The following is a 72,089-nucleotide window of genomic DNA, read 5'->3' as shown; positions in this document are numbered from 1 at the left end:
TGGAGACCGGGTACTTTGCTCTCCCTCAGATGCCGTGGTGGGATTGGTTAGCTTCACCTCAGATCCGCGAACATTGATCCCTCTGTCCTTTACGCCAGCCACCTGGTCAAGTGGACTTTAGGAGATTACGCGAAATTTTGAAAATTTAAGCCGATTTTCAACTTAACTCCATTGTTCTTTTTGACTAATTTGACCAACAGCACGGCGGTTGGCGTATGGAATGTGTAATCGCGCTTTGCTACTTTGCCCTTCTACGTTTTTTTGAGTGATTTAGGGACTCAGGGTTTTAAGCCACGGTCTTGATATTTGGTTACATTGAATTGCGTAACGTTTGTTTTGTTTTGGTGTATATTTCATTGGGGTTTGTAAGATATTTAATCAAGTCAACTGCTCTGACAGAAAAGTCAATTAGTGATACATTTAATGCGATATTCAGATCTCGGATACGAATATAAAATCGTTAAATTTATTGTGTATTTCATCTGTCATTAACGTACATAAATGTGACATCTAATTGATACACCTCTAATGATGATGATGATTAAAACGGATCTACATGTACGACGAAAAAATATCACACTGTAAATTTAACAGATTTATAACCTCTGCATATATGCTACATGTCACAAATGTAATAATGAAAAACGTAACAATTAAATCGGCATGTGTCCAATTCGTGTTAATGTCAAAGGCAGTTGTACATACGTAACAATGGCTTACAAATATTGCAGCAATTCATTTAGGAAGAATCTGACGATTTCGTCGTCGCGGGTTCGAATCCCGTTCGCGCCGGTAAGTGATAAAGTTTTCCTGTTTACTTTCGGAAGTACGGTGGTCTATCCCCAGGTACATTGTATCTGGGTTCTCTCTTCCACCAATAAAAAAAACTGGGCGCCACCAGATAACTGAAAAATTGTTGAGTGTGGCGGAAAACATCAATCAATCAATCGTTCGTATTGAGAAGAATTTTTAATACCACAAATAAGCGATTTTGTTCGTATTCGTTCATTTTATGTTTTTCATATACACGTATCTATCAATTGATTAGTTATTAAGTTGTGTATTATTTATTATAGGTGTGAATTAATAATGCGATTGGAATTCTTAAACACTGCCTATAACACATTTTAACATTTGCATATACTGCACTACAGAGAAGTCGCATTTAGTATTTTCAATTCGTGCACGTTGCAAGCTGCACACATTCAATTGCATATAGTTTGCAACACATCGTCAATTAAAAGAAAACATTTCCTTACAAAAAAGTTTTACTCTACATTTGATATACATGTATGAAAGCTTGGTTTTAACTTCTTGACACCTGTCTGAAATCACCCAAACTTTTTGTTGACATAAGCGACATGTCAAGTGTCGAATGACCATGCTAGGTGAGCTCGACATCCCTACCTCTACTATCCGGGACAGGTGATTCCCAAGCAGTGTCAATAAGTCAGCTGGTAAATTAGCGACAAAGTCTCTGATTTCGTGACACATACGTACTGCTTAGAATGTATGCTATGTTATATTAAGCATGTTTTTCGCAGTCAGATGTTTCAATTTTGAAACTTTTTACCCCCTAAATCATTATCGTGTCAGCTTTTATATATCTCCGCGGAATCTGAGCGGTACAGTCTGTATTTATGGGAGCTAATTTGTTAGGCTTTAGTATTCTATCATTTCTTGTGTATATGTGTAATGTGACATGGTATTTTGTTATTTACTTAGCGGATAGCAATCTGTGATATGACTTATATGAGTAACCATATAATTTTTTCATCTTATATTCAGCTTAACCGAGTGAAGTTTTTAACCAGGACACAACATTAGTCACGGAGGTCCTTCCTTTGAAAGAAATTAAAAAAAAAAGCATACCATCAGAAAGTTTTAGTGGAATATTAGCCCAAAGCAACAAAGTCAGATGACATTCAGAAATATATTTTTTTTAAAAAATGGGATAAAATGTCTCGACAAATCGCTAATCTCTCAGTCTTCTATAGCTAAGACTCAAGAAATGTAGTTCATTGTCTCCAGCTTTTGACTACACAATAATACGACCACACATCGTAATATTTACAAACAATTTGATGTACGGAACTTCCTTCCAGTTCTTGTACCTTCCGAAACCAGCAAAGACTGGAATCTCAGAATGAGACAAGCCATGTTTTTCTGTCTAATTACTTCTTTCACATTGCCCAATGGATTTGAGAATTTAACTGGATCTTATTTTAGAATATGGCGATTCCTATAAACCATGAATGAAAGAAGAACACACACATATATATATATATATATATATATATATATATATATATATATATAAGTAAAAGTTGACAACACTAGTAAAACGTAAGCGCTTTCATTTTGATCATCAGAGTAGTTATAGTTTAACTGACAATTAGCTTCAAGTTAAAGCTATATAAATGTTTAGGTTAATGACAAGTTAACTGTCAGTTAAAGTTAACTAACCTTCCTGCAACTGGGTCCAGACGTTTTACAACGGGGCATGCTTACTCCTCATAGGCACATGAACCCACTTCTGGTGCGTGCAGGGGTCCGTGTTTGCCCAACTCTTAATTCTGTATTGTTTTATGGGTTTTATGAAATTGATCACTGTTCATTATCTTCACTTTTGATTATCGTCTCATGCCGTTAATTGACCAAAATATCAACTTTATGCGTATTTTTGGGTTCCAAAATAAACAATTACGTGTGTGGATATCGTTCAAGAAGTCGTTTTATATTCTGGCTTTTATTGGGGGTATATCATGCTCACATGCATATTGCAATAATAAAAAAAAAACGAAAAAAAAAAAAAAAAAACCAAACCACATAACAAAAAAAAAAAAAAAAAAAAACAACAAAAAAAAAAAAAAAAAAAAAAAAAAACAACAAAAAAAAACAACCGAAAAAGTTGAATGTACGCGACGTCGCATCTTTTGTTTACCAAAGTATTTCTATAAACGAAATGTATAAAAAATGTTTGATTTCGCATTCATTCTTCTTTAAATTGAAGTAAGCATGCCAAAAGATGAAAGTTGTTTCTGGGGAGACAATCAACCCCCATATGGTAATTCATATTTTGTTCATTTATTGAAATGATGTTCAGGATATTCAATGACGATGGAATATACAAATTAAAAAAAGAAGATATTTTTTGTCTTGTATAACAAAAACAGAATTAAAAAAATGTAAATATATATTTTGGTGTCGTAGTCATTTTACTTTGCCGAAACTTTATCAGAGAATGACTTCAGGACATAATATGTAGACTACTTAACTATTTCAGAGAATGACTTCAGGACATAATGTGTAGACTACTTAACTATATCAGAGAATGACTTCAGGACATAATATGTAGACTACTTACACCAAGCAACGAAACAGGAAACAAAAACAGAAAGAATAAACTGTTTTTGAGATTGACCCTCTCCTTTCCATGGAGATTTCCTATGTAACAAAACCAATTGATCTGATGAAACCGCAAAATTCATACCCTTCCCGTACATGTCAAAAAGTCTCCAAATACACACCTACTTAACAAAACAAAATACTCGACATTACAAAGGCTCTGCAAGAGAAGACCTTCAGCACTTGAATTGCTTGACCTTCCCACTAGTCATTGGTTACTCGTCCACGAACCTCGTTCACACTTTTGACTTTATGTGTGAAGTCCCGCCGATTGGTAGAGACGTGTTGCCTACATGCAATGGCCGTTGTTGAGAGAAACATACGCTGACTTTTGTAATGAGTCAATATTAGCTGTCAACCCCCGTATTGATACGGACAATGGGACTGGGAAAGTCGGACCTGGGCCTTCTCCCTCCGTGCGTTGTCATTTGGAAGCCAGCGCCACACACCTTGTTCAGCGGTAATGTTTCTGTGTGGCCTTATTATATTCATCATTTTAAAAAAAAGTCCAAAAAAACATACAAAAAGTCGCTTGATGTAACTGAAGTCTTTAGCGCTAAATGCTCCTAATGAGTCATTTATAAATGTTTCTTAGTTTACTTGTCAACGGAGCGGAAGCCCGAGTTTTGATCAGTAGCAGATGAATACGCAGTAAGCCAAGTAGGATTGCAAATGTCATTTATTAGGTACATGACGAAATATTGTACACAAATATGGCGGTTAAGTAATGATTAGAACCAATGCTGAAATTAAATCAAACAACACACAAATATTATGCCATTTGCTTACGAAAATGTTTCGTGACTTAATCTTGGAGATCGGGAAAGGTTCGATCTGCCAGAATGGCAGTGTTATAACATACACCCATTTCTAATTTCTGTAAAATAATAATTAAAGAAATTCTGAAGTTGAATTTTCAGATACATCAGAATTTTCATCTTAAGAATATTGCGCGTAATCTATGTGAAAAGCTACACCCAAAGAACAACAGTAACGAAAATAACAGTATATGTTGCCATTGTTTTTTTCACGAAACTATTCCGATTCCCAAGGCCATTAAATATAGGAGCAGGTGTTGAGACAAGATATTCAGCTCATATTACACTATTAAAGATTTTCTTTAATTTTTCGTACCTTCACACTTACCTCTGGTCAACAAAAAAAAAAAAAAAAAGGAATCTCTGAATGATATTGTGCTGCTACACGTGTCCAAACAGGACGACGTTAGTTTCAGACTGCGGTTGTTAAAACAAGGAAACAATGCACCGGAACTAGTGAGGAGACAAGGACGACGACAAGGACTTTGTTATCTATTACCTGTTGTTTATCACCTGAATATGAATTTACTTTTTCTATGCTGTTTTATTTTCTTAGTTTCTTTTTCCTGCTTGGACAAATATCGGAAAATTAACAGTTTGACCTTCACATTTAGTTGTGAAATTCGTTGACCTTCATATCAACTGTTGCTCTCTGGGGAATTTGGGACAGACCAAAGGTCTACAGATCCGCCTCATATAAAAAAAACTTCCAATTTATATTGCTATAGTCTTGCTTTGCAGTCCTAAACGTTTGATACCAAATCCTAACATATCTTCCCACTACGCTTAAGTCCTAACATACTTCTAAACATGCCTTAAAGCCCCACGCGAACCCCAAATCACAGCTTCAAGTAAATAAAATGGACGTAGCAGTGAGGGTTCTTTATCCTGCCAACGCCCACCGTGACAGCGAAATTCCGATTTTAGGACATATCCAAAAGACCCGCGATTTTCACTTCTAACGCCGGGCGCTTGGCAAAAGGAACAGTCACTTGTCTATGTTTAACTTCTTAAGGAGGGGTGACACACTAAAGAAAGTTGATGTGAATGAATAGTGAAAATACATACAAAGTTATTGTTAAATTGAAAGCATTCAAATGTATTTTATTTAGTCAAAAAAAGGCAGTTTTAGTAGAAATCCCCGCAGGACTCAAACTCACGATATACAGATAAGCAGTGGAGATGTAAATTGACTGAGCTACAACTTGGTAATCAAATTTAATTAAAAGGAATAAATACACATATTGCTGATGCATTGTATTTATATTTTTATCCATGTTTTAAAAGGAAGTCAGCCATTCTGACGATGTAGTATGCCTCCTTAAGCTTGACGAGGCTTGTGGACAGAGAATCGATCTCGCACATCCGGGTTGCGAAGCGAACCTCTTTACCACTTGGCCATCGCGAAAATAATTCATAGGGAAAATAAAGAATATAAAGTAAATGGGAAGCCAGAAGGAGACAATGATTGTAGAGTACAGTGGGACAGACACCATTCCACTTATTATCGGAGAGAATGGACACATGTGGACAGAGATTCCTGCACTCGTTACTGTAAAGAGGGTGGCTTTTTGCATGTTTATAGAACCGAAATCTTGAAGGAAAAGATCATTCTAGTTTGCAACTCTCATACGTGGGGGTGGCAAATCTTCTAAATCACACTACAAATTTTCGACCTTCGGAAAAGTGAAATTATTTGTAATTAGCATGTGAACAAACTTCTCGGTGCAAGCCAGCTGTTACGCCACCGAGGAATCGTGACTTCTAAAATAAGCGCGCATATAGGTGTAGAGCGGAGCAGGGGCGGCTTTGAATAAAGTTGTTTGAGTTACCTTCGAACATTAATTGGAAACTTTGAAGTGATCTTGGCAATCTTGAGTTGACAGTTGTTCTGAGGCTGTTAAGTGCGTGACAAAATGACAACAAGTACAGATATTTTGATTTTCAAAAGACCCTTCTTGCCGAAATGACGGATAAGTTAAAAACTCTTGCAGTGATCATCTTTAGGAATACCGCACACATTTGTTTGGTCTCTATTTGCACATCAAAATGAACATTTTTGTTGAAGAGATGAAGTCAAATAAGATCTTGCATTCATGAGATAAAATTAGCTTGAACACTGCCGAATGTCCACATTGAGAGATGATTTAGTGATTTTTAAATCATACCTACACCAGCTGTAATAATTTACATTCTGTGTGACATGCAGTTTCAGAAATGTCCTCCACATGAATCTCGAGCACGGGGGATATTCAAATTACTTTCACTAGGTGAGGAAAATAATGAAAAGTAAATAAGCCCTCGCAGCATTTGAATCTGACAAATATTAACTTAAATTCTCTTTTAAATATTTACCAAGCGCTGGGCTTTGATTAAATCTCTCAAAAGCCAACATAGAAGAAGTGATTTCACGGGTTTCGTATTTGAAATTGACTCTGATTAACACTTGATTTTAAGTCTATGTTTCCAAAACCCGCGATGAAACCCCGGCATTCAGTAGCCTTGACCGGTAGCATTCCGAATTGTCATGGACCGACATATATTTGCGCAAGGATATTTACCGTTCCTGGTAAAAGGACATCTGTGAAAGGGAACTATTTGCATATACCTTATTTGCATTTTCTCTGTTTTCTGTCTGACTTTCCACCCATAACACGTAGATTTGTTAAAGTCAACAAGCACTGGTAATAGAACACTCGGCAAACATTTTTAAATATTTTGCTAGCCAGCGCGGATATTTTTTACACATTGGAACTGGAGTAAAGAAGTAAATATTTGATAATTGTGTTAAATCTATAATGTTATATACATTAGAAAAAAGTAATCCCAATTTTTAAATATATATATGCATTTATGTTTAAGACTAACTCCTGCATGGTTTATATTCTTCGGCCCATTTCAAAAATTAATTATATAAAGGATCAAATTCTTATCACAGATAATATATACATCAATATTTGTTTCCCCGAAAACGTGAAGTTAAAGAAAGTCAAGAAATGTGATCTTTTCTCCATTCCATTTAAAATACCTTTGACGCAAATTATTTTGTCTAATTAATGAACGACCGGTCTCAATCTGCTTCTAGGGACACAAAGCTTTCTTGTTTTCCTGTTGGAAATTTTGATCACTGATAAAGCTATTCTGACATACTAAGGATGAGGGGGATTCTAGACCTCACAACCAAACCTTAATCTCCATCTTACTCCCTTCTCAGGAAGTCTAGACAAAAAGCAACAAACACCACAGTGCCGATGACAGCACGGTGGTGGAATAATCTTTGCTAACAAGGCAACCCCACTTCACAATTTAATTCCTTTTTTCAGAACACTTCATATGTGTAACAAACGACGTCAAAGAACAAGACATCTATGTTTTGTTGTCTTTTGTAAAGAATCAAATGACATCGAATTCAGAGAGATGCATTGTTTTGATCCGTTTGTTAAAAAACCTGGTTTTGAGCACATCGCGGAACATCTGATCTTGTCTAGACCTATTTGAAATATTTGTTTCAAAAGCCAGATAGATACAGTGAAAGGGAGATCCTCTTAAACCTTTAAGGGGATTTGGGTTCATCTCTCTCTCTCACAGGTGTTGGAGTAGGTGATGTCGTGTTTGTTTACCTTTAATGGATATTCCCTAATGATGTGGTTTTTATCCAGATTATACTCCCGTCGCATCCATCTTGACCATACATTAACCTTCCAACAATGGTAAGGGAAAGCGGAAAAATAGAACTGTCATTTAAAAAGACTTTTCACTTGATGTTTGTCGTGGGATTCCCTTTTCAACATACTGTCAAAGCGGCGTTATTTACTAAGCAGATATACATCAAAAATCTGAATCAATGTCTGGTCAGGTTTTGAGAGAATACTTTGAAATGCTCAACAACTCTCGTAAATTACTAGAAATAATTGTTAAGGTTTCTACACGACTAAAAAGACTAGAGACTACATCACGTCACTGAAACGTGTACATTCTACACCACGGGATTATTACAATATAAGAGCTGATGTGAGGTTGATGTACATGTGAGGTTGATATAGATGGGGGTTGATGCAGATGTGAAGTTGATGTAGAAACTGATGTGAGGTTGATGTAGGAACTGATGTGAGGTTGATGTTAGAAGATAACTGAATAAATATGATATACCACAGAAGTTGAAGAATATCACATGAGAGAGAGAGAGAGAGAGAGAGAGAGAGAGAGAGAGAGAGAGAGAGAGAGATATGGTTTCAATTGAAAATGTGAAATAGGAAGTTTGGAAATTTGTTACCAGGGGTTCGTGTCACGTGTACTTAATCTACTGAAAGACAAATATTCTATAAATTTCAGATGTCGTCGGTGGTCCAAAGAATTAAGATAATTTACTCAAGATTTTGTAGCCGCCCAACGCCTCTTACTCTTAACTTTTTAATTGGAATCTATACTCACAAAGGGGCTTATTTCTAATACACTGAAACAGAATCATAGACTTTCAAACGCAATCAAATTGACGAAACACAAACATTTTGATTCGAGAACAAAGCCTTGCAATATAGACCATGACAGCAATCTGACGTTTGAACAATCGGGGGTACTTTGCTATGAAAGTGAAATCGTTAATCGTTAAAGACCCCCGGTCCTTATCACCACGGGTCTTCTTTGTTCTAGAACAAGGTAAGCAATGCAGGGAATTAAAACACCAATGAGAAAACTGCATATTTCCTTTTGCGGCCCTGTCAAATTGTGTCGCTTAGATCAACGACTTGAAAGAGAATGGGTTAAGTTTGATGTTCCTGCCGGGGAGTCGCTGTATTGATTCCTCTACAGGGCGGATTGCTGGTTTTCCTGCACCAGTGTTAGTCTTCACAAGAAAGGGGCATCATTTAACTGTCGTTGACTTAATATTCTGTACATTGGCTGTCAAAATGATTAGAGACATCAAATGTACGCGTTATTCAGCTGAGTGACAACCGCCGAAGTGAAGTAATACCGTTAGTTTGTTTGATGTGTGAGTAATTAGGTAAGAATGGTTGGACTGATGGACGCAAGAGAAAAGGGTACCTCTTTGAGGACAATAAGGGAAGAAAAAATATGCCTGCTGACATTGGAAATATCACTTCATAAATGGGAAAAACAGCGTGATGTCGCATTGTTGGAATGAATATCTAGTTTCATGTCGAGAAACTAAAGTCTTAGATAAACCAGTTTGCATTTCGTCATCACTCACTTTGAGAACTTTGTGGTTGAAGTGAGTCAATCTCTGGGATAATTTGATAATACTAAATTCAATATCTTTTTCTATTGAAATTATCTTTTACCCAAAAAAATGTTTAAACAAGAATAAAACAATTGAGCATCAATCAACCGGTACCGCATCGACACGTATGTCAATGTTAGGAGGCAATGCTTTTTTAAGCATTGCGCATGTGCATACAACATTTATTATGGCTTAACTGTTTTAAATATCATACGTGAATTCAACAGATATAAAACTCTTTCAATTTGACATGGCCTGTGCTCATATTCAGTTTAAAATTATTTAACAAATTGAATCGCTATTAGGTTTCAGTTATTCCTTGTAGCTGGACACATGTTTTGTACCGTGTGGATTTTGTAACATTTCATTATTGGGGAGTATTTTCCACTATCAAAAGGATGTCTTTATCTAGCATGCATGCTAAATTAACAATCTGTACCACCTTCTTCATTTTAATAGTAAATTTTCTCGCAAGGGAAGCGGAGATTTGCTGATACAATCGAAGCCATACCTAATGCTTCTCATTATCTCAACAGGTCCCTAGACATACAATTCAATGAAAAATTATAATTTGTACAAAGCAGGCAGTTTGTTAATATTAAATTCCGCCACTAACTGCAATCCGAGTTAGAATTCACGAACGGATGAGAGACAGAACGTCGGCAGCATGCTGGGCGTGCTCCTATTACCATTTGTGACGTCACAAATATTTTGAGTGTGAATTTTTTTTACGAAGAGTGTGTTCATTAAGGTTTCTGTCACTTTGATGTCAGGAAATATATCATTTAAATATGATGAACTCATCAATTTCATTTTTAAAGTCCAGTTTTTGTTTTTACATAACTGATCGATGAATTATCTACAATATAGCTACACGTACATGTAGGTGTATATCGTTAATACACAATACTGATCTAACGGTACGACGAGAGCTGAAATAGTGTGATATACTGACCTGTATATACCTAATAACAACATATTTTGCAGGTTATTCTGATCGTTTGGGAAAAAATCGTAGCTATACTCTTTTCAATGAAATTCTAATTAACTCCGATGAGCGGGTAGAGTAAAATACCTTTGCACGTGATCATGCTTGGTTTAAATGCTCGTTAATGAGACAAGAATAACAGTTTTGATGCATGAATTCCAATACTGTATAAATTCAAAGAATTATCATGGTACGAATTAATACCGAATTTCAAAAAGTCAATTATGAAAATAAATAAAAAACACGATGACGTATTGGCATTTCCAAAAGCACCCCATGCAGTATCATAATACATTTTAGATTTGATTGTTAATTTAAATTGAAATATAATTTTCTGTTTGAAAGTCAACCCTTTAATTTATTTGTGCATTTCTTTGGTAACCTAACGATTTCCCCTGCTCGTATTTGTCCTCCCTGATTCGCTGTCAGTATCAATTTCCCACCCCTCACAATGCAGCCTCACGGGGTGCAAGTATCAGATGAAAATCAGGTCTGAAAGAAAATTGACTTATTGTACAGATAGGAAAGAAGTCTCCATTAAAAGCCTATTTCTAGACTTCAGGAGCTTTCTTCACATCCTTAAGTTAGATTTTGATAGATATGATTGTTAGCTTAAGGTTATTCAATACTTTATTAAGCGTCGACTTCAAAGATTTTCTATTGTTGTCAGAATATAATGGATCTATGTGAAACCAGAATCCCTTCTTTTATGTAGTTAGAAATTAGAAGGTAAATATCTATATGATGTGACAAAATTTTCCAGAACGTTTATAAAATGATTGCAAATGCTTGAAGCCTGGGTAGCATATTGTTGAAATCACAAAATAATAGCAAACAGGGAGTCTAAAGATTTATTTTCTTTAATGTGCCATACGTAATGCACATATTGCTGTTGGTAGGTATTGGTTTTGCTGAAATATAAAGCATTTCACAAGAGTTAGATATCAAACGGAACGGTACAATTGTTATGTAACAATGTATTCTTGAAACTTTTAGATTATTCCAAAATGAAATTTAATCGATTTGAAATTTTTCATTTAGGATAATATTTTCCACTATAGCTAGCTGGAAAACTATGGGCATCCAAGTTATATGTACAAGAAAGTATCAGATCTCAGTTTTACATAAAGTCGCCAAGCCGATGTACCTCTTGACCTAGACATTTTCAGATCTGTAAAACGTCCCATCCTAAAAGTCCAGAAATAAGTCAGTATGGCTAATTGAATACGACACCTGGGTAAAGCTCATTACCGAATCAGCTAACCGCAAAACCAGAACCCGATCCCTGTAATAGATGACCACATTCTTAGTTTACCTTCAAGTGAATAATACCCGAAGCCTTGTTTGCATTCTGCACTTGCATCCCACGTTCATCTGAGTAGAGGACTAGAGATGAAGTGGTCCTTGTTATGTACACGATACACAAACACTTAAAAGATGTGAATCAGATGTATATTATGTCTTAAAGTGCGTTATTATACTGATAACCTATTTTGCTTTGGAATTGATCGGTGCTAAATTGTGATACTTGAGACCTGAAATCCATGCCTCTCAATATGTTGTTTTAATGGAAACCATCAGCTTCGCACTCTTTAAAATGATTCTTCTTTCGTCAAGTTAACTATGCATATAATAACTGTTTTATAAGTCATTATATATATATATATATATATATATATATATATATATATATATATATATATGCTATATTGTTAATTACATACTAATTTTGACTACGGATTACTCCTTTTATCTGATGAGGATAGAGGGCTCACGGACGGCGGGTGTGACTGGTTAACGGGGGATACGTTCTCCTCCTATGCACCTAATTCCACCTCTGCTATATATCCAGGGCTTCTTTGTTGGTCTACTCTTAATTTTGCATTCTTTATAGGAATCATGAGATTGATTACGGTTCGCTATTTTCACTTTGTCATAGTTGAGGAAATGCTAAAGGGATTTCATTTTCTTAAGTACACTATGTATATATCATCATCATTGATATATCCGAAACCTGACTGACCAGAATCGTTTACAAATTCAACACAGATGATGGTAATGTTTTGCAACATCTATCGCCTTGGGCGCATTGCAGGTGTAGGGACAGAAAGAACAATTTTGATGTTCTGATCTGTCGGGGACTACAGTGAAGCGACCCATTATAGAAGTTAATGATTTCGTCTTCCCATGTTTATATAGGTGTGCCGCTCAATTATATGTGGAATCGACAAATCTTTCATGGGCTGAGATTAACATAAAATTAAATCTTTACTCTAGACCTCCCTTCAATGTTCTAGACCTCTACCACATAGCTTTGGACCAACAGGTGCTCTTGCATCTAACCAGAAAAAGAAAACAAAATGGACATTGATATTCTCTGAGACTTGATTCGATACCTTCAATTTCAATTCAAAGCATCGTTATGTTTCTCTAATCTTGACTTTGCCCTTAAGCTATCGTTTATTTTTCACACGTGTTCAAAAGGCAGTCTTGAAGGGAATTTAGTTACGGCATGGAACAGTATTGTAGCAGAGACAGAGTCGGGGTTTATAAATCTCGTATTTCTGATAATTACAAGTATTGCTATCCATTTGTCACGTGTTTGTTTGGTATGTTGTTTAACGTCCCACTCGAGGATTATTTTTGCTCGCGTAGAGACGTCACCAGCTGGTAGGCGAAATGTCACACATTTTGACCTACATGTAATACGCAAGTTCCGAGTTACCCAAAAGTTATTTCCCTTTGTCGAACTCTTTCGCATTTTATGACGTATGGTGGGTACACAATGTATACATTATATCGTAGACTGGCATTGTACATAACGATTACGTACGATTAATATAATAAAAGCGCAACTTTTGTTTATATCAATCACTGGTATGCATATTCTGGCCATATCAAGCATAATTTGTTTGAATAAGATCATCAAATTGGCTATTGAATCATTATTCGTTTCCTCTTTTACATGAGTGACGCTTTTATCAAAGAAAGATGACAATTAACAATATTTATTTGAGCCATTTTGTTATCCAATACTCATAAACTCACTAAAGTTGCCTTTTCCCTGAGATAGGATGGTCTCAGAAACTCTGGATATCATCTTTTAAGAAATAATACAACGATAGTAATTAGCAAATGTACCCACTGTCATCATATTGTACGTCATAATTTACGGAAGAGTTCGACAAAGGAAAATAACTCTTGGGGAACTCGGAACTTCCGTATTGCATGACACTTAGGCTGTGGTAGTGAGGGCTCTATATCGTGCCAACGCCTACCACGACGCATGAGGTACATGTACATATGTATGTCATTGAAGGTTCGATTGTACACACGCACACACACACACACACACACACAATATATATATATATATATATATATATGCATGTACATCTCTCTCTCTCTCTCATCTATCTAATACATGTGCGGTAGTCCCTAAAAAATGATCACCGGTCTACATTGTCATTATGGTCTGCCTTTGACTGTATCAATATATGATCACAGTATTACAAAACTAAAAAAAAAAAAAAATGCGTGTCACAAAAGGGACATCAATCGAATACTGATACACGTGCGTATATACCACGTTTGAGTCTGAATCAACATATCATAATACACCATGAAATCAACGAAACTATTCCTGGCGATATTAAGGAATTTGCAATGGAGGCAGGTAAGTATTGGACATTGTACAATTATTTCCAAATGCTATATACTGTAACACGGTTTATTATCGATTATCACAGTGACAACAAATGCATGGAAGTACAATAGTATGCTTGCCAACTTTTACTTTTTTCAAAGTTGACTTCAGTGCATGCACTTAACTTTCACATATTTGAATTTTTGTTGAGATTCACACCGTTGTGCAATAATCATTACCCTGATATTTGCTTTCATAAAAACATCAATCGTGAGACAAAAAGAGTTATCGATTGCCAAAACATATCAGCGACATTAGTATAGAGGAAATTCGGACAGTCAATGGAAGGTAAACAGGCGTAATAATAGGGATGTGTTATAAAACAATGTCATTTAAACAAGCAATGTAAAAAGAACAACGGCGTTTACAATGTGTGAGCAAACTTTACTCAATGACTCTTGTTAGATATTCTATAGGCTTTCAAAATGTCAATGTATATATAATATTTTTATGCAAGATATAAAAATCTATAAATATTGACGAGAAAAGAATAAAAGCTACAAACCTTAAAGAAAGAGCCTCACTCTTATTTCTTTACAAAACTGAAAAAAAATGTTTCCTCCATAATGATAGTTTACCTAATTATCAATCGACTTTCAACGAACTCGGGTAGATAAGTCTAAGATCCATTCGCCTTTTGATTTTACAAAGTTTATTTTTTTTTAAAGTTAAAGTCATGCTCTAGATATTGAAGAATGCCAATATATAGGGCAAACTTATCCGCATATTTACTGATTCAACACGATTCGAACTTTTTGTGCAAGTATATTCAAGGATTGAAAAAGACTATGTATCAATGTATACAAAACTATATTCTAAAATCAGGGGCGGTTCCGCCACTGAAAATACCTATTGTTTTGAACTGTGTATGTCACAGATATAGATCAAAGTTCAAACAAGCGAGGTTCAACCTGATTAATACGCAGAAACAGTAGAAAAACATTTTTTTTTGTTACGACGACTCGACTTCAATTAAACTTTTTATTGTGAAGTCAACACACAAAATAAAACATGTCACAATGCTAACATCTCATAGACGAAACAAAAATGGCTTCAACAATCTCCTCAAGCGAATATGCCATGAGGATATGTAAATTTTATGAATATGAAAATATTCCGATTACACGAATTATGAGGAGAATTATAAATTAGATGTACATGAAGAATATCCCACCTAAACTAAATATTTGCAAAGCAACAATAAAATATCAATACATGCACTATTCATATATCAACCTTTTATGAACGAAACCCCATTGAATATTATTGATAACTCTAGTTGATTATAAGCTATCTTAGTGCTGGCTTCCCGTGTTCTTTTTGTTTTGGAGAAAATGTTAGTTTCAAATCCTAATCGCAAATTCAATTATGAATGGTTTATAAAAGCGGCGCAAATATGTTGCTTTTTGCCAAACGAAATTCAAACCATTAGCAACAATCATTTGTTAATCGCACCCTCTGATGGACAAACAGGGTGTTTTTCATCTCAATGATGATAAAACAGTGAAAATTCTCAGATATTTAGAAATCTCCTGATTTGAACATATCCACTATCAATTTGTCTATTGGCACATGTCCTATCGTCTTTTTGAAAAACATATCTTCAATGGCTTTAGATGATATCGTCTGCAACAGCGGCAACAGCAGCAGAAGTTTGCCGAAGCGGAACGGTTGTGACGGGTACGCCGTTTCTATGTATTTGCTGAGGGTTACCTGTGCTTGATCTTGTAGAAGGGCAACTGCATGACTGTCTCGTAGCGTTTTCAATTCATTTACGGGATTTCTTAAAGCTGTAAAAAAAAGTTTGACATAACCATTATGGTAAATGTTATTTCAGTATGAACAGGTATCGTCCCTACGACATATGTTGAAGGAATTTTTTATGAAAAACGTGAAAATTACAAACAGTGATCAATGAAAATCTAAATACGGTAAACAAAGTAATCCAAAGTCTAAACTAGTATATAGATAATGGTTAGAACAATAAGTGTGAATCTTATCAATAATACCAAATTGAGAGCAGGGCAAACAAGGACCCCTGGATATACTAGAAGTGGGATCAGGTGCATAGGAGGAATAAGCATCCCTTGTTGACTGGTCATAACAGTCATGAAACCTGTATCTTGTTCGGGTATGATCATTTTCCTGTTTATATGTGTTATAGTATGGTGTGACAGGAATCTTTTTCTCAGGATAGAGAGAGAGAGAGAGAGAGAGAGAGAGAGAGAGAGAGAGAGAATGAAATTATTCCATATTCTCAGACTATTATATTAGACAGATACAAAATAAATTCTGTTTCCCCTTACACCGTTTTTATAGATTACACCCCAAAGGCATCTGATCCCATCTCTTAATTTTGTATTCTTTATAGGAATTATGAGATTGATTAATGTTCGTTATCTCCGCTTTTTCATTTTAAGGTGTCAAAGATCATACCTGTCTTGAAGATAACTATTGCCTTTAAACATGTGTACTCCGTTGGATCAACATTTAGTGGTTTGAATTTATCGATGACATCGTGCAGCGCTCGGATTTCTAACATACAAGCAGTCATTCTTTCTGGTGTCATCTTATTGTTTGGTGACACACCTGTAACAGAATCATAATCTATTCAAATCAAATTTATACACATCATTAAGGATCTAAAACTAAGAATTTGAAAATAACACAGTCTCTGATTATTCACTTTGTTGGTAAGCATTATTCCCCCTACATTTAACAGAAACAATCCTAAACCAATCAAACCTCTTTGTGTCAATTCGTTGTTTAAGTAACTGAATATAAATATATTGTCATTTACGACTACACAAATAGAATAATCTCTCTCTCTCTCTCTCTCTCTCTCTCTCTCTCTCTCTCTCTCTCTACATGTTTCATCATGCGACACAATCCCACCGCAGCTTTGTTTTTGCAATTAATTGAACACCAATGTAGAGATGAAAAATGTCATTTATTGAAAATGATGAAAAATATATACTCCCTGACAGGGGATGAGACTAATAGCTAATCACACATTGCAAAATGGTATTTCAATATGCTGACCCACTAAAATTACAGATGTACAAAATATATGCAGAAAAATACAAACTACACAAATGGCCCAATATCACTGGCTTCAAAAAGCATACCATGTACGTCTTATGTTTACGCTACGATCAGATTAGGAGAATTCAGGTTTGATATCTATAAATGTTGTAAATTAGTTTAATAGTTTCTGTCACCAACTGTGATTCTTGTTGTTTATTCGAAATATAGAGTCGTCATTTTCGAAATTTCTAAAAATCAGAATTGCAAACCATAATCTTAAAGAACTTATGTTGAGATGACATGAAAGGTATTGTATTTCAGAGAAATCAAAGAATATAAGGATGTTGTTCAACATATTTTGTTGTGTGAATGAACAAGTGAAAATTATTAACAATGATCACTTCTAAATATAGAGAATACAAAATCAAGAGTAGGGCATACATGGACTCCTGGATATACCAGAGGTGGGTTTCAGGTTCCTAGGAGGAGAAAACATCCTCTGTCGACCGGTCACAACCGCCATTTACCCTATGTCTTTACAGGGTAAACGGGGTAATCCATAGTCTAAATCAGTTTGTGAAGAACGACCTAACAGTTGGTATGAAATGCGTCAGACAGCTTTCGACACAGTGATAGTTTGTATTTGTGAATTGGATCGTCATAACAACCATAGCATTTGCGAAATGCAGACTTTAAATTAGGTTGATGGAACGCCTGCGACATCAACTTATTTGTAAGTAACCTGGTTCTATTTTAAAAAATAAACATCACCATTCGCAGAACATGGTTTTGCGTATCAAATATAGCAAATAAAGTAATTTACAAATTGTCCTTTTTTGTTCTAAATAACAACACGTCACGTGGTGGACGTCTATGAACTGAACACTCACCAGAAGCTGTGATAAGGAGGTGTGGTTGAATAGGCAGGCGAAATTGTGCGAGACTGAGAATAAACAAATCCCTCCAGCTCTCCTCCAGAAGAAGCAATTGATCCCGATGTGGGAGTCCTACAAAAGCTGGAATACTCTTGGTCCATTTGATAGTCATGAACAAGATCCTTGCCGCGGTCTCACAGACGGAGTCGGCCGAGTTTGTTGGGAAGGTGAAACCGCTGAGGTCAGGTGGGTACTGGAATTCATGAATGAAATAAAGACTCAGGATTGAGCGTCAGGAGAAAACCGAATTAAAATAAGATGGTATGAAGAAGTGGGATAACGAACAGTGATCAATGAAGAGGTGAAGATAACGAACAGTGATCAATGAAGAGGTGAAGATAATGAATAGTGATCAATGAAGAGGTGAAGATAACGAACAGTGATCAATGAAGAGGTGAAGATAACGAACAGTGATCAATGAAGAGGTGAAGAAAACGAACAGTGATCAATGAAGAGGTGAAGATAACGAACAGTGATCAATGAAGAGGTGAAGAAAACGAACAGTGATCAATGAAGAGGTGAAGATAACGAACAGTGATCAATGAAGAGGTGAAGAAAACGAACAGTGATCAATGAAGAGGTGAAGATAACGAACAGTGATCAATGAAGAGGTGAAGATAACGAACAGTGATCAATGAAGAGGTGAAGATAACGAACAGTGATCAATGAAAGGTGAAGATAACGAACAGTGATCAATGAAGAGGTGAAGATAACGAACAGTGATCAATGTCATAAATCCTGTAAAGAATTATACAAAATTAAAAGAAGTGTAAACACGGTCTGGTCATACCAGAGGTGGGATTAAGTGCTAAAGGTGAGTAAGCGTCCCATATTGACATGTCACATTCATTCATAAACAAAATGTAGAATGCTGTTTTTCTTTTGTAATCATTTTATTTTCCTGATCCATGGACCCCAACAGAGGGCGTAGCCGGCGCGCGCCCCCCTAAAATTTTCAAATTTAAGGTAAATCGCGTATCTTGTTTCGGAAAATGTACTAAACGATAAAAGAAGCAATAATTTCTTCCACTCCCGGAGAAATAAGTGACAATCTTTTGATTTCTTGAATTGCTTTATTGGGAGAACTTAATTTTTTCCAAAAAAACCCTTAAAATTTGGGTAATTTTATTAATTTCTCCTTATCAAAATGATAGAAAATAGTACAAATGACTAATAAGAGAAATATTTCAAGCCCCATCAAATCTGTAAAATCCAGGAGCTTCCGGGGCTTCGCCCCCTGGACCCCCACCAGGGCTGGGCCCACTGCCTCATAAAGTGCCCCCCCCCCCCGTAACCGCAATTTCTGGATCCGCCCCTTGCCCAAAATTATTTTGTAGAGCCTTTATGCCTTGAGATAAAGTTGTGTTTCAGTCTGAGCGTGGAGACAGTGAGTGTCTCTTCATCATAAATATCTTTTGTATTGTGAGGTGAATAACACGATTTTCTGAAAATCGAGATCTCGTATTACATTCGGCCCTAGACGGATAAAACTCAAATCTGTTCTGAAGTCACTACACAATGTTTCGGATTTATTGCAGTGTATTTCAAACTCTCTCCCCTAATAATATGTGCAATAATTGAGGAATTCGCTTTGACATAGGTGTGGGCTGTACGACACCTGTTGAAGACGATTTCCACGAAGTGTGGTACATGTACATACATGCAAAATAACTGATGAATTTTGGGGATGTACGATAACTTACGATAACATCTAAGCAGTGTTTGGTTAAAGATAAAGTCGTACCTTAGGTTTGTACACCAACTGATGTAGATGATTCACCTTAGTTATGGAATGTACGATGACTGATGACGATGATTTATCCTAAGTGTGGAATGTACAATGACAGATGACGATGATTTACCCTGGGTGTGGGATGTACAATGACAGATGACGATGATTTATCCTAGATGTGGGGTGTACAATGACATATGACGATGGTTTACCCTGGGTGTGGGATGTACAATGACAGATGACGATGATTTATCCTAGATGTGGGATGTACAATGACTAATGACGATGTCTTACCCTTGGTGTGGGATGTACGAGGACAGATGACGATGTTGCTGGGGTAGAGGGTGAGGAGGTAGCACCGGACATCATCACCGATTCACACATCCCTGGTGGGTTTACACTATAGAAGGAAGTGGCAAAATATGGAGAAGGTAGAGGGGTTCCGGACAACAAGGTTGTGTAGTCTGAGGATTCCCGAAGGTACATGGCGACTTGTCTGCGCAATGTGGACGTCCTAGGTCCCCGCTCATGTTGAACAGCTATAAAGATATATAAAGACAAACAGTATAAAAGCACCCAACTAAAAAATCACCAGTCTGTTAAAGTATTAATTTTTCAGGAAAAAACTCCACTGCTCTGAATGCTCAAATTTTCGATCATTGAATTGAATTTTGCAAACAGAAATAAGATTAACAAGTTTAAATTTGATTGGCCTAAATACTATTAACCAAAATGATTTATATCAATGGCACCATATTACACTCGTAGGTCTATGATATTTTTACATTATAGACTCATGGTGTTTTGAAAATATTTCTTCTCTTTACATTAAATTTCTTATTTTGGTGTGGATATACATGTAAATGATTTTAGACGTTTAAAATAAATAGATTAGAAAAATTAAAATTATAAGAAATGAATTAGTGTTTGTTATCTTCATTTGTACATATATTGTTTGGGGTCAAATTCATATAATAAATAGAGAAAATATAATAAATATAGTTATTTTGTATTTCTACAACAAATATCAAATAACAGAAATTGATAACTGTTCGTTATTTTCATCATTATAATGGAAGCTCGAGTTACCTGCTATTAATTACTTTAATTTCTTCCTTAGTCGTTGTTTATTTGTGAGCAACAAATAAAGCACTTATATTCAACGAGTGTTGAAAAAGCAACAAATTATCTAACAGATAATATGCCTCTTATATGTGAAATAACAAAATACATGAAGCAGTATATACAATGAAAACGATACGATGTACAACATGTTGCACTTTCAAGTGTTTTACAAAGTGTCCTAGACCAAACAAGCCCGTATGAACAGATCACCAGTTAGCTTTCTTAAATATGAATGTTTTACAAAACGTACCATCTCTGTTCATTCCTGCTTTCACGCACTTGTTAAGGCGGCAGGCTCTGCACTGATTTCTGTGCGTCTTGTCCACAGGACATTTATTGGGATTCCTTGATTTACACACATATTGTCTATTTCTTCTGATAGATCTCTGTAATTATATTATACCATTATATTGTGAAGAAGAAAACCAAACCATTTTAATAAGGTTGAACATGATAACAAATGCTCTTGTTTTGAAATAAACGGATGAAACTTTCGATATTGAAAATGCCGGAAAATGCATTGGCCTCGTAGAACGTAAAAACGCTTGATGCAAAAAATGTATGCATAAGTTGATCTATATATTTTGGAGGGCTTAGTTCGATTTAAAATTACAAATACGAAATTCCCCAAACTAAGGGATGTTGAAATATATTACCACTCTCGAATTAACTCTATACATATTTTCCCCGCTGTGTTGGACTTCATTGAGAAACCATGCGAATAGATTACATTCCAAATGGTAAATTCATTTTACTTATAAAAACGGAAATTTAGTTTTCCTTTTCATCATTTTTAGCAAGTGTTGTTAAAGCTAGGGGATTAATTCACGATTCCCCCCAAAAAGTTTGTTTCTCACTTTGAATGATCAATATCCTTTTTTGATATACAAGTACTACATTTATATCATATTTCAAGTATTCTTTAGGTAAAATGTGTCATTTAAAAATTGAATTTGTGTCTTAGGATGCTTTAAAACATTTCTCTTATCCTTGCATTTTTGGTTGTTAACTTTAAAGGAGGTATATGTTTAGAATTAACATATTCTATATATATATATATATATATATATATATATATATATATAAACCAATAATGATAATGAAACCCAATAAAACGTGAACCAGTCCCTTTAAATTTTGTTAATGTGTATCTATGAAAAAGATGCGTTCACATTCAAACGTATTATTTAACAAGAGGCCCATGGGCTACATTGCTCACCTAAGTCACCTTGGATCATATTTAAATAATTCTCCTATATATTTGTATGTAAAACTTTGATCCCTATTGTGGCCTCAACTTACCAGCCAGGGGCCATGGTTTTTACAGACATAAATCTGCACTATGTCGGGAACCTTTCATGTAAATGTAGACATCTTTGGCCCAATGGTTCTTGAAAAGATTTTCTCAATATACTTGTATGTAAAACTTTGATCCCTATTTTGGGCCCCATCCTACCCCTAGTTGCCATAATTTTAACAAACTTGGATCTGCACTATGTCAGGAAGCTTTCATATAAATTTCTACTTTCCTGGCCTAGTAGATTTTGAGAAGATTTTTAAAGATTTTCTCTATATATTTGTATGTAAAACTTTGATCCCCCTTGTGGCCCCATCCTACCCCCGGGGGCCATGATTTTTACAAACTTTAATCTACACTATGTCAGGGAGCTGTCATGTAAATTTCAACTTTCCTGGCCTAGTCGATTTTGAGAAGAATATTTTAAAAGATTTTCCCTATATATTGTTATGTTTAACTTTGATCCCCTATTGTGGCCCCATCCTAATTCCGGGGGTCATGATTTTAACAAGTTGCAATTTGCACTATGTCAGGAAGCTTTCATGTAATTGTCTATTCTTCTGACTAAGTGGTTCTTGAGAAGAATGTTTTTAAATGACTCCACCCTATTTTTGCATTTTTGTGATTATCTCCCCTTTGAAGGGGGCAACGGCCCTTCATTTTAACAAACTTGAAAGCCCTTCACCCAAGGATGCTTTTGGCCAAGTGTGGTTGAATTTGACCAGTAGCCCTGGAGAAGTCGAATCCTTAAAAAGTTTACAGACGGACGGACAGACGACGGTACAACAGGCGATCAGAAAAGCTCGCTTGAACTTTCAGCTCAGGTGAGCTAAAACAGAAATACTGCTGCATGAATCAAAGATGAAAACAATGGTCAACAAATAATTCTTACCTTAAAAAATCCAGCACAGCTGAAAAAGAGAAAGAAAACAATGATTGCCTTAAATCATATACATTATATTTTTTAAAATTTGTTTTCAGTTACTTTTTATAAATTTTAACCGTGATTAAACTTGTATGTAATTTTAATGTTATTCTATAAACATTTACATGGATGTAGTTAGGGAATTCTACAATACAATTTTGCTTTGATCTCAGATTTGATTCTTTCATGATTTGTAGTTTTGACACTGCCGCGTAACGTAAGGTCTGTATGACGTCATTCTTAACTAAAAGTATACTTAACGTACCCGTCACAGGCGTATATGCCGTAGTGTTTACCAGACGAATGGTCCTGACACACTCTACACGGAACGTCAGTAAGGATACGACCTGAAATCAAAGTAGTGGATCAGAATACAACCTAACACACCCCGTCCCTTTCCAAGAGGCGATTATCCATTTTCAAAATGAAGGAGATTTCAAGAGATGATTATGTGAACATTAAAGTGGACGCTGAGGACATTTCTATCAACAGTCTTACATTTGTCTGTTTAAGGTAGTACTCTACATCGTCATAATGGCTGACTTCCTTTAAAAACATGGATGAAAAAATCGATATCAGCAATATTTGACTTTTCCTTTTCCATTTAAAAACCTAGCTGAGTAGATCAGTAGGTTAAAATACCGACTGCAAATAACAGAGAGAGAGAGAGAAAAAAAGAATACCGACTGCTGAACTGTAGGTCACAGGTTCGAGTCCAGCAGGGGTTTCACATTTTTTTCAGATTACCTTCTACTAAAGCTGTATTTGTTTTGTTTTTTTTACAAAATAAAGTAAATTTGAAAATTTTCAACTACAAAATATTGTTGTACATATCCTCCACTTTGCCAGTGAGAAGATTCCAAAAACTGCCTTGCACTGGACACCACCAGGGAAACGAAAGCCAGGAAGACCTCGAACCACCTGGAGGAGAACCATCCAAGCGGAACTTCAAGAGGAAGGGTGCACCTGGGGGCAGGCTCAGCACTTGGCAAAGGACAGGGACAAATGAAGAAAGCTTGTTGGTGCCTTATGTCCCACCGGGGATGAAGAGGATAAGTAAGTAAGTATCCTCCACTTTTCATCTACATCAAATTTCTCTGGTGTAACATACATCCTTAATTTTGAAACGTTTTGGAAGCTTCCGCCCAACACATATCTAAAACTTGCTAATATCCCAGTTGCTTTGTTTGATATAAGTAAAGACCTTAACGCTAATAATCCTACTCACAAAATGTTACCAGTTATTAACAAATGATAAGAAATTTTCAAATTTAATAAAGGACATACTGACAAGAAATGTTATGCATTACGTCAAAATACATGATTAAAAACTAGGAACTCTATTCTGATTTTGAAAAAGGAAAATATTACAAAACGTGTGTGCAAGAGCAATATTCTGGTCCGAGATAAATGTCTTTATGATAGGTAGGTTCCTTATTAAACAGAAATTTCAAGTAGCATGATAAAAAAAAATCTCAAACTTTAATGAATTGTTTAGAAGTCAGAGAGAGAGAGTTTGAGAGAGAGAGTTTGAGAGAGAGAGAGAGAGAGAGAGAGAGAGAGAGAGAGAGAGTTTGAGAGAGAGAGAGAGTTTGAGAGAGAGAGAGAGTTTCTTGAGTGCTCTTTTTATTGTGTAGTGATGGAATATTGACTTTCTGAAGATCGAGATCACGTATTGCAGTTGGTCCTAGCCCGATGAAATTCATTGGCAGGAACAGTCAAAATATGCCATTTGTCTTTTTAAAGATCTCTCTGACAATCCATATTTCTTTAGAAAAATAGGTGTAAAATCAGAGCTGGTAGCGGTTGCATGGTATTAACCCCCTCCAAGATCTAGTTTTCAAAAGAAACAGTTGTAACTCCGATAAATAATCCTTTATATCAACTTAACAGTGCATTTTATTTTCCTTTAATTTTCTCATTTTGTTTGACTTATATATTTAAACTGCAAGTTTAAGTTGTATGCATTTCAGACTAGCAGCATGTTATTATCTTGAATTAGTGGCATATTTGTTTTTCTCAGGTTATATTAAGAATGATTTCACAGAAGATTAGTCATTGAAAACTATCTTTAAAAGTAAAAGGAATATAACACCATTTAGAATTAAAAAGTAATATTCATTTTATAAAAGACAGGTAAATGAAAATTCAAACAGTCAAAAGGTCACTCTTATTCACATCATAAACAGCTTTCTATTGCGGTAGACGGTGTTTTTATTTCGTATTTTCACATTATTTTTGTAAACCCAGTTCAAACGTTAAAATTAGCATTGACATATTACTTCTTGTCAAGAAAAATATATGATTTCATTATATAATTATGTCTGACCACAAAACATAATTGAATTCTCCTTTATATTGAGTTTGCAGACTTTAAAAGCTCCTTTTTAAGCAAGTCCCGTTGGGCCGAAGTTATTGACATAAAGCAACGGACACTAATTTTTGTCATACAACTGTGGAATATTTTTGTCACATTCTTTGCAAAAAGGCAATCCATTACACAAATATGACTGTATAATGTCTAAGTCTGAGGAGAAAGTTGTCCTGGGTTTGGCCTGGTTAGCAATCAAACTCTCTTGTGTGGCACATTGTCAAAAAATTCTCGGCTGAAAAGTAATGGTCATTTTTAGCACATCAACAATGTTTCGTTTTACAGTGCATTGGTTAAATATTTATATTATCCACAGGGAGCAATTGTATGACAAATGGATTTGTGATAAAGATTTCAAATGTAAAGTAAATTATTTCTATGTTTCAAAATATTCTTTCTTGATGCCTGCTGATGGTTTTGTAAAAAAAAAAAAATAGAATATTAAGACCATTGTGTATTTCTTTTCAAAACTTTTTATTAAAAAAAAAAGAAAGAAAGATGTATGCCATGAACGGCTTCTCTCTGATATTTTTGTTACAAAATATGTATGATGATTAATCGTGAAGCTAATATTGAAGTAAAATTGTAAGTGTGTGATAAACTTCGTGTAAAATATGGAGGCGCTTAAATCTCTGTTTTATAAGAGCAGAAGTCAACACATAAGATGCTACACACCGTACTCGTCGCGTCGAAGACGTAGCATGGCTGATTATGCGTTTGATGTAAATTACACTGCATATTTCGTGTAATTGTTTTCAAATGGTTTCTGCGACTTGAGCGAGAACTATAAACATGATAACCTTTGCGACTTTCGTTTCTTCTTTCATTTGTAGCGTTCATAAAACATGGCTTCTGAATATAAATGTGTTCCCGGGGGTCGAAACAAATATTTGATCAGATGAACCAACATCGAATTGTACTGCAATCCCGGGTATCTGTTTTAAAACTTAATAAAATATACGTTTTCCATTTAACATATTGGATTATGCAATTTGTAAGCGTATTGTCGACGTAGTATTTCAATATGAAAAGCCACAATTCAGATGGAGTAGGACGAGTGACATTTATCTTTATTTAACCTTGGTTACGAATCCATTGCAATCCAAGTACTCTTTTAAATTAAAGTTTACGATAAGACGATTTCTCAATAAAATTCGATTTCGGAACGCTTTCTTTGACAACAGTTGCAATATATATTACCTACTTGTGTGCTCTGTGTCGACGAGTATGCACGGTAAAAGTTTACATTTCAATCTTATTAACATTTAAAATTACTTTTCCGCCTTCCGTTTGAATTTTATTAAATGAAAATGAACTTTTGCGTCCAGTTAAACACGATTTTGACTTTCGTAATTTACACAGTTACAATCTTGTCAAACGAATATGAAAGTTTTCAAAATGAAGTTGTCGTCACCTTAAGACACCTTGTTGAATGAAATAAAAATAAAGTAATATTATTGAGCTTAATACTCGCCTATTTATTTCTTTTTAGACTTTTCATCAAAAGAAAGGAACGCGGACCAGATAGCAACTGATAAAGCGAGACGGCATTAAAAAGCCAAATTGAGGATAAAAACAATATTTGCTGTACAATTTATCAATGCTACACTCTCCTTTAATGACGAATGACCGTGATCAGTCGACAATTCGCACTGCTAATAAATGTTTTCCTGTTTGTCTGTAGAGGGCACCTGTCAGGAAAAGTTTTTCTTCTTCGAAAGAGAGAGAGAGAGAGTGTTTGATGCCACATTTAAGTTACTTTCTAGTGCCATGTGTTCATATTAAGTTATTGAGTTTGTTCGCACTTATCATTGAACATTTATCAAAATGAAAACGAAAGATAGTTCAACATTTATACAACCCATTTCAATTTCTTACAATTCTTTGGGAATTTAATTTTTTTTTTTAATATCCTTTATTTTTAGATTGAATTTCAATCGATAACTATGATAATCGATAACTATAATAATAATTGATTTTTGTAATCGATACGTAAAATTTACATATGCCGGTATAATTTACACATGCTGAATGTCTTGATAATGTACTTTTTTTTTATATTTCTATATCTCATTCAATATTGTCATTCCTTATCAACGATAAATGCAATTGTCATGTATTAGTCGTATAGAAATACAAAACACATTTGCTCATTCGATAATACATTATCGTTCCCTGTATATTGACCTTACAACAGGTACGTCATATTTTGTTGTTACAGGCAATCATATGATATCCAATGTATCATATACTATATGTATAAGGCCACATTTCAGTGACAACTCCATAAAGGGAATTGTTGGGTGGTCCTACTTTATTGATGGTGTGTTTAAAGCTGTTCCTATAAGCTCTCACTGCGATATAAGGTTACCCACAAGTAGTCAGCAAATGTCCAATATATACCAAAGCATGCATGTGCAAATGGAAGGCGTTATTAGCTTTGATGTTCCCTTTCGTTCATAGATTCATTGCATGACTCTTGAAAAACAAAATATAGATGCCTATCTTTTTAAAATCTTTTTCTCTCTAATGATATGAAGATATACTGGTGTCACAATGATAATGTTCATTTTTAGTCTATGCTTTTCTGTGCTAGGAGTAATTCATTCCAACTAAAAAAAAAAAAAACCCACTCCTCATTACACCGTGAAAACTTGTTAAAATTAGTTTTAATTTTAATTTTTTTTTACTGAGGATAAATAAACTGACAAAAGATATCAATATTGTAAAACGTATTGATAAAGAAGTCGGAAATTTAATTTCAATACTATATATACATGTTTATTCTTTTCAAAATTATCTTACAATTTCTATCGAAATCTGCAATTCGATTTTAACTATTCATAATATTTCTAGCTGGTAAAATTTATGATGAATATTTCATTTTTGTCAGTGTTGTGATATACAAGAAACATACATGCATTGCAATTTTTAAAACTTTGATTTTTTTTCCCTAAATTTTTTACCTTGACACCAAATGATGTCGACTTTTGATAAAGAAAATATAGTTAGGATAATATATTTAAGGATAAAAAAAAAAGATATCGATAAAACTATTTGATCTGATTTTGACATTCAATATAATACTTTGTTTGATATTCTAATGAAGTGACACTTTTATATTGGATGATATAAGTTAATCATCACTGTGTTGCTCTTGGTACCCGCGAATCATCTTTGGTAAAATATCCACGCACAATTATATCATTTCTGTCATGTGTTGAAATACAAGTATATAACATATTGCAAAGTTGTTCACAATATGAATTTTCTTTTCAAGTTAAGAAAAAAAGCAACTTGACTAAATAACAAGGTTCTCACATATATACAAATCATGTAGGGGTGCTTCATGTGTCAAAAAATGTAAATGGTTTACAGATGATGATGCAATTAACATGATTAATTTCAAATCTGAATAATGGATAAAAACAAACCTTAGCTGAATTTCAAATTCGGTACAATACTTTATTTGATATTCAAATGCTATCACACTTGATTATCATGTTATAATTTAATCATATATACATTTTACAGTATTCGTCTTTGGTAGAGTATTCTATGAGTATGTATGCATGATTTATTTGCTATTCTTTGTAGAAATATATTCCATATTGAAACGTTGTATGCATTGTCAAATTACTTCTATTCAGTTTGAGGAAAAAGTAAGCTTAACAATTAATATGAATAACACAGAATTAAAAAAACAACAACATTAAAGCAATAAATATCAATTAATTAATTAAGAACAGTGATCTTTGGAGAATAAAAGAAATAAAAAATTACAAAACTTACTAGGTGTCGCCTGACATTTGTTCATTGTTAAGATGTTAAAAATCAGAAGTCTGAATACGTAATCAACAGGTGGTGAAGAGACCCCTTGCCATGCATGAAGATCAGCAATGATAGTTAACTACGTTAAATAACAGAATTAGACGGCCCTGCTATCAACTGGGAATATGCGCTGTTGTCCAATGACAAGGGAGGACCTTTCATATCTTGATCATTTTAAACCCGATTAATTTAAATAAAATTGCACTGAGCTCTCTAGAATGTATTGATTGCAAGTGTTATGACAAAACTTCGCTGGTCAGTGACGGAGCAGCGCAACCACCGAAGAGAATCGTGAAGTATTTTCCATGTGGGAGAGTATCGGTGTATAACGGGCTTGAAGTTTAAACTTTCAAATCAAAGTATTAATTCACATAAAATGTTGTAAAAGACAGCGTGCTGATAACATTGGGATCAAGTGCGCCTTAAAGGGTTTAAAATATAAATCAACTCGGAATCACTTGATCTGTTTCAAACAACTTATGTAGAAATCCCGTATCTTGGAAATGTTGTATCATGTCATTGATATCGTATACGAACATTTACTAATACCGGGGAGTATAAATAATTTCTGGGCACACCTAGCTGGTCTGATACTTCATTTCCACGTAGCATCTCTCCCCAAGGAGTCGGTGCAAGTCAAAACTTACAAATCTGATCAACAAGTCATTCAAAAGGAATATCAAATACTACTTCATAAAAAAAGCACTTTTTAGTTTGATCTATGATTTATAAAATCAATAAATTGGGTGGTAAATGGCTTACGTTATGACGCGGACGTGTGGATTTGTATGTGTAAAATCCTGAATTCTGCTACATCTGTTCAGAAAGGCTTCGTAATTTATACACATTTTTCTGATTTTTTTTCTCTCTTCACTTTAATGCTTGTTAATGAAAAGTGAAAATAACGAACATTGATCAATATCAAATCCCATAAAGAATACAAAATTAAGAGTATGTCAAACACTACCCCCTGTACACAGCAGAGGTGGGAGCAGGTGTCTAGGAGGAGTAAACATCCCCTGTTGATCGGCCACACTTGTGAGATGTATTTTTGTATGAAGAAGAAAAAAAAAAACTTCTCCAAAAAATTAGATAAATGCACTTTAATTCAAAAGAATGTTAACATTAACTTTGGCATAAGTTTAAGCTTAAAAGTATTTAAGTATATTTACAAAGAAATGGTGTAATACTTTTCTAGTAACAAGCGTGTAAGTTTAAGTGCAAGTATATTTACATAAAAAATGTTTTAATATTTTCCTACTAACAAGCGTGAATTATACATCAAATTGTATAATAATAGACTACCCCAAAGTATGTTTATCCGATCAAGGTTGATTGGAGATTTTGATCAGAGGGTAGATCACATGTTTTCTTTTGCTTATAGCCAAGATTATCTCTTGTTTTGTTTAAACCAGAAGTGTCCGGCAAATGGACACAGGCAAGGTACTGTGCAATTTACGCTTCAATGTCATTCATTAAATGTGTAGCAAATGAAAACGGAGAAAGCCAACAGCATTTTGATATAGACAATATAGATGTCATCCCCGTATACCCGAGAGGCTCAGAAGTCTAAGCTGCTTATTTCATAATGAGAGTTGTCTTTTGGTTTCTCATCCCATCTTAAACTTTTGAACCTTATTCTATAGAATTAAAACGTTGTGGTTTTTATGTAAATGTCAACACACTGCAGTTAGGCAAAGCGACTATCTTATTTATGAAAGTGAACGATGCAGAAATGATGTTTAAATTATTATCTCAAAACATAATGATATCAAAATGACGGTCGAAACTCGCGTCGTGTCGAATTGCTATGGTTTATGTGAAATTTCTCGAACACCTGATCATTGTTACAATTGTTACGGTTTGGGGACAAAATATCAATCTTTATCAAAATGCTGCCATAGAAAGGCATAGATCGACTTTACAAAAGATAAAAAAAAAAAAGGGAAAAAAGATCTCAACAAAATAACTCTACACAAATTAGCATAAATTGACAATGTTAAAAAAGAACAAAACCCCGTGTCAAATTTCTGAATCGTTAGTTACCGTTATCAAGGATACTTATCGAACTTTATACGTGACGTAACGAAGAACAAATAGCGTTGTCAAAAAGACTGATGACGTTCGATAGTATCGAAAATACCATTGTGAGGAGAGGTCGGGTATAGTTTCGATATCAAACTCGGTTTTGTATAGGACATGACACTGTCTTCAATCATCATTCGTTAGTTTCACCAGAGAAAATGGCGGGATCTAGGATATCCGTTTTCACTGCCTTAATGTTGAAGCTGTTCAGCAACAGCTTATTAATTTTGATTTATTTGAAGTATGTTATTAAAAACGGGAGGTTGTATTGCGTTATCCTCAAATACTGAAAGTGATTTTGAATTAGATGAAATTGAGTAACTATATAAGCCTAATGTTTCCAATCTAGCCTCTTGATAAAAAATGAATGAAGAGTTCTTTGTGAAACAGAAATACCGAAATTACGTCAGATAGCATCAAGGTGTATGAATTACATGTTGATGATAAAGAACACACGCATTGATTTGTTTATTAATTATTCAAAACAAACCCCGTTGAAACATTTTTTCTCTGGCAGACATATGCAGGTTGTATCTACGAATCGAAGGAGAGTGTTAGGACAGGTGACATATTAACATTTGTGTTTTAAATGCCTTGCACATATGTTGAAACCCTAGTGAGTTACTGCGAATTATGTAAGAGGAGTATCCGTAGATTATATCTGATACAAACCCTTATCTTAACAAGAGAACTTCCTCTATCAATTGACTCCCAAACGCAATTACTTTGTTCGTCAAACTAGGCATTTAATTAAAAGAACCGCAGATATGAAATCAAAAACAAGTTAAGATATTTTATATCTGGTGTACCAATATTGGTGTCATGTCTAAAATTCTAAAACTTAAAACATAGTTTTAAAATTGATCAAAGACTGTGATATTTAGTCACTATAATCCGGATATGTCTACGCCCCGCCTTTAAATTCGATGCACTTTAGTCACCTGACATGTTACTTTGAACTTCTTGGATAAATAAGTAATATATGCTACATGTAATTATTAAACAATTTTAGAGAAATAAATTCCATATTAGGAAATTCATGAGGGTATGGACGGAGACGCCTCACACCGGCCTACTTCATGACGTGCACTGCCGGCGTGAAGTGTCGCAGTTCATACGCTCCTTCTTATATTCACATTTTACTTTCATATTTGTTGTAATTCCCAGTCGTTAAAAATAGATCTACTATATTGATCAAAATTCATACGCGCCTTGTTCAACAACTGCACGATATTCGTGAAAAATGTTTTTCATTACAATTTATATGTAAACATATCAAGGGTGAAATCATTGGAAAGGTAAACATTGGTAGTCATGACTATTGCTGTCGTATGGATGTCTCAACGCCTATACCATGACACGTGACCTCAAATTTTAAGGTCACATCCAAAAGACGTGTGACCTCTCTTCATGGCATACACTTGGCGAAGGAAAAATCACTGTCTATGTTAAAATCGTCTTAGGTTAGCCTCAACACCAGGATTAGGATTGAGATTAGTTTTTCGAAAAGAAAACTACAATTAAGATTTTTTTTAAAAAGAAAGAACTTGACAAAAATACCGTGAAACAAAAGAACTATATCTATGCAAGAAGCAAATTGAAACACAAGCAACACAAGAAATTCATGATTTTATTTGTATTACGGGGAATGCGATGAACACATGTAGTATTTTTCTCGTATTACCCCCCCCCCTCCCCCCTCCCCCCAGCTTTAAATTTTTGCATCACGATGGCAAACTATACAATATTAATCGAACACAATACGTGTGTAAAAAACGAAGAACAAAATTCCATTTCAATGTGCCGTACATTTGACTAAGATGGTTTGTTTTAATTAGTTTGTACATTTTGTAAACTATGTAAACCTAATTAGATGTATATGTAAAGGTAGGTCATTTTTGATAATATTTCAAAAGTTTTGCATAATATTGAAGAGAAATATGAAAACGAAAAAAGATTCAGAATATTTTCTCAAATCCTTTTCTAAAGATACCATTGGAAAAATATATGTATAATGGAATACGACTATAGTATGTGATTAATTAATGAATATCAGTATAGAGTTATTGAATTTAATTTGATGAATATTGACCGAGTGGGATTTGAAAAAGAATCGCGAACTTGTGAGCGAATTGTCATTGTCACATCCCACAGGGTCCGATAGTTACCAATATAAATCCATTAAGTCCTTTATTACATGACTTAACTATGTATCAGTTATGGCGATGATTTACTCGTCAAGTTGACATTGATACGCACGCGAGCAACATTATGTCTAGATGCATGTTTTTGATGTCCATGCATTTGCATTGGTTAATGCTAGTGAAATGTTTCAAATTGTGAATAATATTTGCCGGTCCTTAACATTAAAATCGGGGTCAAAATATTACAGGAATTAATTGATACTTAACAGATAAAACATGGCAATCCTCTACCAGAAGTTACTAAACTCTAACTGCTCCGCCATTGTTGTCTACATCTTAGCGTGCGATAACATTAATTTACACTCGGAACATTTCGGTATGGATCCTAATATTTCGTGAAAAGCTGGTTTTCAATAACATTCCAGTTTGCATGCTAGAATCCTCTATAATTTTTTTTACTAAAAACATTAGCTACATGTATATAGAAATACACACCATAGCGCACTTTCACGTTTAGGCTTAACACGGGTAAAAGTGGAAAGCTTGAGGCAATGGACAGGTCATCGCCATATACGGATGGGTCAGTTTTAAGATATGCCCAGAACTGAACATAATTTATTCTATATTCCCAACTATATGAAAACGAGCTATCTGATTTTAACGCAGCTTGTTTTTGCATCTTCCTATCAGATGAACTTCTATACAATAGACAACATGAAATTAGAGTGAAGTTTGGTCATTTATTCTTGAACAAATGACTTGAAAAAAAAAGTAAAGGCTGGGATAAGATTATGCAAGAACATGTAATATCACAAAATTTGCGTTACACAATTGTAAAATAGAGACGACTAGAAATGAAGTCTTATCCCAGCCAATGACACAATTATTGTATATACTAGTATGTCACAATATTTACATATTTTTATTTGTAGCATATTATTGAAATATACTTTCGGATACATGTATATTAGGGCATCTATTTCGCACTATGAGAATAAAATGCTTTTATCGAGGAAGCGCAATTTTCATTGAGTTATCTCCCTTGGTGATTGATGTAAGCAGCTTAAATATAAGTTATCTAACTTGGGTATTAAAGGAGGCGCTGTTGCAGCAACCCCTCTCATTGCTCGTAACAATCCAGTTGTGAGGTTGGTTGTGTATTTGAATAAAAAAATGTCTTGCGCTTGTAGGAGATAATACATATTAGATGAGTTTTAAGCGCAACATACAGTGATTGATGATACTGAGAAATGTTATCGCACAAAATACTGTCACTGTTGTCAGCAGAAATCATTTTCAACATGGCGGGTGAATTTTGACTTTCAAGCCCATCGCATTTTCGAAGGTTTTAATCAAACAACATGGGTCTATAATTACTGATATTTACAAATGAGCTTCAACGCACCTAAAGGCTGATATTTTCCAAAATAACCTTATCAATGGCCATGCTTTGACACTTCTGGGAGACTTTTCCGTCCGAACACAAAATTATCTATGTAATTAAACAAATAGCTTTTTCATTAGCACTGAAGATTCAGTGACGTGGAAGCAATGTGCATTAAAGACTTTAAATAGTAGTGGTTTAGCCCTACGCTAACTTAACACATGGTAAATACTGTCCGACGCCATTGCTACTGAAAATCGACGATATTTTCACGCGCAAACTAATCGTCGTAAAACTGTCTGCCGCCTGTTCATTAGGAAGTGAAGTGAATCGGAAACGTTTTTTACATTTAGTTGTTCCTGGGACAGACTTGGCGAAATCTCCCACTTTGAAGTGGACCTGTTGACTTGTAGGGGTAGCTCTAACGTGTCGACTGTCTTCCAGATTACAGGCTAATTCGGCGGGCTATTTTTGCTGGAAGGCATTGCTAATTAATTTGTCTTAATGATTCTTGAAGACTTGACTTTCATTTCTTGACCATTCTTACATTGTTTGGGTTTGCATGTGCACTTTAGAATGGTAATTTTGAAACCACGTCAATAATGCCAATCCAAATATATACTTTTTGGAAAACGTGCAATGTTTGAAAAGTTCTTGAATAGATAATTCATAAACAAGACAAAATCAAATATTTGAAATAAAAAAAAACCCGATGTTATGAATGCGGTTCTGTTCAATGTCTAATAAGTAGAATTAACGGGGACATTTCAGATTTAAAGGAATGGCTAATATCTTTGATTATAAATTTGATGTGTTTTGCCATGTAACCATAAATTTCATACCTGTTTAAGTTTGATAAAAAAAAAAGAAGTCTTAACGATATTTCATATATAGTTAATCGACAGTCTGAAATGGAATTTAGTATTCATTGTGAGCCTAGATAATTTTTTTATTTGAATATTAGATACGTTTTATCTTTCCGAGAACCTGCGTTTCAATGTAGATAAGGATTGGGTTGCAATTTTAGCTTCTGTCTACATTTGTGGGGTATACACCACATTCGGAATTTTAGATTAAAAATCACTAGGCGTATATACATGTAATATCTTTATAAAAACACTATTTTCTCTGGAGATCTCCAGACCCCCCTTGAATAGTAAATAATTAAGTTTTGTTTCTAAAAAAAATTAATCTTTTTAAATTGTGGTTTTCATTTTCAAATGTTATACATGAATTATGAAAGGAATTCTGAGTTATCCATCTTGTTCTTTAATGTGTAAATTCTCTGATAAAAACGATGTCGTTATCAAAGAATACGAACTATACCCCGGACACAGGGACATTACGTCCACTGGTCCATGCTCTTCTGATTGAAGTGATTATCATGCTGTTAATTACAGTGTATCAAACTGCATTATCAGCGTGAAATTCTGTCAGCTGGCGGCTTTTGATTGGTCAGTTACATTGAAAGGGTGATCTAAACCAGTGGAGTACGCAGCGAAAATGTGTTTTTCGAAAAAAAGAAAAGAATTAAAAGAAGGTATGCTACACCAGAGAAATTTGAAGTAGATGAAAAGTGGAGGATATGTACAACAATATTTTGAAGTTGAAAATTTTCAAATTTTCTTTATTTTGTCAAAAAATGCTGTTTTAGTAGAAGATAATCTGAAGAAAAAAAATTAAAACCCTTGCTGAGCTCGAACCTGAGACCTACAGTTCAGCAGTCGGTATGCTACATGTAACCGTCTGAGCTATTCGGCTAGGTATTTGCATAGAAATTGAAAAGTCAAATATTGCTGATATTGATTTTTTCCTCCGTGTTTTTAAAGGAAGTCAGTCATTATGACATCCTTAAATTGGAAAAAAAAAAAAAAAAAAAAAAAAAAAAAAACCCAAAAGAACAAATACCCCCATGAGATTAACACCGGTATTGGAGACGTTAAATTGATTGGTATTGAATATTGATCCCCCCTTTGTAATATGTGCCGTGTACAATGTATGCTATTTTTATTATCTACATGTACTTATAAATGTTGGAGCTGAATTTGAAGGAAAGTCATTTTCGGTTTTAAAAAAATGATCAAAGTATGGAACAATATTGGGATAGTCATATAACCATGACTTACGTTTTGAAACTGAAGAAAAATGAATTTTCTATAGTGGAGTTCAACACGTGATAAAACCTCGGAAACTCGAACTTCTTATTAGAGACACAAATCCCAGTTCTGAAGATCCACTCCATTACCTCATGTGTAGGGTTATTTAACAAACATGCACCGTCTATATCTATGGAATAAATTTCAATTTTGAAAATACATGAGGGTATGAACTGTTCCCCTTCATGAGAAAATGGCTATCATTTCAATTGGTAAAGATATCGAACGTCAACATTGGAAATTTTAATATACAGCTATCAATATTTACATGTAAACTGTTTAACACTTTCTAGTCAACAATCTGTGGATAATGTTTAAATATGAGTGATGTATTACTATAGAAGAAAATGTAGTCTTTATGATTAACCAGGATATATTTTCTTTAAAAATATGTTTTATGTAATATTGGTACTCTGGCAAAGTTTCATATAATGATGGAACAACGGACACATACATGTCACATAACAGCAGTATTGCGTGGAATATTGTCATTATACATGTATGTGGCACTTAGTCACGGTACTGATAACTTAGAATATTTCCCCAGAGTGCTACATGTACACACCTATAACAGGTAAATATGCACCAAGGTTTTTAAAACAAACATTTTCATTAATTCAATATAAATGTATTTCCATTTTTTATGCATTAATCAGGATAACACCAACTTTATTATAACATTTTTCTAACTATTCCCACCGGTTTAAAGACTACATACATGTGACAATGTCATTATCAGAGACGTTTTCTCAATTTCATGCACGCAATACACTTTTCAGGTAATTTAACCGTGTCTGTAGGTAAACAAGAAGTCGGAACTTTCAAACTTTTTAAGGAATGACATGATGTCTGTCTTGGAAAACGCAAGTGTTTAAAAGTTAGTTATAGATGTTTTCATGCAAATAAGGTAAATCCAATGCATAAACTTAAGATCTATAATATTCACTATTAATGACTATGAACTAACATGGATCTGGTGCAACGGAATGTGATAAAATGTACATGTATCATGTACTGCTGTGTCCAGGGGTCCGTGTTTGCCCAACCCTGTATTTTGTATTGCTTATGGGAATTATGAGATTGATCACTGTTCGTTATCTTCACCGTTCATTTACCATATTCATATCACGTGTTGTATTACCATGCTTTAGTGTGATCTCGGTTGTGGATCAAGGATTTGTTAGAAAGGGGGTTGGGTAGGCTGGGGGCCAGGGTTTTGGAGCTTATTAGGGTTATGGGTTATTTTAGCTATATTTTAAACATGATAAAATCACTAAATAATTGATTTCTTTATTTTTATGCACATATTTGTATGTATAATTTCAAATCGATTAATTTTGCTGTTGTTCCACTATTTCAAAATGGTAACGAAGGTTGGGGGAGGGGTCTAAATCCGTCCCAGGGTCTGCACATTATATCTCGTACACTTGTACTAAATACATGTAAGGTGCGGCTTGTGGTTTAACTGATGAACTGACATTTGCACAGCAAGAAATGATATCAGATATAAAAAAACAAAACAAAAAACTATGCTTCTCATAACAAATTTGTTTTTGAATTATGCAATGTTTACTTTAGCACCAAAGTGTTGGATTAATTTAAGAAATGTCTTCTCTGGTTCTGTGGGGATTTGAGGTGATATGCCTCTCGCCTCTCAGTGTGCACTAACATATTTCCATCAACACTAATCCGAACTAGACGATTCAGGCTAGTGATGGCAAAAATCTTACAAACCCGAATAACTCCATACTAGCCTCTAAAATGCGATGAATGAAAAGAAATAGTTTTACTTTATTTAAACAGTTCTCGTATTTATATTTCATCACCTTGTCCTTTTCATCATACGTGAGCTCTGGCCGCCCATTTTTCCACTTGTATTCGCGTGTACGTTTTAATTCACATCGTCTATTTGTTTAGACAACAGTTGGAGATTTTTTTACTATAACTTTCTTCCCTTTCTCTCTCGTGGTCTTGTCCGTTGGTTTAAACCATTTAAACATGACGGCCGGAAATGACAAATACATAAACAATAACAGAACCAAACATGACCGAAAATCAACCGGAATAAAAACATTCCGTAAATATATCTGATCATCAACACATAATTTAAGATTGATTTTTTCTAGCTATTGTACAGAAACTATTTTTTCAACAATAATGAAAGCAAAATAAAAGTGGAAATTCTACTAGTCGAGCTAATGTTGACCTACATTTTACTAACTCGACCGAGTTTTGACTAATGTTCGGATATCAGGCTAGTGCTTTTCGCGTACAATGGGCTCTTTACACCGGCGTGTTGAATGGGGCGCGTTAACGTTTTTTCTTCTTCTTCATCATTTTTAATAAAATATTTTTTCTCATTTGCTGTTAACACAACACAGAGAACACACAGAACAATATTCACGCATGTAATTCATATAAATATATCACAATCTTAATGATAAATAAATACAATAATAGACTCTATACAAAATGTATGTTTACTCTCGCGATAATTAATTACATGTATTACACAACTTTAAAAAGTAATTTTTCATTTTTGGTTGCAATTATTGATTTTGATACATTAGGTCTAGTATGAAATATTTCTGGTACATGTATTTACATGTAATGTCGCCTAACAACATAGCAGAACGAATAAGAATATGATGCATCTCACCAGAGCTACAAATCTTACATTTCTTTGATTACCGTCAATGTCTAGCTACCTTCCAGGTATATAATCCCACATATTAAAAACGATGGTACCCAATTTTCACGCACCTGTTAAAGATATGATAAATATTGAGTCTTAAGTCTTGACCATTCTATGACAGTATTTGTAGATTTGATGAGGTAAAAATAAAAGTAATTTTTCGTCATTAAAAGACTTTTTCTGGGCGAAAAAGGTTTCATGTCTTTTTTATTTTCGTAGCAATATTAGTAATATATATCATTTGTTAGCTAGCTAAGTAAACAATTCGTGAAATATGTATGGCTTCTTTTTTTTTTTTACATAAAAGTATAATAGCGTCAGCACATCCAATTTAACGAAATGTAAAATAGTATTAACATATTACTATGTAACACGTCCGGAAATATATACCCAATTTGATGTAAGCATGTAAGTATATTAATAAATTGTGTATGAAAAGGTGAAGATGGCGGACAGTGATCAATCTCATAATTCCTATAAGCAATACAAAATAGAGAGTTGGGCAAACACGGACCCCTGGACACACCAGAGGTGGGATCAGGTGCTTAGGAGGAGTAAGCATCCCCTGTGAACCGGTCACACCCGCCGTGAGCCCTGTATCTTGATCACTAAACGGAGTGACGCGTAGTCATAATCAGTGTGTAAAGAATGGCCTAACAATTGGTATGTAACACGTCAGACAGCATCTGACCTAATGACAGGTTGTATCGTTATAACGATCTTTGAATTTGCGAAATGCTGTCCCTCCATACTACACGTACGTATTTGTTAATCTAACTGATACAGTAACTTCTTTTTTTTAATGTCTGTTTGTTTAATTATTTGCTTGTTTCAAGTCCCTTTGAATTTTTTTTCACATATATTAAGAAGTCACTAGACCTATTTTTGGCACTCAGGGCCGTAACACTGAGGCTTCTTTAACGTGCCAACGCCAATACGGAACTCTAAAACACACGACTCGACTCTCACTTCTGAATGCCGAATGTTTGGCGAAGGAGCAATCACTTTTGGTGTGAAAAATAGAAAGACTGAAGTATCAAAAGATTCAAAAGCATATCAAACGTATTCCCTTATGTTCCCTATTATGCGAATTCTATAAATATAAACTAAGGTGTAGAATGAAATCGTCCGATATACTGTACCTTGGGTATGGAGACTTACTGCACTCAATCAAATTTAAATTGAAACTGAACGGTAATATATTTTACGGCATCCCTCTTGAGAATTTTTCACTGATATGGAGACGTCACCATTGCCGTTGAAGGGCTGCAAAATTTAGGCCTATGCTCGGCGCTTACAGCCTTTGAGGAGAGAGGGATCATTATCGTGTCACACCTGCTGTAACACGGGGCCTCGGTTTTTGCGGTCTCATCCGAATGACTGCCCCATTTAGTCACCTCTTACGGCAAACAAGGATACCGAGGACCTATTCTAACCTGCATCCCTACGCCCAATGGTAGAGCGGTAGCTAGGTCATCGGGAGGTCGTGAGTTCAAGCCCCTTTCGCGTCATGTCGACAGAAACATAGGCAGCGATTGCTTCTTCGCCAAATGCTCGACATTTAGAAGTGAGAATCACGGGTCTTTAGGATATGTCCTTAAAACCGGAGGACCCTTATCTCGACAGGCGTTGGAGTAAAGAACCACCACTGCTACGGTCATGAGGGCTAAACATAGGTTTGTTTGTGGTACTTCACTTATAGCTGGTGTAATTTCAGTGTGAGTGAAAACTTTTTTCTAGAGATATGATAAGCGACCTGGCTTTGAGGACTAGCTGGTAGGAGTTATATGAGGGACTTATTATTTTTTTTAAAAAAAAACTATATCTTCATGGACCGCCTGGGTGGTCTAGAGGTAGAGCGTTTACACCGCATCCGAAAGGTCGGGGTTCGGATCTCGGCCGCGACAGACCTAAATCGCTAAAACAGGTAATGACAGTTCCACTGTTTCATCGCCAAACACTCGGCATCAGGTGTGAATGTCACTGTTCCTCGGAGTGACCTTAAAACGCTAAATAACCCTCACTATTCATAGGCCGTAAGCGCCGAGCATAGGCCGAGATGTGAAGCCCATCACCGGTATTGGTGACGTCTCCATTTGAGTGAAAACAGGATGCAATCATATATCTTCATGACATACTTTGATAGGGGTGTTGCTAAAACACGGAACGGAAAACGAAACGGAACGGAAAACATAACAGAATTGAAGAATTAGAACGATTAATGTAGCCATGTAGCTAAAATAACACCAAAAATCGGAAGAAAATACTTCGTTATGATTAAAATCAAAATTTTGGGAATTTGTTTACAAACAACAATTTAATCTTAAAATTCTGTATCATAAATTGATTAAAAGAAGTCAAACATTTGTATAAGAATTTACAAAGCGTTTTACAATAATTTTGAAATGTCGACATTGACAGATGTCTTAGCGAGCAGCGACACCTACATGTATGGTTTGAAATTTGAAAATTCAAGTCTTTTTCAGAATGATTATCCTATTTATTCATTTTTTTTTATTATTAATATTTTTCAAGATAAATTAATGGTTTTAAAATACAAAATTATGCGTTGGTATGAAGTACATGTATAGGAATTATAAAACGTTGGATTTCATGGATGATTTTCCGCTCTCTCTCAAGTCTGTAATTTCTGCTTCCCTTGTTCATGATAAACTTTTTATTTTGCAGAATGCTGACCCCCTCATAACATTATTGCACACAATATATTCCGTTTCCCATTCCGTTCCGTCTTCCGTTCCGCGTTTTAGTAACACCCCTTTGATAGTGGGTGGTAACTATAAAGGGGCTTTTTTTCTTTTTTCGGCATTCTATATCTCCATGACATAATGAAAAACTGAAGACAACGAACAGTGAGCATCTCATAAATCCAGTAAAGAATACAAAAAAAAAAAAAAAAAAAAAAAAAAAAAAAAATTGAAGCAAACATCAGAGGTGAAATCGGATGTCTAGGTCCAGTCCTGCCCACCCTGAGCTTTATACTAGGAACCGTGATCAGGTAATCAGAGTAATCCGTAGTTAAAGTCAGTATGTAAAGAACGACCTACGAATTGGTAAAAGCACGTCAGAAAGCATTCGATCCAGTGGTAGTTAGCATTTGCTAATTAGATAATTATAACGACCATAGAAAGTGAAAACTACTGACTTTCATAGAAACTTTTGAAAGCATCGTAACATCAACTTATTTGTCAGAAAGCTGGTCTTGCCTTATATGTATCAAAACAATATTTTCTACTGCGCTAAAGGTGTGAGAGAATGCTATTGTATCAATACAAAACCAGGAAATGAAGTTGAATGGTAATTTTATAATTGCACCAATTACAGTTATGGCATTATTTATCTTTTAATTAAAAATCTTAACTGAAAAGCAAAGTCCCAAATTGATTTGACATTCTGCTCAATTTATTTATGATATGCTTTCGAAGTCGAACATTCACGGAAATGAACAACAATCTCGCTTTATCATACATGATGCAAGTTATACGAAATAGTATTTTAAAGACACTTTTGCACTGAATCACATATCTGTAATAAATCGTTCAGCGATTTCAATTTCTTCTCCCAGGAGGTCATGTTTCACAATCCCAGAGATAAGAAAGGGAAACATGCTCTCTACAAAAATATAAACCCACATTGCATACTTCCACTCTTTGGTAATATAATTTCTTTCGCAGAAAGTCAGTTAGTCAGAAATGTCTTCGTCTATTTTTCAGGACAAGAATAAGAACATCGTCAATGGAGGATTCTGTTTAAAGAGAGATAAATCCTAAATGGTGAATTTATGTACAAATAAAAACATAAGGGCATGTTTATGATTTAAACAGAAATTTATATTCTGAAACAATATTTGCACTAGTAAAACATAAAAAGGACATGTTTATGATGAAACAGAAATTAATATTATGAAACAAAGCATAATGTAAAAACATAATGACATGTTTACGAACTAAAACTGAAATGAACATCATGAAACAATGTAAATGTATAGCTTAATAAGGACATGCTTATGACTTGAAACAGAAATTAACACTCTGAAACAAAATATTTCATTTTTTCAAATGTAGATGAAATTGATGCTTTGTAATTCTTTTTGCTTTTCACAGTGTCATCTGTTTTAGAACCCACAGCTCGGCACTGGAGAGACAACTCTTGGTGTAGAAGTGATCACCTTCAATCTCTTGTTACACCGAATAAGATTAAAGAAAGCACAACACTTAATGACATGAAATCAGAGTTCAAATTGAAATATGAAAGGATGCAAAATTCGCTCATTTGCATACATGTACGTTTATAAGGAAATTAATTTTACTCGTCTTAAAGTTCCAGGTCCAATTCGTACAGAGTAGGTACGTTTTTCTTTTCAGACAGAAAGCATGGTCTTTAGGGGATGAAATACGAGTAAGGATTTGGAATTTGGGAATCATCGAGACAATTACAGTGAATTTGTTAAAGAACTACACTGCTGCAAAACGATGTGCAAATATCCCCGAATCTAGATTAGAACTCTATCTCTCTGGGAGGGAAAATGGTACATTTACAAAATTCATTTGTATTCATGAAAGGTAAAGATAACGAACAGTGATCAATCTCATAACTCCTATCTGTCTATTTGATATACCCCAGTTAACTTAAAATAAAAGACACAGCAAATTCTCCCACATCCGTTTCATATTTGTATATGTTTTATTGAATATGAACACTAATGGACTACTACATGCAGCTATTCAATTTTATGATTAACGAGTTGAATTCAACTCCTCAATCATCAACTTTCCATACTCTTATAACAGCACTAGAGGTATTTTATCATCATGCAGATAGTGTTTATGTCACGCATTTGATTCGATACGTGAGGACATGTTCTGTACATGATCAATTGTTTAATTGAGACAGGCTACGGACAAATAAGTTGACGTTACGGCTTTCAACAGTATCGTTTAAAGTCGGTATTTCACAAATTTTAGGGTCTCTACTCTTAATTTTGTATTCTTATAGGATATACGAGATCGATCACCGTTTATTCAAACTTTTAACATTTACTTGGATATGATAAGATTCTATGGTTCGTAAATATTTTGAAATCATTTTACAACACTATTTTTAAATATTTTGTAAAACAGAGACCTATGTCTAGTAATACATGTACGTAGTGTTGATGTAAGTACTTGTTTGTACATGTACATTTTAAATGAATTATATTAACTTTCAATTTTCTTTACTAAGACATTCTCATACGATGCTTTCGTGATTGCAACAGAAACTGTTATAGGGGATTCATTATACGCTTCGTCTGTATTAATTCCGGGTTCAGTTTCAGAAAAGTTCTCTTTTCTCACGATATCTGTGTTTCCTGCCACCATTGCATAATCTTCCTCGAGCTTCTTGTTCGCCTTCAATGGCCTTAAAATAACAAACATTGAGTAAAGAAGTTAGAAAATTTGTCTGATGCAATCCTGTTTGTTTCTGTTCTAGACGCAAAGACTGAAATCAAAATAAGGAAAACGAAAGGTGATGTTTATAGATACAAAGCATTTCCATACATGGGTGAACCATTGGTCACCTTACCGTGTGTATTGCGGCTCAAGGATAAAGTAGTTTGGTGTTGTGCAACTTTCAGTCCTGTTGAGTTGTCTAAATGGAAAATATATTCATGGTAGTCATTATGCAACCACACAATACTTTCAAATAAATTAAGATTAAGTAATAAGTCAACTTTGTTGGGGTGCATTCAAAGCTACATTCCTTGCTGTTTAGGTCTCTCTCTCTCTCTCTCTCTCTCTCTCTCTCTCTCTCTCTTTTGTATAAACTGTCTCAATGATATTGATGGCAATACAAAGCTACATTCCTTGCTGTTTAGGTCTCTCTCTCTCTCTCTCTCTCTCTCTCTCTCTCTCTCTCTTATAAACTGCCTTAATGATATTGATGGCAATACAATCATATTACTTACTTCGGCAATGACTCTGTTAATTCTACGTATTCATGGGTACACGAAGAAAGTGTATTTCTTTCCGTAATGTCCATTTCTCTGAAAAATAGAATCCGGTACAAAATTACACGACCACAAATCTACAGAATGTTGTATTACATATATGTGTACTTATCCTAAGTTAATTTTGGATTCTTTATATTTTTGTGTTCTTTGTGTAAAACTTATACGGTGCCAATTTTGATGCACCAGATGCGCATTTCGACAAATAATGTCTCTTCAGTGATGCTCAACCGAAATGTTTGAAATCCGAAATAACTATGAAGCTTTAGAGCTAAATATAGCCAAAAACAGCGTGCCAAAGAAGTGGAGCCAAATTCGTCCAAGGATAAGAGCTATGCATGAGGGAGATAATTCTTAATTTTGAAATGAATTTCTAAATTTTATAACAGCAATTAAATATACATCCGTATTTTCAAGCTAGTAACGAAGTACTTAGCTACTGGGCTGTAGAGACCCTCGGGGACTAACAGTCCACCAGCAGAGGACTCGACCCAGGGGTCATAATGTAAAACTTATACGGTACCAATTTTGATGCATTATAGAAGTTATGAGATTGATCACTGTTCGTTATCTTCACCTATTCAATTTGATTTCTTCGCGACAGCACAATTATAAACCAACGAAAATGTTCAAATTATTCAGCAAAGTCTTTTCGACGAGTATTGCATCAAGTGGACTTATGTGTATACAAAAACCTGGAAATTTGGATTTGCTAGGGGATATCGAAATCATCGTACGTAAAGAAATATGCAGACTAACCTTTATTAACTTGTTATCACTCTTCACTTGTTTTATCGCAACACAACATACAAAACGGCATGATTTTCACTTTTGACAATGATAGTCATTCGATGCTTAATTCAGATTATGATTATTAACTGTGATCGTATATTTCTAATGCGATTGAACTACCTGTTCACTTCAGAAGATTGAATTACCTGTTCACTTCAGGAGATTGAACTACCTGTTCACTTCAGGAGATTGAATTACCTGTTCACTTCAGGAGATTGAACTACCTGTTCACTTCAGGAGATTGAATTACCTGTTCACTTCAGGACAGACGGGACTATCATCACCAACATTTGATCTTAGGGTTTGGTAGAGATGAGACTCGTTCAGAGTGGAGGACCTGTTGATAAAGAATAACCACAGAGAGAAGTGATGCATACTGGACTATGAAAGTCACAGATCAAGAACGTTGGTGACAGAAAACGATGTTTCATGTAGATATGAAGTAATGGAAAATGTTTTGAATGTGCGTCGTCTTACAAAATCAACCTTTCATTGTATTTGTTGCTTTCATTTTAATTTCTAATAATTTGTAATAAACGAATGTCATGCAACTCCCTTTGACAGAAAGTATGGAATATGGATTAAAACAAAAATGCAAAACTGACATGGGCGTCTGTATTTCTTATTACCATATGTTTTAAATGGTTACCCGGATATCCCTACATCTTTGCATTTAGAAATTTACAACTTTGTCATTATGTCTTAATGCAATTAAAGAAAAACTATAATATGTGGGGAAATTTTCACTCAAGACTGATTTCTAATTAAACCATGTTGGGTCCACCACCTACAGAATCCAACTAAGAATGTGCAATCAACATGGTATCTATTCTACGCTAAATACCAAATTTTACAGGCTGTATTTGCCCAAATCCGTGACCTTCTATTGAGTTTTGTGTCTCTCAATACGAAATTTATAAGATTATTACCCAATAAGAGTGATAAATGGAAACTACAGGCGAGCGTCGCACGGCTGTTAGAAGGGGAAGCTAAGTTAATAGTTATCTGGATTAATTGGGAGAGTGTAGCAAATGTTGATAATTATGATCCAGAAATTAGTTTGTCAGTTTCAAAATATTTTTTTTACCCCAGTACCAAAAAAGCCCTTTGGTTTTATTCGAGTACACAGAAACTCTTTGTTACATGGATTGCACTTGGTTTATTTTTGCTTTGACAAGTCAGAAATAAAGTGATTGAAGTAAATGTTGTCACTCTCTGTTATTTTGACTTTTTCGTTTTAAAGTTGAACATGGTGTCACATAACATTATACACGCACTCCCTTGATCCTTAACGTTTTGTCTTGTATATTTGACTTTTAAACCTCAATTAAAAAAAAATACCGGGAATGCATCGATTACAGAAAAGAATTTACCTTGACTCTGAAAGTGGAATTTCTTGATATGTGTATTGCATATCATCTGATTTAACAGTGTCTGCTTTTACTCTGAAAGAAAATGAGAAAAAAAAAACCTTCTATTAGGCAACGTTATCTCCTTTATGTTTTTGTCCGTTGCGTTTTCTTTTTCTTATCATTGCAAGGAAATTTCAATCAAGACTCTAAATTCGAAAACATTTATTGACCTCATCCTCAGCTGCCTTCTGTAATACCATAATAAAATCAATGTACATCCAAGCAATAGTAGCAGCACTGCCAGCGTTCCAGCAAGACCGTCTCTGGCTGAAAAAATAGACGTCCTGTAGTAGTTTATGAATACTTTTTCAAAAGGAACTTTTTGTCAATTCCAAGGTTCTGTTATGTGCACACATTGAGAGTGATTAGAAACTGCATATTCAGCAAAATATAGATTAGATTTTAATCTTATCTTAATCATATAACAAAAGGCGAAGGGAAAGAACTCCATTGTTTCAAGTGGTGATTTCCTTCTCACCGGATTTGGATATGCCTACATCTGCTTGGGTGCTTGCATCTTTAATAACAAAATCACACATGATTAATATTTGCAACATTGGTTCTTTTGAAATTGGTGAAAAAGTTTGTTCTGTGCTGTAACTCGTTTTTGGATCAACTGTTGGGTTTCTAATTTTCGTTTTCGCCACTTAGGAGTTGACTTAGAAATGAGTCTGTAAATGCTAGAATTGAAACAATTAGCTATATTCATATATTCATTACTTTCAGTGCATTTAATTGTAATGTAGACAAACCATCCTTTTTATTTACGGTGTGTTATTTACCTTGAACCTTTTCCCATTTTCCATCCTTCACAACGAACATCATTTGGAACTTTGAAATTGTCATGTTCATGTTTCCTTCTGCTTCTATCTAGAACAAAAATTGATACAAACACAACTTCGAAACATTTTGAGGTACGAAAAAACGACAATTAAACGAAAACCAACCTGTAGAAAGTAGAACTCATCGGAGGCCACAGTGATATTTCTTGCATATGGTAATTGTGTAACCAGAGAAATCTGTTAAAAAGTAAACATTTTTTGCAAAAGAATAAGTTGTACTAATAAAAATATTTTAAAAAAAAATGAAGGTTCGGACTAATACGGGCCCTGGACGCACCAGAGGTAGGATCAGCTGTCCAGAGAGAGAGAGAGAGAGAGAGAGAGAGAGAGAGAGAGAGAGAGAGAGTGAGCATCCCCTTTTGACCGGTCACACCGGCCATTAACCCTATAAGATAAATCGTACTTTAAATTCTATTTACCAATGAATAAGAATGAATTACTGTTTCAGAATACAAAAAATACGTGAAAAATTTAAAACTATATAGCTATGATATGATTTGAAAACTCGAGACCGGGATAAAGTTAGATGAGTTGTGTTTGAATTGCTGTTTTAAAAGACAAAATTGCATGAAAAGATCCGGAACAATGCATTCAACATTAAAAAAAAAAACAAGTTCGATACTTAAGGCCGGGAAAATGTGAAATCATATACAGTTTTAGAAGACAAAATTACATGAAAAAATCTGTAATAATGCAAGAATGGTACGATTTGAAAACTCGTGGTCAGCACCCAAGGTTGAAACAAAAGCAGATGAGTTGCACATTGAGTTATATAATAGTAGGTATTACATAAATTAAATTCTAGCGAGTCAAAAACAAATACGAGCCAAACAACAAAGCCGATTACACAAAAACATTAATGATAAACAAATAAGGGGGTAGTTGAGGAAAACTAAGAAACAAACAAGAAACAAAGAGATATACAGACAGATCAAGATGATCCTGTGAATAAATGATAATACAAAACAACATTAAAATCAATCCAACACAACCGATACCTAGAGGTGTCAGATCCACACAGTGGTCAAATTAGAAAATATGTAAATCACCAATATGATCAACGTCGCGAAGAATTATTCAAATCCTAGGCATGACCTGTTCCTTCTTCAGGACAAAAGGAAAATATTTACTCTTGTATCATGGCTGTGGTGTTTTTTCTTTTATAAAAAAGTGTACAAATAACTGGAGATACACCAGTGGGCGAAATCATCCTTTGGATATTTTTAAAAACTGTGCTGTGTAAATAAATTATTGAACACCACCTTTCAACACATGGTAAAGTTCAAACTAGAATTCACGAGATCTAGGCTCGCGGTCGTGTCGATATCCATTTTATCATCTTCCAGTTTAATTTCACGAAATGTGTGACCGCCACATGCTTGTGAGAAAATCCTCATGGTCATCATTGAATAAAAACTGCACATCCTAATCGTGTAAATCACCATTGTTCATGACACATTCTGATCATCCGCGCTCACCAACTATCGGGCAATAAGTGCACTATGAGCATGCATGGCAGGAAGAGGAAATACACAAGCGATCACCTGACAAAAACTTTACTTTTCATTTGGGTAATTGAAAAAATCATGCAATAACCACTGGTCACATGACACATGACAGATATTATATTTCTAATTGGTTATGATACAAGTAAGTTATGGGATATTTATTTCGGTGTAACTTGATTTATTTGGACGAAGGGCGGAGACTTGTACTTCGCACTCTTCACCGCCCTTTGTCCATATAATTAAAGATACACCGAAATAAATATACAATAACTATTACACAAAGGGACTGACGAACACGAACCCCTTGATGCACTAGAGGTGGGATCAGATGCAAAGGAGGAGTATATCTATCGATCGATCGGTTGGTCGGTCTGTGTGTCTGTCTGTCCATCTGTGTTTGTATTGTCCTCGTTTTTTTGATATGTTTACTCCCATCAGTACTTTCAGTACTTTGATTCTGATATGTTTACCCCTCCCAGGCATCTGATTCCGTCTTTTGTATGTCCTGATTTTTGTGTATGCCCTATTCGAAAATTTTCATTCGCGTAGGAGTTACGAATTTGATTATTATCATAATTTTTACCTCCTGCATATAGGGAAGTAGGGAAACAAACCCCTGGACATACCAGGGGTCTGAACAGTGTGTGTAGGAGGAGTAAGCTTTCCCTACATGTATTGTTTAGCATTTCATTTGCATCCAACGCGTACCTGTAGCTTTTTTATTCATTATTGGATTCCATTCTCTATTACTACACTACAAACCATGGTTTAACACATACTCATTCTGTTAACACAGGACATCATATTCACTGTTACCTTTTCAGTCGGCTTGTTTTGAGGCCAGTAAGAAACGTAATATCTCAAAAATGTTTCATTTGTGAAATTCTTGGTGTCGATTTTCCAGAAGATATTAAGTCTGCATCTCGTGGAGGATAAATCTGGTAATGCCATTTTGACGTCATAGACATCGCCATGAAAATAATGATTGACTTCTGCGAAAATGGAAACGAAATATATATTACAATGAGGAATTTCACATTGTAAATAAATATTTTCAAATATGTACATGTCATTCATGACATAACATTAAAGTTAGAATAATGAAAATCAGCTACATAATTTCCATGTACACAACCATCACTGCATATCAATATTGTTTCTACCTTTCGTACTCCCTCAGCTCATATTCAAATAGATATATCAGATTTTTCAACAGAAAACGAAAGGTTTATATTATAAGTAATATATCAATGGATGTTTCATTTTTATTATAGTAGATGCCATCTATATTCTTACCTGTACCTTTATGTGTGTATTTATGCGTTTGGAACGTTATGGAATTTGAGGTTGATGGAGATTGGCCATTCGTTGTAATGGAAGCTGAAATGGTTAATAATGATGTTATTAGTAGACCGTGAAACAGAGAGAGGATTGGCTCGGCCTTTCTATACTAGAATTTTTTGTTAAATGTACTAAACTAAGACGAATCTAGGAATATCATGAATTTGGCATATACATGTAATGCCCTCAGTGTTTTGTATATCAGTTTACTCGCTTAATCTGTACTCAACACAAACAGTAATATGGATATATATACACATTTTTCATAAAGGATATTTTTTTATCGACGATAAGTCAAAATAAGATGTTAAAGCACTGGATAATGCCGGAGCTGTTCATCTGGGAATATTCCAGTAAAACCTTTCTAAAGTTGTATTACTCTACAAAACTGTTTCAGTATCACTGTCATATATCCCTCAGTAATTGTATTATCCAACAAGTTTGAATGGTGGGATCGGTATGCGCATGCCTGAGGTCAATGCACAAAAGAATTTGCTCCGTCAGCATAACACCAACAATGTGATACTAAAGCCTTACAACTTTTATGGAATAAATAGGTGGTAGTTTGTGTATTCACGTGATGGAAAATATGACATTTTAATGCATTTTTAAATATCCTTGGTATACCTTCGTTTTCTGTGGAGTATTCACTGAATGTAGTAGGAGGAACGGGTGTTGTAATATCAAGGTATGTTGTTTCTGTTTGATAAAAGAAAACTTTGTTGAAATGAAATTACGCTTGTTTGTTATGAGTGTTTCTTTTAACGCAAATATGCAAAGTATCGAATTCAAGGATCGAATTCATAGAGACCGCCGCGGTGGTCTAGGGGTAGAGCGTGCACCCGGTCGAATCCCCGCCGCGAGAGACCTAAGTCGTTAAAACAGGTAGTGATAGTTCCATCGCCAAACGCTCGGCATCAGGTGTAAATGTCACGGGTCCTCGGAAAAGACTTTAAAAACGGATGGCCCGTGTCACAGTAGGTGTGGTACGCTAAAGAACCATCACTGCTCAATGGCCTTAAGCGCCGAATATTGGCCTAAATTTGAAGCCTCACAGGTCTTGGTGACGTCTACATATGAGTGAAAAAATTCTCGAGAGTGACGTTAAACAAGATACAATCAATCAATCAATCGAATTTATAGTCATTAAATCGATTATTCATCGCAATGCAGTGGCTGTACCTGAGACAATGGTGTTGTTTCTAATAAATGAAAGGTGAAGATAACAATTAGTGATCAATCTCATAACTCCTATAAGCAATACAAAATAGATAGTTGGGCAAACACGGACCCTTAGAAACACCAGAGGTAGGATCAGGTGCCAAGGAGGAGTAAGCATCCCCTGTCGACCGGTCACACCCGCTATGAGCCCTATATACTGATCAGGTAAACGAAGTTATCCGTAGTCAAAATAAGTGTGCCAAGAACGGTCTAACAAGCGGGTCGAAACACGTCAGACAGCATTTGATTAAATGATTGGTTGTATTCACGAGCTAGATCGTTATAACGAACACATTTGAGTGTATCATGTCTCAAATATTCAATTTTGTCAGAAAAAAAAAACTAACGAATAAGAATGCTTTTTACCGTACTTCACAACTTTTACTTGTCTCGTTGACTTTAAGGAAAGAGATGATTTATTCAATCATTATCACGACCATATTATTTGCGAAATGCTGTTTTAAACGACATATACTAAGAGCTGTGCAAATGATTTGCGACACATGCCACCCAAGGGTAAAGACATGTTTAAAGTCATCCTTGAGGAACAACTTAGACGATTTCACAAAGCATTATAATAAATGGTATTTCTTCCTCCTCCTAGGCACCTGCTCCCATCTCTGGTCTGCCAAGGGATCCGTGTTGGTCCTACTCTTAATTTTGTATTCTTTATTGAAATTATAAGATTGATTACTGTTTGCAGTCTTCACTTTTTTCAAATACGACAGTTTTAATATCTGTATGACAGTCATGCTGTGTTAGCGGTCTGTGATACTCCTAAAACTCCTTTTATTTATTTACGACAGTGAGTGCTCACCTTGTATGGTTGTTCGGAAATATTTCCATTCCGACCAGTTTCCGTCTCCCGCAGAATTTATGGCTCGGATTCTAAACGAATACCGAGTGTTCGATAACAACTTGTCAAACACGAATTGTGTGTTTACAGATCTGTCGATCCTATCTTGCAGAGCAAATGTCTGAATATCATAATGAAGTATTTCACCATTTGAAAAGCAAGGTTTTCTCCATGTGATGGCGACTGACGATGACGTTATGTTGTGTACTTCTGTATGGCTCATGTCAATCAAGTCCGGTACTAAAATAAAAAACAAGGTAGTTCAATCTTTCCAAAGGATTGGAGTTATCTCAACGTTCTTTTAATCAAACAACAAATCAGTTTCTAGGATGCGAAAGACTTAAGCTGTTAACCTGTTTCAGATGTTTTACCAAACACGCTGTCACTCCATTCGGATCCATTCTGTATACAAATGTTCGGTTTGATTCTGAATATGTAACCTGAATAACTGGACAGCCCGTTTACAACAATGGACACGGTATCCAGGTCCGTACCAAGTGAAAAAAACTCCATATAAGTGATAAGGGAATTATAGTCAGTCTTAATGTCTGATGAAACACATTTATGTCGAATGGACGTGGTTTCCAGTAGATATGGAACCGATATATTTACCAGCTCTTCTGGCGGAGTAAACTGTATTGCAATGGTGGAGGAATGCGAATCAGTTATTGTGATACCTCTTGGTCGTAAAGTCATGCCTGAAACATAATTAAGATGTTGATACTGTTATGCTGATACTGTTATGTTGATACTGTAGTACTGATATTGTAATGGTGGTACTGTAATGTTGATACTAAACTTTGATACTATATTATGATGTTGGTACTATACTATACATCGACAGTGTGACGTTGATACTATGACACTGAATCTATGATGTTGATACTTCTGTGTTGATACTGTGATGTTGATATCATGACATTGATAGTATGATGTTGACACTGTGTTGATACTATAATATTAATTGATTGTATATGGTTTAACGCCCGCTCGAGATTAATGTTTCACTCATTGGAGACGTCGTCATTGCCGGTGAAGGGCAGCAAAAGTTTGGCCTATACTCGGCGTTTACGGCCGTTGAGCAGGGATGGATCTTTATCGTGTCACACCATCCGAAGGACAATCAAATTAAAATCAAATGTTAGATGCGCTCATATACGTGTTTGTGTGCAGATTTAACATCTAATTTCAATTAGATTAATTTATGATTGAAGGACAGACCCATTTAGTCACCTCTTACGACAAACAAAGGGTACTGAGGACCAATTCTAACCCGGATCCCCACGGATCTATAAATACGGATACTATAATGTTGATACCATGATGCTAATATTGTAATGTTGATACTGTAATGTTCATACTATAATGCTGATACTAAATCTTGATATGATATTGATATTATATTATACATTGACAATTTGTCGTTGATACTATGACACTATGACATTGATTCTGTGATGTTGATGCTGTGATGTTAATTCTGTTTTGTTGATACTTGGATGTTGATACTGTGATGTTGATACTGTAATGTTGATACTGTGATGTTAATGCTGTGATGTTGAGACTGTGATGTTGATGCTGTGATGTTAATGCTGTGATGTTGAGACTGTGATGTTGATGCTGTGATGTTGATGCTGTGTTGTTGATGCTGTGATGTTGATGCTATGTTCTTGATACTTGTATGTTGATACTGGGATGTTGATGCTGTGTTGTTGATAATTGTATGTTGATGCTGTGATGTAAATTCTGTTTTGTTGATACTGTGATGTTGATGCTGTGTTGTTGATACTGGGATGTTGATGCTGTGATGTTGATGCTGTGATGTTGATGCTGTGATGTTAATGCTGGGATGTTGATGCTGTGATGTTGATGCTGTGATGTTAATGCTGTGATGTTGATGCCGTGGTGTTGATGCTGTGATGTTGATGCTGTGATGTTGATGCTGTGATGTTGATGCCGTGGTGTTGATGCTGTGATGTTAATACTGGGATGTTGATGCTGTGATGTTAATGCTGGGATGTTGATACTGTGATGTTAATGCTGTGATGTTGATGCTGTGATGTCGATGCTGTGATGTTGATGCTGTGTTGTTGATAATTGTATGTTGATGCTGTGATGTTAATTCTGTTTTGTTGATACTGGGATGTTGATGATGTGATGTTGTTTTGTTGATGCTGTGATGTTGATGCTGTGATGTTGATACTGGGATGTTGATGTTGTGATGTTAATGCTGTGATGTTAATGCTGTGATGTTAATGCTGTGATGTTGATGCTGTGATGTTGATACTGTGTTGTTAATGCTGTGATGTTGATGCTGTGATGTTGATACTGTGTTGTTGATACTTGGATGTTGATGCTGTGATGTTGATACTGGGATGTTGATGCTGTGATGTTGATGCTGTGATGTTAATGCTGTGATGTTGATGCCGTGGTGTTGATGCTGTGATGTTGATACTGGGATGTTGATGCTGTGATGTTAATGCTGTGATGTTGATGCTGTGATGTTGATGCTGTGATGTTAATGCTGTGTTGTTAATGCTGTGTTGTTGATACTGTGTTGTTAATGCTGTGATGTTGATGCTGTGATGTTGATGCTGTGATGTTAATGCTGTGATGTTAATGCTGTGATGTTAATGCTGTGATGTTGATACTGTGTTGTTAATGCTGTGTTGTTGATACTGTGTTGTTGATGCTGTGATGTTGATACTGGGATGTTGATGCTGTGATGTTGATGCTGTGATGTTGATGCTGTGATGTTGATGCCGTGGTGTTGATGCTGTGATGTTGATGCTGTGTTGTTGATACTGGGATCATGATACTGTATTGTATACTATAATGTTGATACTGTGATGTAAAGGATTTGATGTAGACTCTGTGATGGCGATAGTGCGATGTCGATATTACAATGTCAGTACTACAATGCAGATACAATACCGCTGATTTATGTACATGCTACTGATAAAACATCATTTTCTTACTGTTATACAATTTGTTTCGTTTGGTTGTCATAGCAAACATAGTGTATCTAATATTAAAACAAGATATAGTCTTAACTTGTTTTGATACCTAGTGCTTGGGGTACTCAATATTGGATGAAGAGATTTTGAAATAATGCATGGTCATAAAGCAGTAATCAGAGAAAAAAGTCTTTGTATGCACATATATGCACTTACACAACAACTGCCTGAAATTGCAGCCGTTAGTACTGCGTTCTTCATGGCTTCCCAACCTGTAGACACTGAATTCATATTCTTTTCCAGGAGTTAAATTACTAATTGTAGTGGAGTTTAAGATTGTTTGTAAAGTATAATTCACTTTATTCACATTCCGAACTGATATCTTGTATTGGTCTTGTTCAAATGATTGGCTTCCAAAACCAAATGTTACAGATGACATGGTGTATTCTGTCTGCCGAATCATCGAACAATCTGGATCCAATGGTTCTGAAAATAAAATTGTTACACCATTTATATCCAGAGGTGTATTTGCGCTAAAATGTGGGATCTAGTTAATGTACCTCTTATGCCATAACGATAGCCAACTTGCTAACATTTTGTATCAATTTAAACAATGCATACACATATAATAATATTGTAAGAATGTTTCATACAAGGTTAGGTTCAGGTGAAGATAATAATGAAAGGTGAAGATAACGAACATTGATCAATCTCATAGCTCCTGTGAAGAATACAAAATCAAGAGTGGGGTAAACACGGAGCCCTCGATACACCAGAGTTGGGATCAGGTACCCTGGAGGAGTATGTATCCCCTGTCAACCGTTTACAGTCATCATGAGCGCTATATCTTGATCCGATAAATGGAGTAATCCATAGTCAAAACGATTGTGTTAAGAACGGCCTAACATGTAGTATGAAACCCCGTCAGACAACAAAAATTTGTATTGGCAAACGTTTTAATCGTAATAGGATTGCGAAATGATGACTCTAAACGAGACTGTTGAAACTCCTCTAATATCAACTTGTTTGTCAGTAACCTGCCTTGATTTAAAATATGATCGTATGCAGAACAAGCTTTTGCGAATTGAATCAGTTGATTCAGCTGGGTCTAGGCCTCTGCTGGTGGACGATTAGTCCCCGAGGGTCTCTATAGCCCAGTAGCTAAGTACTTCGTTACTTGCTTGAAAATACGGATGTATATTTAATTGCTGTAATAAAATTTAGAAATTCATTTCAAAATTAAGGATTATCTCCCTCACGCATAGCTCTTATCCGTAGACGAATTTGACTCCACATTTTTGGCACACTGTTTCTCCCTATGATAGCTCTAAAACTTCATTGTTATTTCGGATTTCAAACATTTCGTTTGAGCATCACTGATGAGACAATATTTGTCGAAATGCACATCTGGTGCATCACAATTGGTACATTACCCGCAACGTTATTCTTGACATTCCTATCGTGTTCTATCGTGCGTGTATCCTATCGTATCGTGTTTTGCGTTTACCAGGTTTTCCGTTTTCTATCGTTTTGCGTTTATCAGGTCTATCGTGTTTTGCGTGTGTCAGGTTTTCCGTTTATCGTGAATATCGTTTATCGTGTAGTTTCGGAAACTATCGGGATTGTTTATTAAATCTAATGAAAAAGTACGATACATTTCGAAAGCTTTATTCGTTTTGTTATAGAAGCTATTTTTAGGAATCGAGAAAAGACAGTATATTTGAAGGAGAACATAAAGCTCTCGATTTTTAAGGCAGAAGAAGAGCTATTTGTCTGTCCAATGAGGGTGAAAGTTTATTACAATTTCATTCTAAGTAGTATGAAAAGTAGGCGGTGGTTTGCCGAGCAAACCGGGGACAGTAAATCTGAAAGCTCCTTCATCTGAAGTTCATAAACATTTGCTTGTTTAGAATTTTTTTTTTGTAATTAACTTTAACAGAGAAAGAGGAAGTTCCGATTTGAAAGGAAAAATCAGTAAATTATGTTGTTTGTTATATATATCTATTTTGTATTGCTTGTAGGAGTTATGAGATTGATCACTGTTCGTTAACTTCACCTTGCATATATATGTACATGTGTATTAATAAAGGCCCTTTTTCCAACCTGTGTTCTATTTATATACCCATTACTGAACTTGTGTGCGTCTGTGTATCACCCTTTTTTTGACTGCAAACATTCTCAGGGACATTGTATTTCACATATTTAGAAGATTAAGTTTTAAAAGGGTGAAATGGTGTTGCATCTTCCAAAAGTCTGCTCAACTCGGCACGACTCAGTTGTTGTCGTTGTTTTTTGGGTTTTTTTTTTTACGTGTACTTGTACTTTGTACATGTACCAATAGTCGTACGGGTATATACTGGAAATTAATGCCGGTTTTGGTGATTATTTGACTTGTTTTTTTACATACTAAACACAAAATATTTTTAAGCGTTTCAAAATTATAAATTTTAAAAAAGCTGGGTCTTGTTAATTTTTCCCCATAGTTTATTTATTTTTTGTTATTATGATATCAATTCAAATACATATGTTCCAATTACTTATGACTATCAATTATCACTCATGGTGTAGATATATCTAACGTATGAAGGTATGGTGTACTGCAGTGAATATTTTTAAAGCGATCATGATGAAAATAATTGTAATTGTTGAATGACCGGTGAATTTAGAGCTTGATGCAAGATAACCCCTCCTCGCTACACACAAAATATTACTTGGCTTTATTTCACATGCAAGATAATAGACATTAGAATAAGAGACCTACTGAAGCATTATATCACTACATTATATTACATTTAGTTAATTCCCTGTGTTTATTATTAAACATTAGGTGACAATATAATTTTAGAATCATTGGCTGGGAAAATTCATATAGATATCAAATAATGAATTAAAAACCGTGTATAGTTTAGTTTTCTGATTTTAGCTGTGATGGTGTAAAAAAAAATGAATTAAAAATTATTATTTTTAAAAGTACGACCGTGTATTAAAGAAATTATAAGATTTAGTTGTATAATATTGAAATCCTTCAGTATTATTATCAAGGTATCACAATTTCGTTCTGTCTAAATTGCTTCTAAATTTACAACATTTCTATCAGGTTTTCCGTTTATCGTGAAGATCGTTTATCGTGTTTTGCGTTTATCCACAGGGGATAAGCCTGTTTTGGGCCCGAACTCTGTGATACCATAAATTTATGGTATCACAGAGTTCGGGCCCAAAACGGGCTTAGCCTCTGTGCGTTTATCTGGTCTATCGTGAAGATCGTTTATCAGGTTTTGCGTTTATCAGGTTTACCGTGTATCCTATCGTATCGTGCGTGTATCCTATCGTATCGTGCATGTATCCTATCCTATCGTGCGTGTATCGTGTTCTATCGTTTATCATGTCAAGAATAGCGTTACGGGTACTGTACCGTATAAGTTTTACATTGATAAACAAAAACACCACATATAGGTGGAAATGGAATATTGCTATATAAATATGGGAAGTTGACGATGGAGAAACTGACGCCTTCCCGTTTGTTATAAACTTTAGGTATGTTAGACTATGTCGATATATAGACCTTCTAATTTCTATGTCATTGATTGATTAAGCAACTTACTATTATTATCAAAAACTAGTTGTAAAGGAGCCTATACACGAAAAACATTTTTTGATAGCATTTAACTCTCAGTATGATTTCCATGCAGTTGATATTAGCTATTTTCATTTCTTATTAAAATAATTTAATGAGTATTATGCAAACATTATAGGAATTCCAATGCAAATATCATAATTATCTTACCTTTGAACACAAAGTATACATGTACGATGATATTTTAAAGATATTGTAGTGTTTTTAACACTGGAGTAATTTAAATGTGGCGTCTCTCTGCCACACTGAAAAGTATTTAACGACATGATTCGTGTACTTAGATGATATATGTACTTGTGTAAACTACCAGCGAACAGTTTTGATCACTTTGTAGACCATTTGCGGTATATGCTCTGACGTCAAAGGTATAGGTTGCATCCGGATCAAGACCATCCAGCTGGACTGTATTTCTTTTCGAGTTTCTTCAATGAGATAAAATGGTATGAAGTTCAAAACGGTGTTAGTTAAAATATGCTCATTGAATATATAACAATGAAAAGGTAAAGATAACAAACTGTGATCAATCTCACGACTCCCACAAGGAATACGAAAAAGGAACTTTGGCAAACTCCTGGATATACCAGAGGTGTGATTAGATGATTAATTGGAGAAATCATCCCCTTTCGACCGGTCACATCCTCCATGAGCCTTATATCTTCTTCAGGTAAACGGAGTAATCCGTAGCCAGATTCAGTGTGCGAAGTAAGGCCTCATAATTGGTATGAAACAAGTCAGACAGCATATGAACCAATGCCAGGGTGTATTTTCAATCCTTGTATAGATATTTTATATGCATATGAAAGGTGAAGGTAACGAACAGTGATCAATCACAACTCATAAGCAATACAAAATAAATAGTTGGGCAAACACGGACCCCAGGACACTAGAGGTGGGACCAGGTGCCTCGGAGGATCTCTCTCTCTCTCTCTCTCTCTCTCTCTCTCTCTCTCTCTCTCTCTCGCTCTCTCTCTCTCTCTCTGGTAATATTAAATGCAAACAAATATGAAATAAAAACAAATTTGGAGAAAGGAGTAAGAGAAAAATTGAAAAAGAGTCTTAAATGAATATGAGATAATGAATACATAGATTACATTGCCCATTGTAGAGTCGTCCCGTTCGTGAGTTGAAGTTGTATGGATAGGTATTCAGCACCTTCAGGGATGGTTTTGTTCAGGTACAGAGTCACACTATCGGAAGTTGAATCAGAAAACTCATCACAGTCAGGGTTATCTGGTTCTGAATCAGAAAAATTAAGTTGTCAGATATTACATTATTCAATTATTTCATAAGCACGTTGATGATAAATAAATTCTTGTTATGAATTAAGTTGTCAGATATTACATTATTCAATTATTTCATAAGCACGTTGATGATAAATAAATTCATGTTATGAATTGTGAAACCTATGGCATATCAAACATTACAAAATTTGGCCCTTTTCATTTGTATTATAAGGTATTTCATTTGTAGTGTAAAATATTATTTTTGTTGTATATTTTTCATTTGTATTGCATCTTTCATTTGTATTCCCTGAGTTATAGAAATATACTTATATTGCATATTTTTCATTTGTATATTTTTTCCCATTTATGTTGTATATTTTTTTCATGGTTACCGACCAGTATTGCGACGGTCCGATAGTCCGACGGCCCGATAGCCCGACGGGCCGGAATTCCGACGGTCCGATAGTCCGACGGGCCGGTATGTCAACAAGTAAGATGGCATGAATAACTTAATGAGTTTGTATAACTTCATCATTAAATCATATAATAAGATGAATGTTGTTTTTTTCTTCAGTCAATACGATGATTTAGTAACCTTTGAAGTACAGTATTCATTCACCTCGTCCTTTGGGCTCGGCGAATATTGTACTACTCAGGCGGCTTAATCACTGTATTGACCTAAACAAAACCAGCAATATTTGTATAATGTTACATTTTTGATCAATTTGTTAGTCACTGGTATCTGTTAATTATATTACAAAAATTGCATAATAAGGGAAAATTTTGTTGTAATTCTCATTTTTACTAGGAAATCAGAGAAATACAAAGTTGTTTTAAAACAGCATTCCTCCTATGTTTCAAACATCAGCTTATACCACTGGCATGTGTTTGAGTAACATGCATTCTGAACAGTTTGGTCTGGTAATTGTGGGGAGAATGATGTCCTACAGCGGAAAACCGAAAAAGAGGGTCACTAAAAGTCTTACAAATATCTACAGTATTAGCTGACATTATCTTAATATTTATGAAATAAACATTATAAATTTACTAGGAATGGAATAAACATGTTGTTTCGAGGGTGCATTTCCTAAAAATAACTTTGATATAAAATAATGTAAACATTTTCTTCGTTACAGACGCCATTTAATGGTATGGCACTGTAAATTACAATCTCAATCGGTTACTTAGTGATATTTTGAGTTTTATTCCAATTTATATTTTGGGGGGGGGGGGGTGGATATTTAGCAGCATAACATACTTGATTTGTAATTTTTTTTTAATTGGGGCATATTTCACGCCTTATCGTAACAACTTCTTCTACAATTAAGTCACTTATCATAAGGTCTTGAATCACCTGGATAACGACACCGGGGCTCTGTTTTTCCTTTGTTTGCTCTGTTTGCTTCCCCCCCCCCTTTCCTTTCCTTTTTTGCCAACAAACATGGTTATTGCAAGTATTATGAATGTATGAATGAATGTTATTTTTGCCAAATCATACCATTAATGTGAACAATTTTTTTTAACTTTTACTTTCTGTACGCGACAGCTCATTGTAACATTCATTTTGTTTTAATTGATTATACGGATTAAAACTTACAACACGTGTAGCAGTCTTTCATCATCGAGCAAAATATCATTTACCTCATTATCTTGATAATAATTTCATAGACTACTAAATTCATATTCATACACAAAGACCTAGTCAGTTAGATCTCAAAACGATGTAAGAATTTTATCATGTCAGGGAGTAAGACACGGAGAGACTTAAACATAATATTGAAAGGCAATAATTATCTTTAAAAAAAGTTTTATGTGTTTTGGCCAGATTTCAAAGCAATCCGGTTTAAAGTTTTAAGTCCGTGTAAAAAATTGGTTGAATTTCTCTGCAATGGTAAGGGTCATTTACTACATATTTTGCCTGTACTTCATCAGTTAGCATTTTTAATTTCCATAAATACCGGGTTTCTCTGATTTAGTTCACACTTGAATGATTTTGGTCAGAAATTGATTGTCTGATTTATAATCAGGCCGTGTCGATTTTGGTGGTTTCTGTTAATTTCCATAAAATAATGCCTGACATGAATAAATTTTAACTCTATTAATTAAAATTATTGGTGATGGTCAACATGTCGGATTATCGGACCGTCGGAATACCGGCCTGTCGGACCATCGGAATACTGGGTTTGAACCCCATTGTATTGTAGCATCATTCATTTATCGTGTATATTGTATCCAAGTGATTGTTTAGTTTTTTTGCTACAAAGTATCTCATGGGTTTAAACCATAATTCGGTAATCATGCCATGCGTAGTCTATATCTTTTTCATAAATGCTGTTTGCCTACATGTTTTGTTTCGTTTGTATTCTTATTATCGTGGTTTTTTAAATCTCTTCGAGACTTTTTTGCTGATGCTGAGACGTCACCAGTTGTAGGTAACGTACCGAAAAGTTAGACTTTAGCTTAGCGTTCAAGGCCGTAGCAGTTTTGTTTTAACTTCTCAATGCCTGTCGCTACGCGGGACCTTCGTTTTGAAGGTCATATCTGTAAGACTCATGAATACAAATGAATGGGTTTGGTGAAGGAGGATTCACTACTATGTTTGAACTTTTGACCTCCGATGTATGAAGGAACGCTCTACGACTGAGCTACCGCGACATGTAGGCCTAGATTCTGCCGAACCTTCTATCGCCCATAAACATTGCGCTGAACCAGTACGACACTGAAATAGGGTACCAGTTTATCATGTAGGTAAACATTCTGAACACATCACTCGTTTTATGCAGGATACAGGTTAAAATCTTGACCGATGAAATCCTTATAATAAATCAAAATAAACAATCATTCAGATACGATACCAATAAAAATTGTACAATGCTAATGAAAAAAATAATAAATACAACACAGATGAAGAAAATAGGAGGCATATGGAAGATTACACAGTGCAAATAGAAACTATCAAATATTTCAACGTTTTCAAATCGTTTCTACGATTTGCTAAATCGTACAAAGATGTTTTTAGATATTGTATAAACGGCTTTTTAAATCGTTTACTTTCTTCGATTGAGTAAATCGTACAAACGATTTATTATAATTTTTTTGCCAGGTTAGAATGACACGGACAGGCCTCCGTAACTGATAAGGAAGACTCTATATTGTATTGAATTGCTGTGCTTTATGATAATATACTATGTTTTGCATGTATAAAGTATCTGCCGAACGTAAGGCAATACAAGCTTTAACTGACGGTAATTTTCAGCTATCGAAGTATATATACACCAATTAGCAGCTATCGGTATAATGACTGTATACACGGTTATATTTTCCTCGTGTTATTTTCACCTTTCTTCACTTGCTGTTTCGCCCCGTTTTAAATTCGCCCAGACATAGTTGTGTTAAAAGGGAGATGTGAGAGAAAACAGTTTCGTCCACGCTTGAATTCGCCCAGTGACAACGAGGGCGAAAGGGGCGAAAATAAAAGGCAGCAAATATTTCCCTGTTAACAGTAGTATGATCCGAAATATCTCATGAAAAATTCAGCAAAATAAACAAGGAAATACTGCTTATGGGCATACCTACCATGAGCGTTTAGTACTGCTTGTGAGCAAACCTACATGTACCATGAACGTTTCATACTGCTTGTGAGCATACCTACCATGAGCGTTTCGTACTGCTTGTGAGCATATCTGCCATGAACGTTTCTTACTGCTTGTGAGCATACCTACCATGAGCGTTTCGTACTGCTTGTGAGCATATCTGCCATGAACGTTTCTTACTGCTTGTGAGCATACCTACCATGCATGGACGTATGAACCGCTATAGCCTCCGACGCAATCGTTGTGTACTCGGACATGGAAACGATGATTGCCAAACATAATCGGTTTGCTGAGACCGAGGTCATACAAAGATGGAAACTGAGGTAAATAACTACACGTTTCTTTTGTTTTTAAAGAGAATATAGTTTCATGAATGATTTTAAGTATTATAAGCATAATAAAGTAATAGTTACGCAAATGTGCCACTGAAATGAAAGTTTGATAATGAATTTTATATAGAATTTGCATATTACATTATTTACAAATCTAACACTTGTGCAGTGCCTCTTTTCTGCATTCGTCCGAACAGGTGATCTCCAAGATCAATGCACAATAATTCATGAATCGAAATTGACAATCGAATCTCGATTCGCTTCGAACATTTTGCTGATTCGACGGGTTTATTACTTCAGATCCTCTCTGATTCAATCAGATTATAGAAATTCAATCACACATATATTATTCAATTTATTTACCGCCAATTACAGGTTGTAGTGTTTTAATATAATCAATGATTTCATGTGGACTATATAAATACCACAGAAAAATACAAAATCGACAAGGGGCTACCATGTACCCCCAAGATAACACGTAGCATAGGATAGTGACTTATGACATAGGCCTAAATAGTGTATGTGTTTCAAACTATCTTTAAATTCTTAATTTTTGGAGATAACATAGTTTTGTTACATAGATGACTATCAAGGAAATTTAATGGAGACTAACTTGTGGATATTTTGAAGTTGCAGCCACCCAAGCTCTCCATGTGGTAAGCGTTCTTTGCTAAAATCTTGAATTGATAAAAGGATCCTGGTTCCAAATTCTCGAAAAGCAAGGTATTGTTAATAGATGCTTGTTTCACAATGGGGCTGACACTTTCACCCTTCACGACAGACATTGTCACAATGAATACATATGCTCCCGCGGCGCTGACTTTTGACAAATCTAGTTTTATCGATCTTGCTAAGATGTTTGAAAACAATGTATGTCCACAGATCGGATCACGAGGCCCTGGAAATACACGTACATAGAGAATATTCAATATAGTTGAATATATAATGTATTTCATGAGGGAGACATGGTTTAAATAGAGATATTTTCCCTCGTGCATCGCACTCGTGAAAATATAAAGCAAACCCTGACGTAAAAGTGAAATAAATTATATCCAAAAATAAAACACCGAATTTTCTGTTTAGCACATTTTCTTAGGTTTTTATTTACCTCTTTTAGTTGTCTCATTATTGACGTTCAAAACATTATTGCGCAGAAATCATAGCACTTTAGGAAAGATATAGAATCAATATATTTGAACAATCAGGTAACTTCAATTCTGTTGTGGTTAATGAAACATGACAAAAATTAATTATGAATGAAAATAAGTGTGCTTGGATATACATGTATTACGGATGAATATCTCAGCACTAGTTCCAGTTGTCATTCTAAGTGTTTCACACTATGAAGATATCACATTTGTTATTTTCAAAGCGTTGAATTATTCTATGAACTACGAAAGCTGTAAAACTATCGATTTTACATTATAAATTGCAGTATTTCACCATTGGAAACGTGATAAAAGTAAATCTACACAACCATCCTCGCAATGATATTTCATTTCTGTCCTTCAATTGCAATTTGCTACATATGTTGATATAAATGTATAGGCATTCTTGGTTCATATTTTTCTGTATATTGCAATCGTACATGTAACATGGTATATGAACACGTGACTGGTACAACTACAATATTCATGTACCTGTAATAAATAATCCTAAACATTTTGCCTCATATACCTAAACATTATCCGCCCTGTTTGGTTTCACATGACAAACTGTCTATTGCATTTATATATATCACGCTATTTGAATTAAAGAAAAAAAATTCACTCTGTAGAGATTATAACCAGCGTCACCAATGGTTACTTTGATGCTTAGATAAAAATCTTTTAACTACACACCTGTATGGACAATGAAAGGTAACTGTAGATACTACTGTAATCAATGTGTCTAATACACACACCATTCATATTGCTTTTTGCAGTTTAATATTGTTTTACATGTATGTACTCACGTCTGGGTGAAATTTTGATACTGCAAGTATTGGATTTCGCCGATCCATCCCGTCCTGTCAAGTGTATTTGTACTGTGTAGGGGACTGACGGAAGCAGGGGAGGCAACGAGTATAAGCCATGTCCATCAAATGTGAAGTGTGATCCCATTTTTGTTGATGGAGAAAACACAAGGGAGTAGACACCGTTAGAACTGGAGATGGTATCAGGAAAGTGGAGAAACACTCTGTCTATCTTATAGGGATCATTCAGATGAATGGAGTCGCAGTCCATATATATAACTAAGGAAATGAACAAACTTATACTCTAGTATCCATGCATCACATATTATCCAGAACAAAGATATGCTTTTTCATTTACTTTCCATAAATTGATGATACACTGTAATGAATATATGACGTGCTTTAGAAGCATATAATTGATATGAAAATTCCATTTACGATCAATTTTTTTCAATTTATAAGATAAAGATATAAGGAATGAATGTACAATTTGTTAATATCTAGAAGGATAGAAAATAATTCTGTAAGGTGAACAGTGTCCTTGCGATTGATAGATTAGATGATTACGGTTTAACCCGTTTTGGCAATATTTCAGCCATTACGAGGGTTAAGTAATTGAAATATGTTTGCTTTTGAGTGTTTGATTTTCCCTGACGGCCCCCAGAAAGCCTACTCTTTTTCGAAAAACAGAGAAATGGTTTTTTGCGTGCCAAGGGGGTTGTGATCCTTGACACGGGACACCCTTTTACGTTGTATCAGGCAAATATTAATTTCCTTATACGGGCATATATATTATATATATATATGTGTGTGTGTGTGTGTGTGTGTGTGTGTGTGTGTGTGTGTGTGTGTGCATTAGTTATTTAATGTTCTTTAGCTTTTGTCTATGTATTAATAATTCAATCCTCCTTACAATCTGGTATTAAGGGCGATGTTTGAGCACATGTCGAAAATATCTAAAATAGTAAAAATAATAATAATTACAATCGGAAATTCAGCAATTTAGAAATACGAATAAAGAAGATTTATACAGACTTATCTTATCGGGGTAATGAAAATTATGAAAGAATGCTTACCGCGCTGAGTAGAAATTGACAAATTATTCCCAGTATGGTATCCTTTCTCAATGGGGTCATCATTCGATCATCCGTAAACCAAAGAGTACAATTACTCCGGCATGAATACAATAAAAGACAATATTATAACTTATCACACACCTTTGTTGACATAAGCGATATACACAAAGATCGTTCAATTGTTACAAATGATTGTTATCTGAGGTATGGATAAGAAGAGATAGTGTTGTTGTGAAATGATTTGATTTCCCTCTCTGTTTTAGTTTTGTTGGATTCAGATACAGATAGTTTATTGCCAAATAATTGGCTCCTAAGGGCATATACATGTTTACACATTGCCACTAGTATACCGTAATTGATCAACAGCTAACAGTACCAATGGAAGATGCATACGAAAGGTATAGTGATAAATATTGACATTTATCAAAAGTTGTTTTCGATAAAGGCTTTTAATTACTGGGAAAGCGCGGTAACTCTTGTAGCCTTGTCTACCTTAAGCATTTTTGAGACCATGAATACAAAACACATTGTATGACCGATTCAAGTCTAGAATAAACCTCCTTTCTGGTTATAAATCTTAACCGCTTGTACGAAAAGGACATCCGCGATTTTCACCAACCCACCCCTCCCGAGTTTTGGCTGCGTTCCTTTTATGTTTTCGGAGACTTGTGCTTGTGACATGACTGATCCAGAGTGAACTTAATATGGCTAAGGAAGGCGGACGTTATCAATTCCTACCTTGTATCAACATCGCATGGGCATTTATGACATTGTGTACTGCTCGCGGTTACTATGTGTGATTCCTGTCCTTAACGGGTATTAGTAGTTATTGTGGAATATTCATGGTTAAATGCGAACGGATGACAGCCGTTTCTCAAATTTAACGCTGCATCTCTGTCTGTGGTGTGTATATATATACTCTGTGCTTGATTTGGCTGCAAGGGTAGGATGGATCAGATATTGTGCGCTATATAGTGCTATATAGTTACATTGCAGCTCGTAAATGCCATTAGGATTGGGGTAATATATTTTATAAGAGTCACAATCTGGGACGGGGTTTAACAGAACTCGGGGATTACCACGATTGAGGATTTTGCTTATGTCTGTCTCTAAACTCTAGGTATTCCATTTTCAGTGCTGGGGGATGTGGGGTTACCTTTGTTTACCTTAGGGGCCAACTTAATCTTCAAGGTACCAAGTGCAAATGTTTTGGCCTACCCCTGTGTATGGTACTAGAGGAGGCAGGGTAGAGTGAGGACTGAGCCAGTACTTGGATTTTCTCTTCATATGTGGTATTCTCTCTTTGTTACGGTATCAAAAGGTCTCGCTCATCACGGTTACCCGCGAATGCGGCTTCTGTCAATTGAATTCCGGTGGCCCTTTCAGGCAGTTGGTGAATCTCTGGGTTCCACCGGGGCAATTTACATATTATATAAGTAGCCACAAATTATAATTGCTCTCGTTCATTCAATAAAAAGTTTACAATTTATGACTTGTTTTATTAGTCACTGCAGCTGGAATTCATATCACTATATCTATATCCATAAGCACGCACCTTTCATTTTAAAATGTTAGATAATGAACACATGAAGATAACTAACAATGATTAATTTCATAAATCTTATAAAGAATACAAAATCACGAGAATGCTAAACACAGACCCCTGGATACATCAGAAGTAGGATCAGGTGCCCAGACACCATTCCGTCCACTGATAGCTGGTATTAGCAAATTAGAATGTCTTTGCTGTCATCATGGCGGATATAGTAGCTGTTGATGATTTAGGAAACCTTAGTGAGATACATAGATTAGTTAATCATAAGGCTGATCTGATCGGTTATTTCACGTCATTAATATGTAGAGGTGTCCTATTGTATATGCTGATTTACAAGGAACGTGAGGCACTGCCCCAGGTATTACAAGGATATATTGTTGATTTGGAGAGTGCAGGTATATCAATTACTGCCTTTTCTTTTCTTTTTTAAAAAGGAGATGCTTATTTTGACACCAATATTTATGTGTCATTGACATTCAGCAATTTCCTCTGCACCTTATGATTTATGAATTGGATGCTAAGTGTAGCCGCAGATACATTTCATGAATGTACTACATAGGTGAGTACGTTTTTATCACAACGATATAACTTGATGAAAGAAACTTCAAACACAGAATCACCCTGCTGTTCATTGTCGTGTTTTTATTTTACATGTCATATTTGGAAACGCTAATATGATAAACACAAACGCAGTTTAAGTCTGTTCAGTTGGTCTTGAAGGTATTGGAGTTCCTCATTAACAATATATCCGTATATTCGATGGTGAGCAGGTCTTCCAGCAGGCTATTGGAAGTCCCATGGATACGAGTTGTGCTCCTTTATTAACTGACATATTATCATATTCGTACGAGGAAGAATTCATTTAAAGCTTCTATATGAAAAACTAGAGATAAAGCACAGTGACCAGTCCCATAACTCCTATAAAAACACAAAATGAAGAGTTGGGCAAACACGGGCTGCTGGACATACCAGAATGGAATCGGGTGCCTAGGAGGAATACGATGTTTACATTATTTCGAGTTTATTGGGATATAAGGACTCGACATATCAGTGAAAAATGTTAAAAGACACAACACCGTCGTTATATCTCATTACACCAAGGTTTCGTTTAATGGTTCATATCAATTATAATTTCTTCATCGGAAGCATTGTGCTTACTCTGGATTTTATACAATTTTTTGTATTTTTTCCGTAATGATAAAAAAAGCGTTATGTTTGCAAATAAGTCCAAATTTGGCGATGATTTACGCTTACCTAATTCAGATATATGCACTGCAGATGTAATCCATCTCATGAATGTAAAACTTATACGGTACCAATTTTGATGCACCGGATGACGGATGCGCATTCGACAAATAATGTCTCTTCAGTGATGCTTAACCGAAATGTTTGAAATCCTAAATAACGATAAACTTGCTAGAGCTATCATAGGGAAAAACAGAGTGCCAAAAAAGTGGAGTCAAATTCGTCTAAGGATAAGAGCTATGCATGAGGGAGATAATCCTTAATTTTGAAATGAATTTCTAAATTGTATCACGGCAATTAAATATACATCCGTATTTTCAAGCTAGTAACGAAGTACTTAGCTACTGGGCTGTAGAGACCCTCGGGGATTAACAGTCCACCAGTAGAAGCCTCGACGCAGGGGTCATAATGTAAAACTTATACGGTACCAATTTTGATGCACCAGATGCGTATTTCGACAAATAACGTCTCTTTAGTGATGATCAACCGATATGTTTGAAATCCGAAATAACGATAAACTTGCTAGAGCTATTATAAGGAAAAACAGAGTGCCAAAAAGTGGAATCCTGTAAATAATATAAGATTCAGAGAACGGAAAACATGGACTTCTCAATATACAATAGGTATTTTTCGTGTTTTTCCTTCTCTTAATTTTGTATTCTTTACAGAATTCAT

At 35.0% G+C, this 72,089-nt stretch overlaps 2 protein-coding genes across 2 annotated transcripts; both read right to left on the bottom strand.

The window, feature by feature from the left end:
• Positions 1–14,528: 14,528 nt before the first annotated feature.
• On the bottom strand, positions 14,529–29,564 carry LOC125677479 (nuclear receptor subfamily 2 group E member 1-like). Its single transcript, XM_056157734.1, has 8 exons — positions 29,364–29,564; positions 23,466–23,547; positions 23,168–23,186; positions 21,229–21,364; positions 20,148–20,392; positions 18,077–18,314; positions 16,596–16,748; positions 14,529–15,949 (listed from the first exon to the last, which is right to left on the bottom strand). The coding sequence occupies exons 1-8, from the start codon at positions 29,386–29,388 to the stop codon at positions 15,681–15,683; spliced, it is 1,167 nt and encodes a 388-aa protein (XP_056013709.1). The 5' UTR covers positions 29,389–29,564; the 3' UTR covers positions 14,529–15,680.
• A 14,128-nt stretch (positions 29,565–43,692) lies between these two features.
• Positions 43,693–67,797, bottom strand: LOC125673939 (phosphatidylinositol phosphatase PTPRQ-like). Its single transcript, XM_056157733.1, has 18 exons — positions 67,539–67,797; positions 66,198–66,482; positions 61,528–61,672; positions 60,744–60,858; positions 57,019–57,288; positions 54,199–54,543; positions 53,807–54,085; positions 52,396–52,467; positions 51,730–51,807; positions 51,244–51,419; positions 49,025–49,096; positions 48,860–48,947; positions 48,248–48,594; positions 48,039–48,110; positions 46,916–47,002; positions 45,832–45,909; positions 45,450–45,515; positions 43,693–45,284 (listed from the first exon to the last, which is right to left on the bottom strand). The coding sequence occupies exons 5-13, from the start codon at positions 57,263–57,265 to the stop codon at positions 48,533–48,535; spliced, it is 1,419 nt and encodes a 472-aa protein (XP_056013708.1). The 5' UTR covers positions 57,266–57,288; positions 60,744–60,858; positions 61,528–61,672; positions 66,198–66,482; positions 67,539–67,797; the 3' UTR covers positions 43,693–45,284; positions 45,450–45,515; positions 45,832–45,909; positions 46,916–47,002; positions 48,039–48,110; positions 48,248–48,532.
• Positions 67,798–72,089: the final 4,292 nt, after the last annotated feature.

The sequence above is a fragment of the Ostrea edulis genome, chromosome 3, assembly GCF_947568905.1.
Source record: "Ostrea edulis chromosome 3, xbOstEdul1.1, whole genome shotgun sequence".
NCBI lineage: Eukaryota > Metazoa > Mollusca > Bivalvia > Ostreida > Ostreidae > Ostrea > Ostrea edulis.
This window is presented reverse-complemented; position numbering and strand designations above follow the sequence as displayed.

Coding starts and splice junctions, on each gene's coding strand:
- LOC125677479 (XM_056157734.1), bottom strand. CDS start 29,388: ATGAACAAATGTCAGGCGACACCTA. Junction 20,393..21,228: donor AGCAGGAATGAACAGAGATG/GTACGTTTTGTA, acceptor ATATCTTTATAG/CTGTTCAACATGAGCGGGGA. Junction 15,950..16,595: donor AATAGTTATCTTCAAGACAG/GTATGATCTTTG, acceptor TTTTTTTTACAG/CTTTAAGAAATCCCGTAAAT.
- LOC125673939 (XM_056157733.1), bottom strand. CDS start 57,265: ATGATTCGGCAGACAGAATACACCATGTCATCTGTAACATTTGGTTTT. Junction 51,808..52,395: donor ATACTCCACAGAAAACGAAG/GTATACCAAGGA, acceptor TAACCATTTCAG/CTTCCATTACAACGAATGGC. Junction 48,595..48,859: donor AAAATGGGAAAAGGTTCAAG/GTAAATAACACA, acceptor TTGTTATTAAAG/ATGCAAGCACCCAAGCAGAT.